Genomic DNA, 71,819 nt, shown 5'->3' on the forward strand with positions numbered 1-71,819 from the left:
ACAAGAACATAATATATCTCACAAACATATATATTTTTTGAAATATATCAGGGAAAGAGATCACGGTGAGTTACCAAGTGACTACACTTGGTTATAGTGTAGTCTATCACTGTGTTTCATCTTCCACACAAAACTGCTCGAGAGCATTATTTTTCTTAATGTGTTGAAGGCTAAAAATGAACCCTCAAGGGTTTCCATTGCTCTCCTTGTTGCCAGAGCAACAAAGCAATGCTCACCTGAATTTCTGCCACTGTAACTATCAATTTACAAGCCCAGATGAAGTTTGTGCTGCTCGCAGGTGTCACTCACAGCATTTTTACTACAAGCCACATTTTTAGTGTGAAGGAATGCCAGGAAAACTCAAGAATATATCAGTATTTCTACTTGGTTATTGCTCCTCTTAATTCAAGTGTTTCCCTTAAAATATCTTGACCAAGAACATTCAAAAGGAAAGGGTAATACTTAAATCTTTTATATGACATCCAGTGCACTAAGAAGACTATCTTCACCAACTCAGATGAAAATCTCATTTAAAAGCCTACTCAGAGCCTTTCCCAATAAATTCCTTCCTAAAACTCTTTGTGGTGAGGACATAGGAGGTTCTGAGGTGAGGGGAGCAGTGATGAAACTTTTTAAGAGCATACAAGTTGTTTTTACTTTCTGAATTGAAAGAGGGTTTATTGTTTAAAACTCTCCATCCAAAATCCATATGGTGTTTCTGTTTGAAACAAGTGACAGAAGCATAACTTCTATTGCCATACTGTAGAAAAAGGAGGAATACAACTCTGAAGGTATTTGTTACTTGTAAAACCAAAGCCAGGAGGACGACGTGGAACTCTTAATAAAAAGATGTTAATAAAGAGATGTGGAAAATAGAACACTGAGAAAAAAGTTAAGCTCTATGGCTTATTTAATGCAATTCACAATTTTTCTCCTCTTAGAAACTGAGAGGCAGAGGAAGAAGGAGACAAGCTCAAAATTCCTTCCTGTTTCCAACTTCAAATTCCACAAGAAATCATTTTCAGACGTTGGATCACAGCATCAATTATTTTACTCCACTGAGCCAAGCAATCTGAAAGTGCAAGAATTGAAAAGAAAACCACAGGCACTTCCAGTTATGACATGAAAGACATAAGTTAGTTAAAAAAAACCCCAAAACCCACAGTGTTTTATTTTCACACACATGATGTGCACCTCTGTAAATGCACCTTACTGAAAAAAAAATAAAAATCTTTCCTTATTCCATGCAGAGTCAGATGCAGAGGCAGTGTGAATCACAGAGCTATATGAAGGGATTTTGGGCAGAAAATTGTCTAGGCAAGGGATTGAGAAATTCAGAGCTAAGCCTTTTTTAAAATTTCCTCATTTCCCATACAGATATACAAACTGCTCTGCTATCAAAATGAAAAGGAATATTTTTTCCTTTTTTTAAATGTACAAAAAAATCCTCAGCCTTGCACTCTTTCCAATCCAAACACTTAGGCCAGTGTTACAGAAAAGCCTGCAACTAGAGAAAAGAAAAATTGTCCTATCTGCAAAGAAAACACCTCATTCTGACCTCAGCATGATGATCTGCACTTGCAGAATGGAAGCCAGGTCAAATACACCCTTCCCTGCTCTCTCCCACCATTGTTTCCAGTCCCACCAAGTGTTTGTTTTCAGCCAGGCAGGACACACACACACACTTTTCATTTGATTGATGCCAAACTGAACACCTCAAGCTGAAAAACAAGGCAGCATAAAACTTTCACTTCACAGCCTGTCCATAAAGACAGGAGCTTCTCCTTTGAATTTCTAGGTTGCTGAGCTCAGCCAAATTAAAACAAGCAAAAAAGTTGTCATTCTTATTTTGTTTTCTTTCTGTTACACTCTCTCTAGAAATACAGCTGAACACAGACCTTGCTGTCTTGTCTGTCCATACATATGCAGATCAGCCTTTTCTAAATACCAAACTCAGAAAAAAACAACAAAACCCCAGACAAGAGAGGGAAACTGAAGGGTTCCTTTTTTTTTTTTTTTGGTGCACCAAAGTGGAAAGTCATGAAGTATTGATTTTTATAAAATTCCAAAAAATTCAAAGCCAAGTAGTTCCATTTGGTTGTATGGAGCATCTTTGTGCTTCAAGACCAGTTCTAATCCACACACTCACCAGTGGTAGCATCCTTGTAAATTAAGAGAGGTAGTCTTGTTTTACTCTAAGGCTGAACAAGTTTGTTTCCCAGTTTTCACCACCTTGGACTATTTTATTACAGCTCTCAGGGAGGGTGACCCTCTCAAGTGGCAGCAGTGATTTGAGGGAAAGAAACCACAAAACAACATTTCTTCTTGATCTCCCTTGCTTTCACTCTGCTGCTTAAGTCTGACTTTTCTCCCTCCCCCAAACCATAAGCACAGTTTCAAAATAAACTGATGTAAACAGAAAGCAGTATTCATTTAATGCAATTAATAAGAAAGATTTTTTTTTCTCTTTTTCTACAGTCAGGGCTCGATTAGTTAGAAAATACTGACAGCTCCTTTTTTTTTGTGAAAGAGAGATGGACAATTTTGTTCAGACAGTGGAAGAACATCATGGTGTGGTTTTTTATCTTTTTTTTTAAACTTTTTTCCTTTTTTTTTTTTTAAAGAAGGTACTGTAGAGAGCATAAAGGCTCATTGTACTGCAGTAGCAAATCCAGTACCGTAGCACTTCAGAGGTGGTTAACAGTGCTTTGGTTCAGAACCGGTGTTAGAAAATAAAGCTATAAAAGTCACGATGCAGGGGATTTGGTAGGATTTTCAACAGCGTTTTCTAGGAACGTAGGAGGGACTGAGGAGGCATTGGCTTCTTCCCCTTGGCAGAGCTCTTTGTCCTTGGTCCTGTTTTTAAGTCTGTTTTTGGGCTCCAGCCTCTCATTTCCAGCGGTGGCGCACCAGGGAGGACTCGTCGTTGACCACGTCGTTGTCCGTGTAGCGGTGCTGGCAGCGGGGGGGGATGAGCAGCAGCACAATCAGCACCAGCAGGATGATCCCACACAGGCTCATCAGGGCGTAGGAGGCGATCCAGAGCACGGGCTCGTGGAAGGACACGCTGGAGACGCAGTTGCTGGCCACGTCTGCTGTGGTGAAAGGGCCCTCGATCTCAGAGACGGGCGCGCCGTCAGCTTCTGGGGAGCCACAGAAAGGAAAGGATCAGGTCTGCAGACATCATTAAAAAGCACATCCCTCTCCCTCTGTCATCACATATCTCAACATACTCAAGTTTTAACACGTCTCTCATTGCAATAAAAACGTGTCTTAGGTTGGAAATGGGTGCGTGTATTCTGTCCTATATGTGGGGCAGTTCTCTGCTGTTCCTGGGGCAGTTTGTTCTTTATCTCTCCCACAGCCCATCCTCCCTCCAGGAGATCTCTGCTGTCCATGGCCAGGGAGTGTCCCTGCAGGGCTGATCAAATTCCACCATCCCATGGGAGATGCTCCGCCCAGGGGAGGAGCCAAGCATTCCTACCTGGATCCAATCTGCCCTGGGAACAGCCCAGCAGCCTTTGCCCCCTGCATTCCCAGAGGAGCAGCTTTCTGCTGCCCTGCATTCCCAGAGGGAGAGCAGGCCCATCTCCAGCAGCCCTGGAGCTGCAGAGGAAAACTCCCCCCTTGTGCAGGATCCCTGCTCCAGCAGAGCCACAGCTGGCACTGCAGGAGGGCTGAGCCCCCCTGGGATGGGACTGTGCCACCACCCTGAGCCCCCCTGGGATGGGACTGTGCCACCACCCTGAGCCATCCTGGGATGGGACTGTGCCACCAGCCTGAGCCCCCCTGGGATGGGACTGTGCCACCACCCTGAGCCCCCCTGGGATGGGACTGTGCCACCACCCTGACACACAGGGCACAGGGCATGCTCTGACTCTGGCAGTGTTGGTTTGTATCACTGCATTTTTATTTTATTTTCTTCCTTAATAAAGAACTGTTATTCCTATTCCCATATCTTTGCCTGAGAGCCTTTTCATTTCAAAATTACAATAATTCAGAGGGAGAGGGTTTACATTTTCCATTTCAAGGGAGGCTCCTGCCTTCCTCAGCAGACACCTGGCTGTTCAAACCAAGACAAAACACAAGAATCCTGTGTTTATAAAAAGGACTCTGAAGCATAAGGAGACTGTGACTCTCCCACATCTCCACAGGCCGTCTAGCACAGAACAGGCATTTCAATCAGTCAAAGCCCAAACCAATCAGTCAAAGCCCAAACTGGATCACTTTTTTACCTCTGCACTGATCTTTCAAAAATATCCATTTAAATATCCTACAACATCCACCCTGGTGTAGGACAGGGCCTGGGCAGTTTTTTGCTTGTTTCTGGAATTTCCAACAATTGGAAAAGCACCTCAGGTGAATCTTTGCTCTTCTGTGTCTGCTGTCTTAGGGAGGAGCAGAAAGGTTCATCAGCTTCACAGATACCTGAAAGGGCTTTCTGCTAAACACAAGGTGCAGTGTGGAAAGCAGCACAGACCCTCTTGTGGATGAAAATCCAGAAGGAAGGGGAGGTGAGGCAGGAGAACTGGGTGACAGATGTCCACAAAAGGGGAGTGGAGGAGAGGAAGGTCACTGTCAGGAGTGAGGAACAGGGACATGAAGGAGCAATGGTGCTGGGCCAGGAGAACTAACCCAGCAACTCAACAAATGATGATAAAGTTAAGGCAAGAAGCAGTCATAATTTACTTTTCTAGTCAGCCACTTCCATGGCACATCTGAATAATTTTTTCATGAGGGCCCCAGTTCTAACTGTCCTATTTCTCACACATTTTACATACAGGCACACTCTTGCCTGATTGGAAGTGATCCCATCTACTAAAAACTGCATCTCTTATTTTCACATATCTTAGTCACAACTGCTGAAACCACATTTAAAGAGATTACCATAAACTACCCCCTTGGAAGGAAGAAGGGAGCCTGGATTTTGCAAAGGTGACCTTTAAGGTTCTTCAGGTTTTTAAAAAAAGTAGAATAGGTTGGTTGCTTTAGCTGCATAGATTTTGGTCGTCATTCATGCCTGACCTCACAAGACCTTGTATTATTTTAAGATTTAGGTTTTGTTAGATTTAATTCAATTCACTTGTGGGCTGGTGTTGAAAGGGGTAATCCTGCACCCTCACTCCTGTCCCTCACAGCCCCATTCGTGTTGGTGGAGGGAATGGGAGGCTGCAACTCACAGATCAGATGGGAGACCAACCTTCACAACAAACAAAAATGCCCAAACAAGGAGTTTTCTGTGGAATCACTCATCTGAACCAGCCCTTTCTCCACCCCTAAGTGTGGGAAGACTCCTTGAGCAGGAATATGCTGTGAGAGCAAACTGGGGGCACCTAAGGCTGCACCCACGAGGACCCTGGCACTGGTGAATACCCAAACACCCACTCCCCAAACCCATTGGATGGTAAAAATTCTGCCTAGAAGGTCTGTGGCAGAAATCCTTTTTGTCCAGAGCCCCAGGATTGCACCAGGATTATTTCTTATGCAATTATTTCTTCTGGACATCTCACCCCCTCACACCATTGGTTTGTCTCTGTGAAGCTCTGCAGCAACACCAAACTCAACCACATTTAACACCAATTTCAAATGCAAGGCCTAAATATCATTACTTAGTTGTATTTTGAAGAAGTGGGGGGGAAAGAAAAAGCAGTACAATTTTCTACCTTGGAAATAACTTTGAAAATAAAAATTCTCTAATTACTCATTATTTGGCTCCAGCACAATAATTACTCCTATTAAAGAAGACAACACAAATCTGTTGCCATAGTGGCTGACATTTTAAATTGCATTTTGAGAATGCTTGATAGCAGCACAGCCTCTGCTTTCTTCCCTCCAAAAGGGAAAAAAGTTTTCCCTCACACTCTTCCACCCCCAGAGAAATTGAGAGGAAATTTGCCTAAATTGTTCAAAGAAGCCCTGAACATAAACTAACAGTCACACACTCAGCACATTACACATTAACTGAATTAGAGGATTTTGATGTATTATTTTAGAATATCTGCTGGTACCTAACTACAGTACTTGTATAACCTTGAATAAATGAGATTTTCTTCATGGTTGACAATTACAGGACAAAAAAGGGTGCCTCTGGAAAAATGCTATTTTCTAACATTTGTGTAGAACTCAGCACATGCTAGCTCACCCACTTGGGTGGTTACAAAAGCAGTAAACCTGGAATTAGATCAAATTCATCATAGAATTGCAAAGTACAGCTTGAAAGGGGATCCTGGAAGTCACCTAGACCAGGATCCTACTCAGAGCATCAGCATCAATAGATCAGTTCTGCTGCAGGTTTATCCAGCCAAGCCTTGTAAAACCCTGAGGATGGGGACCCTGTTTCAGTGCTGTGCCACCCACCTGGTGAAGAAAAAACTCCTCGTGTCCAATGTTCCTGAATGCCCCTGGTAGATGTTGCTCTTTGTTATGTAATTTCATTTTCACTTACCTTGGCTTGCATTCAGCTTAGGGCCTACCAAAACCCCAATTCTTTGCCCACAGGGCTATTTATTTTTTCCTGAGTTTTTTTTTCTTTGCTTGGAAAGGGACCTTAAAGATGATCTAGTTTAAACCCCTTGCCATGGGCAGGGAACTTTCCATTAGACCAGATTGTTCAAAGCCCCATCCAACCTGGCCTTGAACATTTCCAGGTTGCTTCACTAAAACCATCTCGTTGATCTGAACATCCTGTCTCAAGAAGGGACCTGATCCACAAACCTGTTCTAGTCATCCTGCAAACACCAGGGCTATCAACAGGCAACTCAAAATTATTTGTCTGAATAAGTCTTAAAAGGTTTAATGTAATGAGAAAAAGGCAAATTTCCTGCTACAGTGGAAGAGGTTCTTGCAACTTTTTAACTTTCCTCATTCTTGGTACATCCTGGAGAATGAAAATGGTCCAAGGAATAGAGTGGGAAAAGCCAGTTCTCATCTCTAGCCAAGTCTGAAAAGTAACCTGGAGGTTCAATGAAATTAAGGTTTTTAGTCCTGTTCCCATAATTTGTGTATTCATCACGCACAGCTCTAACACCTTACAAAATCAATTTGATTTAATTTAACGTTCACACTAAGAAAGCAAAAGCCATTGCAAAGCCACACTGAACGGTCTTTAACATTCCTCTGTTCCTAGGATTGGAGCCACCAGTAATTCAGTTTAATTTATGCCCAGGAGCTGCCTAGAAGGCTCCAAATAAATGCTATTAACACAGTTGCTGTGGAGGGCAGGGCTGGCCTGGATGAGGGATGGAAGCTCCATCCCTCATCCTGCACTCACAGCCGTGGCTCTCTCATCAAAGTGCTGTTAAATATGGAAACCACAAGCTGAGAAGGAGTGAAACTCAGTGTAACTGGCACAATCCAGCAAAATGTCATCTGCCTCATGTGAGTGGAATCTGGCAGCTCCGTGCATCTCGTCTCAGCTGATTCCTCAGGAAGCCGAGTTCCTGTGATGCTGCTGAGACATGTGCAGAAAACATGGATGAGGAGACCAGAGGAAATGGCTTGGAGCACCAGCTGGGTGTGATCACATGGCCAAGCTCGTGGAAGTTCCAGTGGCAGCTCTGTTCAGCAGCCTCAGTTCTTCCTCTCTGGCAGAACTATGTGAAGTGGTCAAACTGTGCTTGCAGGTAGCAGTACTAACACCAAGGTGTTGTTATTGTGGTTCTCAGATTATTTTTCTCACCAAAGAAGGGCTGGCAAAGCAGTTCTAATGCACAGCAGCTGCCTTGTGTCCCCTGCTGACCATGCATGGTCCATGGGTTCTGTCTGATGCCCTTTCCTCCCCCCACTGATGGCTGCAGCAGGACAGGGGCAGGAGGCAGCTCCACTCTTGCTTCAGCTGCAGTCAGGAGGCACCAGGAGGAATGAAAGGCAGGAAAACCTGGCCTGCAGCATTTGTCCAGTCCCACTCTCCTGCCAGATGCATTCAAAACATGTCCTTCATCACTGCCTGGCACCTCACAGAAGTGTCCATAAAGCAGCTCATACCAATAGCCAGATTTTCTCTGGGAGCAAGCTCAAGGCCAACAAGTCTGAGCTTGTTAACAATGGAGAGATTTTAAAAAGAAAAAAAGAAAAAGAAAAGAAAAAAAAAAAAAAACCACCAAGCTTTACAACTGCCCTAAAGCTACAGCTCAGCCAGCCAGTATCTCTGTTTTCCCCCTCTATGATTGCATTAAGCACTCCAGTCCTAACTACCTTTACCTTCTCTAAGACCTTAAAGAAGCACTGCCAGTTCCAGTCCTTTTCTCATGCAAACCCCAGGTGAGACAGTGTCTTTCAGGACACAGACCATTCCTGTTTGGGACAGAGATCTGAATTTGGGTGCACATCCTTTCCCTCCTCTCCCACTGGGAGGTTCTTGTGATGTCAAAGCAATGTCTGAAAGACAAGGGGAGGAAACCCCAAAGCTTTTGGGTTTTAGCTACCCTTGGTGAGAAAAGAGAAACCATGACAGTTAACCAGCACAGTAAAATCAGCCAGAAATGATGATTCCTCACATCTCCTCAGCAGCTAGTTAATACATTAATGGCTTTCAGCTTACAATGAGAAAGGTAATTGTTTAGAATTAACACAAACACTACAGAGTCTTAATGTGAGTCCCATTTTCATCTCAGCTCCTTCTTTGCCAGTTTCTGAGGGGCTGAACAGGCTCAATTTACATGAAGAGAAAAGTGTGAGTAAGGCACTTTCACTGCACACTTGAAGAGTTGGTTGAAGAATCCATTTATGCACAGCTCAGAGCAGGAACCAGCCCAACATGAAGCTGCATTAAAAACAGGGACTCGTCTGATGTAACTGTTGGGGAAAATGCACACACAGACAGATGTCCCAGAGAGATCATCTCTGTGACAGGGAAGAACAGATACCCAGAGCTGAGCCTGATTCACTTCAGGCCAAAAGATGTTACAATACAGTTTTGGCTTTTCTTTTCTTTTTTCCCTTCCTTTGAAATGTGAATAACGTGGAATTTCTTTAAAGCACACCCTTCACACTGCAGGAGTACCCACACTTTCTGCCAACAGATGAGTGGCAAACGTGTTCCTCTGATTCTCCTCACTCCCCAAATCCTGAGAAATTCTCCTCTTACCTGCACAGGGACTCACTGCAAAGCCCACTCTCCTCTGGGCTCTGTCAAAGATGACATAAAATCCTTCCATGACTGTAGCACCAATGACCAGGGCGTTTGTGGAGGAGGAGATGCCGAATCTGTAGCACTGCAAATTATCTCCTATCACAAGGATGGGTTGAATGTAAAGCTGTTAAAAGGAAAAATTAAAAAAATATATTATATATATTATAAAAATAAAATTAAAGCCAAAGTATAAAAGCAACACCTCACAGCAGGAAGAAGTTCAGGCTTTTTCATTTTTATAGTTCAGGCATGTAAATTCCACTGGAAATGGAGAATGGATAGGGGCAAACAGATTTTTGTACATGATTTAAACTGGTCAAAGCTAACAGGCAGGTAAAGAGGTAAAGCTTGTGGATTCTAAAATGAGTTTGAACACAGTCAGTCACTACATGCAGGTCAACAGCAAATTCTCACTTTTTACCATATTTTCCATAAGGGAAGGATGGCTGAGGCAGCACCTGGGAGATGAACTCCAATTAGAGAATAATTAGTGATTAAAAGAATTATTAGGATGGAGTTGATTCAGAGAGCATTCAGTGCCAGCTTCAAGGTTCTAGATTTTATAAATTCAAGTCACATTTCACCCCCTGTCTCCCCGGGGAAGATGAATGATTGCCAGGCTACATGATCAATACAGAAAAAGCTTATCATAAGGCTTTACTATATTTCAAGTTAAAATGTACTTAATAGGTTCATTCTTTCCTTTGCTCCTGCCTGTCCCTTGAGGTAAAAGAATGTATTAGTAATGTTAGACAATACCAGCCTGTACTGCAACTTACAGTGGGAGGAGAAGCCAGAGAGGAAAAACAAAAGTGGCACATTATATTCTAAATATAATGGTATGGATGGAATATTAATAAAGGATAAACCAGCAGAGTTACAGAAACTGGTGAAGAGCTCACAAAGGGTCATTGCCAAGATTTTCATATTCAGGAGAAGTGCTCCAACTCAAAATGCCATGAGAAACAAATCAATTCTCTTCCCCAAACGAGAAGATCAAAATGAGCAGAGACATTCTGTATTGACATCTGATGTGGCCAAAGCTCATGAAAACAAAACAGAATCTTGCCTGTTTCTTCCAGAAAAATTGAAAAAAAAATAATTCCCAACTAGATGGACTGCACTGAGAGGGAAACTGTGCTTTGTCCCTTTATTTTTTGCTTTTAGGTTTGACAAGTTTATTATTTTCCCTATTTAAAAATTGGTTTTTAAGATTTGATTAAGAAAGGTTTCCCTTGCATGCAATAAGCCAGTTCCCTGTTACTGCTAAAAATAGCTCTTATTTTTTAAGAGCATGTGCTTCACAATAGTAAATGAATAAACAAAGAAGGTTGAGACCTGTGGTAGGATAGAGATCCGAAACGACCTACTGGAGTTTTCATCCCTCAGGTAAATGGAGAGTTTGGGAAATAAGGACCAGGGTTTTTCACTCCTATCCCAGCATGCAAGCTGTGTACCAGTCCAGAATTCAGAAGAGAATTCCTGTATCTGTAAAACAAACCAAACAAACAAAATTACACTTAGAGGTTACAGCCATCTTGATAGATTTTTGTGAATCACTACCACTATTTGATACTTCTTTCATTTCCATGGAGAAATTCAAGAACACAAATCTGAGCTGCTTCTTTAAGGACCAGAAACCCAAACCCCAACACCCAGACTGAGGTGTGTCATGACCCAGCATGACCTGGAGAAGGGGGAAGAGGCAGAAGCAAGTTTAGCTCCCCCTTCCCTCCCCATTTTTGTCCCATTATTTCCTCTACTGCAGTGAACACGTGGCCTCCCTGAGCAATCACTTCCACACTGGGATTCTTCTGCCTCCCTTCCTCCCCTCTGACCAAACACCAATGGTTTTGCATTTTACATTTTATAAAAAACATAAACCAAAACACAAACCACGTGAATGTATCATGAGATAATGAGGTCACCTCCCTTCCTCGTGCACCTACAGCTCCTTACTCAGCTTCAGAGCTTTGAAGCCAAGGGCTAAGCCAAAAATCTCCTGGCATCTGAGGGAATCAAGGTTTGCTGTAATGGAAAGAAACACACCCTCTGTCTCTTTTGAAGCCCTGTCACTCCCTGCCAATACAACCTGACATGCTTCTGAAATAAAACTGACTAACAGTATTTTGTAACATATCCATGGAGCTAACAAAACAAAAAGCCAACCCCTACAGAGATTGTTTGGCTAAGACAAACATCTTGCTCAATGTTCCTGCTCCCTGAAGCTGACCTGCTGCCAGATCTGAGCAAAATCCTTCCTCATTTTACTGCATTTCTTTGGCTGGTTCTTGTTCCCCCACAAAGCAGCAGAAGGGAGGAGCTTGATCTGAGGCTGCACAGCCAAAGGCTCCCATCTGGGTGAAGGAAAAAGATGGAACCCAGCCTCTGCACTCTCCTCATTCGAATTTATCTGTGGTAATGGGTTATTCTGTAAGCATCAGCTCATTCATTCAAATATGGCATTTTACAGGTGACAGGCACTCACCCATTGCCACCCCTGCCAATGAAGTGTTTGTTAGGGCTGCACAGAGGCTTCTTCCCATTTCCAGGAGCTCTGCTCTGTTCTTGGGCCTCAACAAGCACAGACTCATGTCAACAAGGAGATTTCCCACCATGAACAGGCCATTTACCCTGAACTCTCAGCTCCTGCTGAAGTGCATCCCTTGGCATGGGGCAGAACACTCTTCCCTCACAGCTGAGTCCCAGGCCAAACCTGCTGAGAAACACAGCTCTCCTCTCTTTCCATTTAGTCTTGAAAAGCAGATCTGAGAAAAATTGCACCACCCAGCCAGGTCAGGCCAAGCCTACAAAGTGCTCTGTTTTAATTGCCTGCTTTGATTTCCCAGAATGACTGCTTAATGCACTGCATTTCTTTCCCTTCCTTCTGCACACTGCAGCAATGCATGTGGGAGATTTGAGTGCATGTTCCCCAAAAGGCTATTAAAATAAAGATTTTAGGATTATCTGAGCCTTCCTTGGTTCAGCTTTTTAACTGAACATTTCTGCTGTCCTGACTTCTCAGCGAGGTGCAGTTGGTGTCCCCCCTCCCTGGCTCATCTCTGCCCATCTGCCAAAATCACCACCCTTCAACACCAAACTGCATCATAATGGCTGCTCCCTGAAAACCTTCAGTCCAAATAATTTAAGTTTAAAAACCATCTGCACCATGAAATAGCCCAGAGATCACAGCCTTGTTTTCAAACTGAACTGAATAAAGCAATGTGTCACACACAGTTATCCCAGTTTGTCTGAGGGGGAAATAACACCAGGCTGGGGTGCTCATCACAAGCTATGAGGAGCAGGAACTTGTTAACCTGGCTCACCTGTGGTCAGAAAAGTGTGTCTGACTACAGCAGATGATTTTTTTTTTTTTTTCTTCCAGTGGTACATCTCCTGCTAGAAGCCCAGAGCTGCAGTACAATTGCTGAAAATATCCATTTTCCTGACATTGCTCCTACACAGCTGGACTCCCATCCCTGCACCCTGTAACTACTTTTCTTATTTAGTAGACTACCTCCTTTGTTTAGAGCTGTCAGAGTAAATTCTGGGCTGTGTGGAGGGAAAGGGGTCTTAGAGGTTAAAAAGAACTCAGAAAAAAAACTACTTTATGCATTTTTAATTGGAACAGGAAAAAAAAAAATTAGGCAGAGTGAATGGTTCCCCTCTAATACCTTATTGATCTGTCCACTGTTTCCTTGTGAGGTGGAAGGGCCCAGTTCAAATGTCCTGACCAGCATCAGAGGGGAGTGTGGATCACTGTGACCACTCCCCAGGAGGATTCCTTATCCCCAGGGTGACATTACAAGAGCTCCTGGGCTGGCTTCTTTCAGTTCTCCCCCCACGGACTGAAATTATTCCAGCAACACTGAAGTGTTGTGCAAAGAGAAGAACTCGTAACTGGTACATTTATTTCAGATACTGGACATCTGCAGGCAGTGAAGGACACTTCATGCCAGATCTCTGCTCTCCATCAAGCAGGAAAAAGGATTTCAGTCTTGAATTATCAGCACACAGGCCAACACTGTCTTTGGGGCAGCTGCTTTACTGTGTTTCCTGTGATTTGCATCAACAGCCACTGGCTGATTGTGAGTCCATGACAAAAATATCAAGTTTGTTCACACTGAAATATTCTTCCTCTTTAACCTTCTTGGTGCTGTTCCTTGTATTGAACAAAAATTTATGAATAGTTTTTATTGACCAGAAAATGCTGCTTCAGCCACTCTGCACACAGAGAACTCCACCATCCCTGGGCCCTACTTCTAAAGCCCACTCTGTTCCCAAAGAAAGATGCTTTTGAACATAAATAATTCAATCATGAAGGTCAAAAGCAGCTTTATTGATATGAATAATCCTAATGAATGGCATTTATTCTAGACAGCACTAAGAATTATACTTGGAAAGGAACTGCTTGCAGCAGCAGGTTCTCCTACTTTATAAACACTCTGTTTTGAATGAAAAGACTGAGTTTTGCACTCTTAATACTTTGAATCAGAGCAACAGGGATTATGTCTGTGTTTCTGAAATGCTTAGAATAAAAGACACCATTTCTGCCCTATTTCTGATGCATTTCCCTACTCACACTTCTTGTCTGCACTTGTGGCCCCCCCTTTTCCCTCCTCCCTTCTTTTTCCACCTCTCCCTTTCCATCAAAGGCCATCAGTCATTTCTCCCTTATTAACAGGGCTAGACCAGGGAAGGTTCTGCTCCTCTCAGGTGCAAAACCCATGACTTGCAAGGCAGGCAGCAGAGGTTGCACCCCTTTCAAAGACCCTGTGATCCTTGAAGAGGAATTTCACATTTCTGAGCAGGTTTTATGGCATTTTCTTACCAGGGATGTGCGAGCTATTGCCTGCACCACAGCACTGAAGACTTTCTCTGGCAGTCGAAGCAGAGTGGTTCCACTGTCTACTATGGCTTTATCAGCATTGTACTGGGCAGGGGAGAGAAAAAAGAGAGAGAAGTTGTAAGCTGTAGTTCCTGTAATGCAGATCCCACTGTCTCCTGAGCAGAACAAAGCTGCTCCTTTTTGGCAGCTGCCTTCCCAGAGCTGCATGTCATACTTGTCAGCAGCTCTCTCCAGCTGACAGCTTCAATTCCAGTTTCAATTCCAGTGAAATCTGAGAGGAAAAAAAAAAAAAAGCAAGATACTATCAGCCTAGACACAAGAGTGGGTTTATCTGCAGTGGTCAGGAAATTACTGTGTCACCACAGCTGGTGCAAACGGCCTCACTGCTGTAAAAAAGGGAATTCTGGCCCCTCTCAGAGGGGGCAAAAGCATTTTAATATTCAGTAGAGAGGTGTTAAATACTCTGATGCAGCTTCCAAGCCCTGAATCAAGATCTCTGCTAGCATGAGAACTCTAGTTTAAACACAGCAGCCTGTTTTATTGGCTGACATATCTAATATAAGAATAAGCAGAAAAAATTAGGCCTCATTACATGTCTGTACTGGCTCAAGAGTACAAATGTCACACCTTTATCCCTTGTCTGCTGAAAACCCCTAAAACACAAAAAAAGCCAAGTACAAAGAAACTTGAAGTTTGTTCTTGCTGCCTTAAAATCTGCACAAAAACTAAAAGTTCCTAAAATTAAGAGATTTCAGCAAACTTCAGATACAGTCAATGAGGTATAAACTTTTAAAAGGATAAATCTTTTTTTCATGAACTCCTTAAAAACTATGATTAACTGTTGGGGGGAAAAAAAGGCAAGTAGCAGTGGCAGCTATTTGCATTAACTACTTTTGCTGCCAGCTTAGGCAGCAGGATTAATATAACTGAGCTGTGACATGTTTATGGCATAATCATGAGACACAGGATGATATACAGCCTAAGCTACTTAGGAAGAGGTCAAACAGCAAGTGAATTTTAAATACACTGGTTTGGATGTTATCAAGTCACATGGAGTCCCTTTAGGGCAGTGACAAAAATAAAACCCACCAAAAAAGTCAGAAAAAGTAACTCTTGACAGTTATTTCCACATTTTCTGAAAGAGTTGCTATGGGGCTGCCATACAGAGTTGACAGAAAAGCAAACAGGAAATCATTTATTACACACTTGGAAATACTTCTAAGGAGTGGAAAGAAATGGCAAGGCCTTTGGAGTCCATTTTAACAGAACTGTACCACAAATTACACAATCACTGCCATCCTGGAATGCCACCCTTGGTGGGGGGGAAAGCAGTTAAAAGGGTTGCCCACTAATATAAACCTGTGGAAAAATCTGGGAGTAGTGGGATTGCTCACATGGGGATTGAGCACCTGGTTTTGCCTTCTTGGCTTTCCTGGTTAATATTTACCAGTGCAAAGGGCACTTCTGGCAGCTCAAGACTTCTCCCAGCCCTGGCTGCCAGACCCAGGGTCACAGCTGTGCTGGAGCTCTGGACACATTCCCAGCCCTGGAGCAAGGGACAGCTTTTCCCTGGCAAGGAAAGGAGCAGTCCCTGGTGAAGGCTGTGAAAAAATGTTCCATTTCCTATGAAACAACAGAGAGGAGAGAGGACACATAGCTCCTCATCCTAGAGTGAATCATGCATCCTCTGCCAGCTCCCAACCAGCCCAGCTTTCATTGTGTGCTCCTGTTTTACTGCTCTTCCTCTGAACTTCTCTGGAATTTCTGTGGGAAGGTCTCCTTGATCCTTCTGCACCAGTGAGAGCAACCCCTGGCTCAGAAAAGAGCAACAATTGCAGGAAACTTTCCTGACACACCACTGAATTTTTCAGTGAGCTGTTTTCTGGCAACAGCATGTATTAAACCACTGAAGGGCTCCCCTTCAAAAACATGTTGACTGTTTTCTAAGGCAAGAAAGAAAAGCAAACATTTGTTTTAAAGGACCAGTGGTTTTGCTTTCCTAACAGCACAATAGAGAGAGGCATTTAAATAGACCTTGTTCTGCTTATTGAGTTGAAAGATACTGTGACTCATTTTAAATAATTGATATGGCAATATGATTTCAATATTTTGCATGGGAATATAATATTTATGCACATGTAATACTGGAATCATGAATTTCACTTAATTTATATGGACTATAAAAACTTTAAACTTATCACATCCCATTGATCTCCAACTAAGAGCATCAGAGTAGAATGAAATTAGGATGTCTAAAGAAATTGGGGCATAAAAAATACAGGACTAAAATCAAAACATGAATACCAACAAGCAAGAGTGAGAAAGAGATAAAGCACACACATACACATATATCCTCCACAAAAAAAATAATGAAATGCCTTTGGAATAGAAATTGCAAGAGCACAGCCTCATTAGACTGATCTAGATTCAGCAGAACATTATTCCTAACAGAAACAGAAAGCTTATCCATCAGGAATAATAACTGCCAACCACAAGAGAGCAAAAGTTGATTGCAAGAACAGAAAATAAAAAAGGAAGCCTAGGATGAGAACTTCAGGAAGGAACCCAGGGTGACTCCTGTCCACTGCCATGACGAGCTGTGAGCTCAGACAGCTCTGCAGGGGTCAACCCAAAATCTCCCATTTCCTTTGTTTGGCCAGAATTGCTTTAATTCACTTCTCAGGAGACTGCAAAGCACATCTACTTCCCAAGACAAAACTGACCAGTCAGGGTTATTTTCTATTTTCTCAGCCCAACTTGCATTTCACAGAGACAGGGACACAGCAGGGCCAGTACCTCTCTGCAGTCCAGCTGGAGGTTCTGTCCCCCCACCTCCAGTTTGAGGATTTCCACCTGGTAGTACCACTCCTCCTTGATGGGTGTGTACCAGATATCCCCTGTGTACAGGCTGGGCTCAATTCCACCCAGCACCTAAGGGAGAGGAGAAAAGAAGGCAATTTAAAATCCCACCTGTTCAGTTTTGGGGCAAGTGCACACAAAAAGGGGGATGTTTAATTGTGATACTCAGGGGCATCAAAGTTTTAATTTAGCATCATTTCTTAGGATTTTACTGTCAAGTTCTCTGTCAATAATAGAGCAGTATGAAACATCTGGACATTAAACAGATTGTGCTTCAAACAGAATTCCCATACTGGGCCAAATTACCAGCACTTTCACCTACAGCCTCACACTGATTCTATGAAAACTACACTGTTCTAATTTTGAAAACAGCACCTTCAGTGGATAAATCTAGGCCATGTATAAAAATGGGACAGAATAATAAACTTACACGTGAATAATTTTCTTTATCAGATCAGAAAAGCTTTAATACTGTCCAAGAAGATTTCATTTTTTCTTACACACATCCAAAATGGAATCCCATCCTGTCACTGCTATCACTCTTAGCTTCCATCAAAAGCTAGGCTGAGGATGGCTGGGAGTATCTGGGGACTCTGACTCTGAACTAAACTGAAGAAAGTTCTCTCTTGGTCTTCACTTATATGAAAAAACATTTACAGTATCTGAATACTCCTCAAAATAAGGAGCTGTTTGTGATGAGCTCCTGTGCTGAGATGTTTATTCAGCAATATTTGGGAACAGTCATTCCATCTCCCAATTCCAGATACAGAATGGGCCAATTGATGGAGATGATGGAAAGACTTCCCTAAAGATGATGGAAAGACTTCCCAGAGTAGCAGCAAGCAGGAGATCTGATCTAGAGATTTTTCCCTTTAATATGTTGTTGACAGAAAAAAAAAAAGAAAAGAAAAGACCCTTGATTCCTCTCCCCCTTTTCACATCACATAAAACAAAAATACTGTAGCATTTTGATGAGATTGAACAAATTTATCAGCTGCATAAGGGACTACTCAGTTTGAGAAATATAGCAGAATCTGCCCTGAGGAAACACCACAACATTTATGTTTTTCTTTGTTAAAAGATGAAAAGTTTACTCAAACTTGAGAGAGATAAAAAAGAAAGAATTGAGAATGAAAATAAATAACGCTCAAATTTTGCCTAAGGGTTTAGCTTTTCTTTAAAAAAAATAGAAAACATATTTAAAATACAAAAATATATTTAAACACTGAATTTGGCAGAAGCAGGATAGTCAGAGAAAAGAGGGAGAGAGATGAACAAAGATACATTTTCCCTCTCCTATTGACAGATACCCACAAGACTACCTCCGTTGGTACCACTTCCAGAAACAGGGAGTCCAGCACCACACATCTGCAGGGAGAAAATGTTGGGGATCTTTGCCTGCTTCACGAGGGAATCAAAGAATGTCTCCACTGAACTGGAAGGCTTGAAGGTGTTGAAAAGCAAAACAAACAAACAAACAAAAAAAAGAATTGCAGGGTTCATTAGAAAGTTTCTTCACAGAAACCAGCAAATCATTCAAACAAGACCACTTTTCATGAGTAAATTGAATTTCTGACAAGCAGCTGATGAAAGTTCTAGACATAATAAGCCATTAAACCCCCAATATCTGTCATTTTTCTGTTTCTGTTGTTTTTAAAAACATTTTTACTCTTGACCACTGTCAGCACTGCTGCCACCAAATCCCTAAAACACAGGAGTAATTTTCAATTGCAGTTTTCAAACTCAAACACCAGCTTCAGGCAGAAACTCTCACTGATAATTTCTGTTTGGGAAAGTCTTTGTGTTATTAGAACACTCAAAGGTAACCTCCTTTCACACTTTTCCATAGTTAAAAAGCAGAATTTTAAAGTGAAGATTTTCAGGTTTTCAGCACTGTTGAATTCTAATGAACTTTGAATTGAGTGGCCCAAATTTCCTCTCTTTTCTCTTGAAGAACTTCATACCCAAGCACACTCTCTCCAGCTGGGTACTGGCCAGGTTCTTCCTGACACCACAAGTCCTGTTTTCCTTTGCAGTCACTGGAGTGCTGCAACTTCCCTGTAATTCAGATTTGTGTGCAGGGAGGTCAGAGGGGCCAAGTGCTCTCACTACACAAAGCCCAGAGCAGACTCAGAAGCCAACAACCCTGAATGCCTTGGAAGAAGGGAAGAACAAATGCCCTGAGTACTCTGCTTGCTAAAAACAACTCTCACACAGCTCCAGAGTGAAGCAGACTCATCAGGCAGTGCTGAATTGTTTGTTCTGTCTGGGTAGAACTCACTTTGGGATGTGAAGGTTGAAAATGGTAAATTGTTTTCCAATCACGTTTTCAGTTTTAGATTTTAAGGTTATACATTTTAGATTATAAACTTCAGGTTTTAATTGAATCTTCTACCTAAATTTCCTGCCTCCAGAGGAGCAGGATGTGCTTGGTTCTATGTTCCTGGAAATACTGTAGCTAATATTTGTTCTGAAATTATCCATCCACCATCTGTGGAAGCCCAGGGCACTGGGAATATTTCTCTGACTGCTCTGGGGTGCCCTGACCCCCAGGGCAGCACTGACTTTGACCCTCAGTCATGGAGAAAGTTTCCCAGACTTCAAGATAGACTGGAATCCACAAAAGTGTGAAATAGATTATAGAGAGCAGTGCAGGTGTGTCACTGGGTGAGAAATTGAGGTTCTGGGGTTTTTAGTGTGTTGTGGATGGAAGCAAGATGGAGGGCACAGGGTGTGGTCCTGGGTTTCTTCTTCATCTTCTTCTTCCTCCTTCTCCATGGGTTTGGGTGGCATTTTGTAATTGGGCAGAAAAGTCCCCCTTGCAGCTCTGTGGGATCAGTTATTGGGGTAAAAGGGAAAATAATCCAGGTGTCAGTTCTTCATTGGATAGTTCAGTCTTAAAAGTCCTCGGAACAAGAAATTGTTGGGCATTTTGTGCCTTCTAATGAAAAGCTGCAGAACTCACAGCAGTGAGACTGTTTTACTGATAAGAAATAATAAACACCTGAGTGGAAACATGAAACACCATCTCAGGTGCCTTCAGTCAGAGAAACCCACCACTGGTACCCTGGCACACCTCAACTTTTACTTGATGAACAGAGAATGTCCTAGAAGGAACTGCTGAGGACTTTGCCTTGGACCAGTTTTGAGAAGCATCCTCAGAGCTCTAATACCTCCCTCCACACACATCCCACAGCCACACTCTGGTACTACAAACTCTGTAAAAGTTCATTCCAGAGGAGCTAAAATCAGCATTTCCATCACCAGAAAAGCCAAAATCCTCACGTAGGACTGTGGTACCACCACAACCCAATTTATTCTTTCTGGAACAAAGACAGAAGATCTGTAGGAAGGAGTGGCTGGAAGGGTGGAGCCTAATGCTGACAGATCATCTGCTGGCTTGATTTAAACACATTTCTATTTATTGTCCTTGTGAAAGACAAACAGGGGAAAGGGATGGTTTACCTTGGCTAAGGCATCGTAGGCAAGACCCAGGATCCCGTGCCACTTAACCCCTGGCAGGAAGAAGTTCTCTGACTCCAGGATGGTGGCAATGTTGATGGTGTAGCTGCCATAGAGTCCTTTGGGCATGGTGATGACATCTGTGCCCAGCACTCCAGTCCAGCTGCCTTGGCTGTACTTCACTGTCACCTCAATCCCTTGAGATCTGTATGTGCTTGACCTTTAAAAGGAAAGGACACACTGATGCACGGGCTGTTCATTTACAATGCAATACCACAGAATATATTCCAACTCAATTTTGCCCAGAGAGGGGGAAAAAAAAGGTAAATTAAGTATGCAAAATATGTATTCATACTGCTCCTAAAGTCATGAAAAAGCAGAAATTAAAAAACCCCAAAAATCAAACCCCCATTTTTATCCAGAAGCAATCAATAACTCATCTCTTCACAATGTGTTTTTTAATGAAATAAATAATCTAAGGTATTATGTCACCTAGTGCAGTGTCCCTGACTCAAACTGGTCCATAGAAGCAACACTTTTTAACTGGAGAAGGAATGTATTAAATGGCACTAGAAAATAGAAAGCTGCTGAATTCAAACCTAAAATTGAAATGTGAAGCTAACTGAATAGCTGCAGACTGATACCTCATTAATATTCCTAAAAGATCCTTTTTGGGTAAATTTGAATATTATTGTGACTATCAGCAGTAAAACAGAGGTTTCCTAAATCTGCAGTTTGACCTATCTGTGAGGAAGTAAGTAGAATTTGGTATTATTAACAAATGATTCACTGACTTGGAGGAGGAAAGGAACTAACTCTTTCTAGACCAGGGAAGCAAAGGCAAAGGAGCAGTTAAGTGTGGCAAGCAAAAAAAAGGAACTGAATCCTGTTTATAAGGCTTAAAAAACCATTAGTAAAAGATTTTTCATTTTAAAGACCTGTAATCCATAAGTATTGTTCTCATATCCCACACACATCTCTGCTGAAGAGCTTCAGAAGTTCTAGATCCCTCACAATTTACTTTGGATCCTCTCCTTGGCACTCAGCTTCCTCTTTTGGAGAGACAGATGACCACACTCACTTCATCTCAAGAGACTTTTCACAGCTTTTTGGAAAGTAAATTGGGGGGGGGGGAATTGTAAAATAAATTTATAACAGCACCTTTACATGTGTGTAGAACAATAGAAAGGGCAGGGGTTTATTGGGTGCAGATCCTTTGATCAATCCAGCTTTCATCTAACACCACATGAAGTGGCTTCACAGGCCCTGTGCCTGAGCTCACCAGCATCAATTTGGGGTCATTTTCATTATTATGAGGAACAACCTTCAGATGGCAACATGGACAAGTTCCATAATTCAAGCTTTTCTCCTGCGGGACACTTTGGCCATATGGACCATGCAACTGACTCTTCCAAGGCAGGGAGGCCAGGCTCTAAGCCTAAGCAGTTCTTGACACTCCCAAGACCTAACCCTTCAAGGGTTAACATCCAAGGCAGCAGAAACACATGAGATAATATTTCAAAATGCAGGAGTTCCAGAGATACTGCTGTTACCTGCACCTGATCACTTCCACCCCTCCTGTGGGATTCTGCATTTGTGTGACACTTACACAAAGGAACATCTCTGCTGAGGCAGGGTCCTCAGAACACCTCTGTGACTCTGGCAGGACATTTAATAAATCAAAATAGAGTCTGAATAATTAGCAGTATAAGGGAAATTTCAGGGGCAAGAAATGAAAGGGAGAATAGTTTTCTTCATGGAGAAAAGTGTCTGGCTGAGCAGCAGAAGAGGAAACATCTGAAATCAGAGAGAAAATTGAGTGCTGGGAGAATAAAGTGAAGCAAATCTGCAGGTACAAGCAGTGCATGACTAGAACAGCAGCAGCACACAGCTCTTCTTCCAGAAGCAGGAAGATCTGTGAACCAGGACACAGAAAGACTGGATTCACTTGCCAGCACAGCTGCTGACCTTTCCTGTGGAAAGGCAAGGCAAGTCCCTTTTTCACCACTTGTGCCTCAGCTTCCCCACCTGTAGAAATGGATATGAAGACACTCATCTCATCTGTAAAGTTCACAGATGTCATATTGAAGAGGAGACTTTATTACTTCCTTCAAGGAGCAAAATGGGTAACATGGGAAGGGATCTTGCAGTGAATTAGATTCTGTTCTGCAAAACCACTTCCTCAACCTCTTGTAGGTAATCAGCCAAAGGTTTTTTTTACCTTTCCACCTCACTGATCTAAAGGAAGAGAACTTTAGAGGTCAAAACTAGAGACTAGTTGTAATTCATGGGCCAAGCGTTGTAAAACAAACACACAGAACAGAAAAGAAAATTACGAACAGGCTGTTTTGGCTGTGATGAGAAAAGAAGAAATTCACCTCTTCCAGCAGGACAAAGTATATCTTAGCCAGAGGCAAGGAATAAGGGCTCCTAGGTCATGGTCCTATAGGGATCCTACTCCCTTCTCCCTCTCCTTCCCACTCCTATCTTCTCTCCAAAGCAGCCACAACCTGGTCCTCAAGCCTCACATGGATCTGGAGCCCCAGCTGAGCAAACCAGCAATGGGGTAATTTTCTCTTGGTAATGAGTTAATCCTCATTACCAGCACACAGCACAGAACAAAACACAACCAAAATCTTATTTCTCATGTCACAATCCCTTTGCAGCAAGCTCAACATGGCAACAGCAAATCCACCACGTGCAGGAAACCCTGCATAACACCGACCTCACCAAACAACTTTAAGACAGAGCAAACATGAAAATACAACAGAAATTGATTTCTAACCAAGAGGTCCAATCTAATCTGCAGGGCTTCCACAAAAATTTATAATTCACCCCAAACCACAACCTGTACAGTGCACACAACCATCCTGGCAGGATCACACTGCAAAAGCAGCAAAACAAACTGCTTTGTTTCTTATGTTTGATGGCATATAACTTATTGTATTACCTCAATTTATTGCCTATATTTCTCTTACCTCCCTATCTCTTGGAAAGATCAACTCATGAGCAGCTTGCTTTTGAAGCTTCAGATGGTAAGGCAGCAGTACTCTTTATTTATTTACTGAAATAAAACTGAATACTGCTCCTGAATACTGAAAGCCCTGAGCACGTCAGATTTACATACTGCTGCAGAGCCATCACTGATCACTCGGGTTCAAGTGCAAAAATCCCTTTATATGTCTGTTTAAGTAGCTCTTTTATCATAAGTAGAGTACTCAACAAAACTACTTGTTATTTTCAACAGCATGAGAAACAAACACAGTGATTTCTTTTCAGTTCAGGACAAATCAGGTAATTTTGCAAAACCTTATACATCATGGTGACTTACAGAGCATGATTATCACAGCAAACTCAGAACTTTTTACAGCAAAGGTTTGTCAGAGCCACTCAAAAGCCCAAGTTGTAAAAGACTGCATGGTAACAGCTTTACTCACTTTGTAAAGAAGGAGCCAGATAATTAAACAGCAGGATTATATCACATAGATTATGTGATACACAACATAATTTAACAAGTTAGTTCTGAATTGCTCCAGGATGGTTCTTCCTGAAAAACACACTCTCTGGGTCCTTTGAAACAAAGATAATGCCTCTCCCATGCACCCCCCTCAATTTCAGTCAAAAAAGAATCATGCATTCAATTTCTGATTTTGATCATCTGAATAAAATTAAACTAAGAGTGTGGCACCAGGAAATTAAGCCCCATCACTCTCTCCAACACAACATGAATATTCTAATAAGCACACATCTATAACTCATAACCCATTAATTTAACAAATTACTAATCTTTCTTCCCCCTTGTCTTCAACTTGAAGTTTAAGATGTCGGAAGCACTCCATAACAATATAGGGAAAAACTGCAGGAGTGATTACCAGATGAGAGGAAACCCCTTTATCTAATCTCAAGTGTTCCTCCTAGGAAGGAAGAAAAGTGCCCATAGGTCGTTTTTCTCATTTACACGTGGGCAAAGGTCACTCCTGGGTAATCTTACAGATCCAGCTGGTGTGGTATCAATGCCCCTGTTTACCATCTCTGCAAAATTATGACAACCAGGCGTGCTGGTTTGGGCTGGGGATGGAGTTAATTTTCTTCACAGCAGCTAGCACAGGCTGTGGTTTGGATTTGTGCTGGAAACAGAGTGAAATATAGAAATGTTTTTGTTATTGCTGAGCAGCTCTTGCACACAGCGAGGTCTTTTCTCCCTCTCACCCCATCCCAGCACTGCCAGACTTGGTGTGCATGAGAATTTGGGAGGGGACACAGCCAGGACAGCTGACCCCAACTGACCCCAGGGATATCCCACACCTCAGCATGTACAGCTGGGGGAAGAAGGGGGAAATGTTTAGGGTTTTGGTGGGGGAGTGAGTAGGTGAGTGAGTGGCTGTGTGCGGCTGAGTTGCCATCAGGGTTTAAATCACAATGCCAGGGAAGGGATTTTGACCGCTGGGAAAGTCTACCCAAAGGACAGTCTCAAAAAAAAGACAAGCAGCAGCACCCAAGGCAGTAGAGGTGACTGGACTTCACCTCCAGTCAGGAGAAGACAGGAAATATAGAGATGTTTTTGTTATTACTGGGCAGCTCTTGCACAGAGCCAAGGTCTTTTCTCCCTCTCACCCCACCCCAGCACTGCCAGGCTTGGTGTGCATGAGAATTTGGGAGGGGACACAGCCAGGTGACCCCAACTGACCCCAGGGATATCCCACACCTCAGCATGTACAGGTGGGGGAAGAAGGGGGGAATGTTTGGGGTTTTGAGTGAGTGAGTGCCTGTGTGGGGCTGAGTTGCAATTGTAGTTTAAAGCATAATGCCAGGGAAGTTGTTCTGAGTTCTGGGAAAAGTCCATCCTAAGTAAGGCCAGTCTCCAAAAGAGACAAGCAGAAGCACCAAGGAAGGAGAGGTGACTGGGCTTCACCTCCAGTCAGGAGAAGTCTCAAATAAAACCTCCTGGAATCTGTTTCCAAGCATGTGAAGGACAGTCATGCAGTTACGGACACTCAACGAGGAATTTCACGTGCACATCACACCTGACCCATCTCACTCCTCTCTACATCAGGACTGGAGGCACAGATGAGGAGAACAGTGGCTGTAGCACCTCTTGGCTTCTGTCAGGCTTTGGACACCACCTCCCATGGCATTCCTATTTGGAAGCTGAGGATGTGGGGCTGAGCAAACCAGCCATGGTGTGGGCTACAGGTGGGCTGCACCCCTGGGTCCAAAGGAGCCATTGACTCATGACAAGGAGAGCCCCCAGGGGTTGTGAGTGGAGGAAAAACTGTTCCACAGCCTGGAGAGAAGGAGGCACAGGAGAGACTTTCTCACTCTTTACAAGTCTCTGGCAGGAGGGTGCAGCCAGGTTAGAGTCAGGCTCTTCTCCCATGCAACAGCAACAGGACAAGAGGACACACAGAAGCTGTGGTAAGAGAGGCTCAGGCTGCACACCAGGAGGAATTTCATCATGGAAATGATTGTTAAACACTGGAAGGGGTTGCCTTTCACCGACATGTTTTATGAAAAATCCTTTCCTTAGGATTTTTCCCCTCCTGAGAAGCTGAAAGGCCTCAGGAACAAACTGTAAACAATTCTTATCTGCTGCTGTGGGATGCAACAGGGGGAATCTGTGATTGGTCTCATCTGGCTGCTTCCAATTAAGGGCCAATCACAGATCACCTGTGCAGACTGCCTCGGTCAGAGACGAGCCTTTGTTATTCATTCCTTTTCTATTCTTAGCTTAGCCTTCTGATCCTTTCTTCTATTCTTTTAGTATAGTTTTAATATATTATCTATCATAAAATAATAAATCAAGCCTTCTGATATATGGAATCAACTTTCTTGTCTCTTCCCTCATCATGGGACCCTTGTGGACAATACCACAGTTGCCCAGTGAGGTGGTGGACTCATGCCCTGGAGGTGTCCAAGGATGGCCTGGATGTGACACTCAGTGCTCTGTGCTGCTGACAAGGTGGGGAGTAGTTACAAATTGGACTTGATGGTCGTGGAGATCTTTTCCAACCTCAGTGATTCTGAGGTTCTGTGAGGGTCTTCATCAAGAGCCTACAGGAAGGACAGACTACACACTCAGATTTGCATCAGAGGGAGAGGCTGCCATGCTGACTGCCACAGCCACGAGTTACATTTTTTGAGGTTCAGGTTGAACAACAGGAAATATCTCCTTGCCAGGAGACCATGGCACTCTGCCTGGACAGAGCATGGATTCTCCATCCTCAGAGGCTTCCAGGACTTGGCTGGGCTCAGCCATGGCTCACCTGCTCTCGTGACAGCCCCAGCTCAACTGGGATGTGTGCTAGGTGACCTACAGAGCTTTCTTGCAACCAACATTTTTAGAAGATCTACCTGATTTCACTGGGGATCCCTCCTATTTATTTATTTAAATATAGTTAAAATATTTAAAATGGAAGAAGCATGGTGTCCCCAGGAGCCTGCTAATGTTTGTATTCTGAGCCCACTGCAGGCCTCCATCAGTGCAACCCAAACCAGAAACTCTTGCTGCAATTGCTCTGGACTTGACTGACTTCTAAGTAATGACTTAAAATCAAGCAATGACTTGATTTTGAGTAATTTTACAAATCACCCTTAACTTACTCTTTAGGGCCGGGACTTCAAGGTATCATTATTAACCTGATATTAAAGTTCTCCAAACACAGTGTCCACTGAGAACACAATCAGAGGCTGTAACCTTCACATGATTTCAGTCTGTCTTTCCCCCAACACAAGCTCTGCTATTGCTGTTTCTACTGGTCTATGTTTCTGATAAGAGAGGCCTTGTCCTTCCAGTCTCAATTACATCAATTAAGAGAAAGAATGCTTGTGCTGTTAATTCTTGCAATTAACTTTTCTCTAGCCACTGCCTATGGAAGGGGATAGCTGGCTGGCATGGAAAACACCTCTACAATTTATTTATTTAAATGAAGTTAAAATATTTTTTAAAACCCTGCAGTAGTGCAGAAATAGCTATCAAGTAGTATCAAAAATAGCTCTCCAAAATTCCAGATTTTCCGGACCTGTATCATATCACCATGATGTGAAATATCTCCATTAACTTCTAAATGTATGACAGGAGTTGAGGCTACTCTGTAAAGCAGCATGGACATGATAGATTTCCCTCCATTCCCAGTGCATCTTACTGGAAAGAAAAGTGTAAAATCCCTCGTTAAAACACATGTGAGGTAGTGAGAAGGGTGATACTCCCCAGTTTCCCAGCACTCTTAGTATTTTTCTCCATATGCTTCAGCCAAAAACAGACCCTGCATTTTGGAGAAGTTTACCTGAAATAATTGAAACTAGAGAAAAGAAGAAAGGAAGGAAGAAGAAGTGTGATTCAGACAGACAAAGCTTGGCTGTGATTAATGTCAGCTTATGCTAAACACAGCAAATTTAGTGCATAACAAACACCAGAACTACCACGTTGTATTTTATAAATAACCAGATTCATCAGGGTCTGTCCAGATCACTGACTGATTGAGGCCTGTGGCCAAACTGAACAACAAATTAAGTTTTGACTAAATCATTTTGCTTCTGGATGAAATGTCAAGTAACTGATACAATTACCAGCTTTTGATTTCTGTTTTCAAACAAAGGCAAAGCATATTGAAACTTTTAATTCCTTGCAAGTCTATTCAGGTAAGAAATAGGCTGAAATTGGTGCGATTTTGCAAATTATTTTTACCCTGTAATCATCTCCTCTTTTCTCCAGCTCTAATTAGTGCTGCTGATGTTCACTCAGAGCTCAGCTGTGCTGCCACCAGTGGGGCTGTTCATAGTGTCAGGCAGGGTTTTACATCAGACAAATCCAAAATTCCCACCAGGCAGCCAACATCCCACTCCCATGGGATGTCACAGGAGCCCCAGGAGCTGCCTTATCATCCTGTCTTGCATGGAGGAGCCAGAATCCAAAAGACCCCCCCCACCCCCCCAATTTCCACCATGGGTGCAGAACAGGTACTTACAGCTCAGGATTGAAGTAGGATGTGACATCAGGATCAGGCACACCTGCTACAGCAAAATTGCTGCTCCCAGTGTCAACCAGAATATTTAACTGCCAAAAAAAAAAAAAAAAAAGAAAAGAAAAGAAAGGTGAGGTGATTTGCATATCCAATTAAACAAATGAACAACAAAAAAAAATCATTGCAGTTTTTGTCTAAACTATCTTCAGTTTTAAAATCATGATGAGCATTACCCTGAGAATTTAAATAAATTTAGTGTCACTTTTGGGAAAGATATGCTGCTGCAGCCCATCCAAAACAGCTGATCCTGCTGAAAAACTTTAAAATAGTCTGTTCCTGGAAGGGGGAAAACCCGCCAAGCCCACATTTGCACAGCAGATGATTTCCTGATCATCTCCAATTTCTTTTTGGCCCAAGCCCACATTTGCACAGCAGATGAATTCCTGATCATCTCCAGTTTCTCTTTGGCCCAAGCCCACATTTGCACAGCAGATGAATTCCTGATCATCTCCAATTTCTTTTGGCCTAACCCATGAGTCTTGGCAACCTGTCCAGGGCACAGGATGAGTTATGGACTGCTTAAAGCTCTCTTTGTCTTAGAGCTTGTGAGATTTCAAGGTAGGGGCAGAGTGCAGGTCTGGACAGAGATAAGCAGAAGGATGAAGCTGCTCTGTAGATTGGAAAACAGAGGAGCAATGCCCAGTTCATCCTGAGCAGCAGCACCGTTCCACAGCCTTTACCACCTCTAAAAATGAGGATGGCAGATTTATTAACACTGTGATTGAAAGGTGGCCTGAGAGGGGGCCACTTGTTTGGTCGACTGGGAGGGTGACTTAGGCTGAAAATTGCCAAAACATGGACAAAATGGGATATCTCCTTTCCCTATCTAGCTTAGGTAACCAGGCTGGTCCATCACAAGTTGCACAATGGCAGAGCAGGATCATTTCTTTCAGTGAGACCTGGAAACCACATTAGGTATAGAGCCAGTAAATGGTAAGTTTAAGTCAGTCAGAGACTCTACTGCTACCAAATCAATGGTCACACTTTCCCCCTGTTCTTGGCTGGATGCTTCCCAAGCCTCCCTGGCAAAGCCACAGGGCTGTAATGCAAATCAGATCAGGTTCCTCACCTACAGATACCAAGATAAAACAACAATCTGCCACATCAGAGAGCCACTCCAATGGATGTGGAAAGCGTGGATACCAGAAAAGGGTGATCCCCTCCTTTGGTGACAACATGGTCTCAGATTGGCTTAAAACACCTGCTCCCCAGAAAAATATTAAAGAATTAGGTGTGGAAACCCAAGGCACTGGGAATATTTCTCTGTCTGCTCTGGGGTGCCCTGACCCCCAGGGCAGCACTGACTTTGACCCTCATTCCTGGAGAAAGTTTCCCAGACTTCAAGACAGACTGGAATCCACAAAAGTGTGAAATAGATTCTAGAGAGCAGTGCAGGTGTGTCACTGGGTGAGAAATTGAGGTTCTGGGGTTTTTAGTGTGTTGTGGATGGAAGCAAGATGGAGGGCACAGGATGTGGTCCTAGATTCCTTCTTCATGCTTCTTCTTCTTCCTCCTTCTCCATGGGTTTGGGTGGCATTTTGTAATTGGGCAGAAAAGTCTCCATTGCAGCTCTGTGGGATCAGTTATTGGGGTAAAAGGGAAAATAATCCAGGTGTCAGTTCTTCATTGGATAGTTCAGTCTTGAAAGCCCTTGGAACAAGAGATTGTTGGGCATTTTGTGCCTTCTAATGAAAAGCTGCAGAACTCACAGCAGTGAGACTGTTTTACTGATAAGAAATAATAAACACCTGAATCAGAACATGAGTTACTGTCTCGAGTGCCTTCAATCCAAACCCAGAGAAACCCACAACTGGTACTGCCACAATTAGGAATTTTCCTGTAGGAGGGAGTGAGACATGAAGATTTGGTTGCCCATGGCTTAAAGCCAGCTCAAACCAGCCCCGTTGGAAGTCCCTATCACTCCTTAAGATGGAATGTAGCTTGGGATCTTCAGTGAGGAGGGAATGTGGGAAGGGCAAGAGAGAATGATTAGGGAAACAAGTTGGGTGTTGACAAAGGAAGAGGAGAAAAAGGGCTGAGCTCAGAATTGAGTGTAAACACAAAGGAGAATAAAGCATTTTAAAAAGATGTGCTGAATCCTTCTCTAATAAGACTGAGTGTAGACAAAAAGTGTGACTCAATGTTTAAAAACATCTTTGGTTTGCTCATAGAGGAGAAGGGAGGTGATGGATACCCTTGTTTCACCCTTTTAATATAGTATGGGACTGAGGAACTCTGAAATTTAAACAAGCACACAAAACCAACCAGTAATTTCTGAGAATCTCTTCTGAACTGCAGGCACACTCTGTCATTGGTATTCCCAGTCCTAATCTTGCAGAAGTTTTTAGACTAAAAAGAAACAAACCAACAAACTGAGCCAAGCTGCATCCCAGATTTTAGATTAAGCAAAGACAATACATTAAAATTTATTTTGCAACCACATGAGCTAGGCAGAGTCATCTAAGAACAAAAGGACATCTACAAGTTCACTTGGCTCCAGGAGCTGAGGCTTTAGAAGAAAATAAGAACCTCTGAGGCTCTGCAATAAAATCCAAAGTTTGCTACATACTTCATTTCAATGCTATCAAAAGCCTAACATTTTTTCAACTACCCAACAAAGTACAATCTATTCATTACCCCCCTTCTCTGGCATAGAAATCATATTAAAAATAAACAACAAAGAGGAGCTACAATGTATGCCTGCATCTATCAGGACTGACAAAATTTGCCTCAAAGGGGTGCTGCAGGGCTTAAATTAATTAGCCTTTCCGAGGTAGTCTGTGATGCTTGAGCAATGGGCACTATACATCAGCTGCATAAATACATGTAGGTGTTGCCTTAGCCTCAGTGTTATGCATGGCACCATAAACGGAGGAGGACTTGGGGGAGAAAAAAAAAACAACAAACACAACCAAACAAAAATCACTAAATATGACACATATGAAAGATATTTTCCCCCCACACCTTAAACACAATGTTATCATCATGGAATTCACAAACCATCCAAGGAAAGGGCAGATTTACTACCCACAGGATGGAGCAAATCAAGATTTCCAGAAGAAAATAGATATCCCCACAAAGAAAGAGGGAAAGCACAAAGCCGGCTGAGCATGCAGGCTCCAGCCCACTCGGACACAGCAGAGCTCACATGACAGATGCTATTGAGGCTGACATTCTCCATCCACATGTTTGTGCATAATGAGATGCAGGCAGCCAGGGCAGACACTGATTTATTGTAGTCCTCACAATAGCGCCAGTGATTAGCAGCTCATTTTGGGCTGGGTATAACTTACTGAGTTCCCTTTCTCTCCTGAATTTTCTTTAGTGCCTTCACATCTCATTAAGAGGCAATTTCATGTTGTCTCCACTGGAGCCTCCTTCATTTCTCATGGAGCTGCTGGGGCAGCTTCAGGCAAGCTCTGGAGAGTCACAAGGTGGCCACTGAAGGAGCCCTGGTCTAGGGCTGTCCTGTCTTAACCATGGACAGCAGCCCTGCTGGGAAGGATTTGGGGTGCTGATGGGTGAAATGTTGGACATGTCCTTGGAAATGTCAACTTGCAGCCCAGAAACCAACTGTGTCCTTGGCTGCATCCAAAGCAGTGCGGGCAGAGGTGAGGGGGGAATTCTGTCCCTGTGCCCTGCTCAGGTGATTTCCCACCTGCAGAGCTGCCCCAGCCCTGGCCCAGCCCTGGAGGAGCTGGAGGAGCTGCAGAGAGCCCAGAGGAGGCTCCAGGATGGGCAGAGGGCTGGAGCAGCTCTGCTGGGAGGAAAGGCTGGCACAGCTGGCATTGCTCACCTGCACAGGAGAAGCTTTGGGCTGAGCTCAGGGTGGCCTTGCAGGGCCTGAAGGAGCCCCAGGAAAGCTGGAGAGAGACAATTCCCAGGGGATGCAGGGACAGCACCCAGGGAATGGCTTCAAACTGACAGACTGGGTTTACATTAGATATTAGCATTAAAACAAATGAAAACGACTTTCCTTCTGCTTATAGAAGAAGCAGAGCTTTTTTTTGGTGGGGGTTTGTTTGTTTGTTGTTTTGTTGTGTTTTTTTTTGGTTTTTTGGGTTTTTTTTGTGGTTTCCAAGTTCAATTTCAGACCCACACAACAGACACTTGAGAGCAAATCCACTAAATTGTTTCTTTCCTCCTAAAGGTCACCTTAACCACAGCTGTGGGACATGAAATCTGCACCTGGTAAAGTACCTGGAGATTATTTTGCTGTCTGCATTTCCTATATGCAAATAGAGCTGTTATTATTAACAGGAGGCTCATAAAGATCCTTATTTTACAGTAAGCAAGACAGGAACATCCACCACTGCCATGACAAACTCACAGAGGGAGTCTGACACTATCTGTATGCCATTAGTTTGTGGTTATAAAAAGAAGCAAATCCAAACTTGTTTACTGAAAGTCATGAACACTGAAAGCAGAAGCCTTGGAGGTCATGCATTTTACATTTTTTTTCTATTCTGAAGGGGTAGAGACACTAAAAATTCCCCAGTCCCAATGATTTCTTTCAACTGGAAGTCAAACACTTTGTCAATACTTCAAGCATCCCTTAAATTTTCCAATGCTTGATTCAACAGCAGCATCAAATAGCACTTACTGCATGCTACACAGCTTCAATAATTTAATTTACCACGATGTCTTTAATATTTTTAAGCCTTCCATTGCTAAATATTGCTGTATTTTGCTACCAGAAAAAACAAAAATTGCCTATTGATGTGTTATCATATTTTCACTCAGCAAAGCTTTGGCTGTCTGTGGCTCAGGCACCTGCCCTGGTTCAGTAGGTGATGTCAATATGACACATCCACACTAGACTGGCTGTTATTCATGCCTCATTTAACTGCCTGGCATAAAACAATTTGCAGTTATCCACCATGCATTCAGAAAGTGACTCCCTTCACATTTTCAAGGGAAAATGAGAGCAGCAATCATTCATTTTTGGTTGCAGAGAGGTTGCTCCTCTCCCTTAGCTGGGACAGAAGTTGCCTCTCTTCTGGTACACACCCTGCTCAGACTTTGGAGAAGTTCCTCTTCCCTGTTTGAGGTTGAGGTTGGGAGGTTTTGGTAACTTCCAGAAAAATATACTAGACCAATCCCACAGGCTGAAAGTGCAAAATGGATTTCTCTGAAGCAGCTGTCTGGGTGATTTAGCATCCACAGCCTTTTCCAGGCGTGGAGTCCTGGGGCTTGCCTGCAAACCTGCTGCTTTTGATGTGATTCCCTGGGTCTCCCACACTGAACTAGGGATACTTTTCATCCCCACTAAAAGACTGATCCATAGAAAAATCCACTGTATTTTTTTTTCTCCAAGCACACAGGTCTGATCAATCCTTTTAGGTCAAGCAATAAAGTCCCACCACTAGACTGGCAAACCTTCTACAGCTACTTAAAAGCAGATTGGAGTGAGCTGGTGTCAGTCTTTTCTCCCAGGTAACAAGTGACAGGATGAGAGGGAATGGCCTCAAGCTGCACCAGGGGAGGTTTGGGCTGGATATTAGGGAAAAATTTTCCTCAAAAATTGTTGTAAAGCACTTGACCAAACTGACCAGGGAAGTGGAAAAGTCATCCTCCCTGGAACTGTTAAAAAACCATATGGATATGGCACTTGAGAAAATAATTTATTGGTGAACATGGTGGTGGTGCTAGGTTGATGGTTGGACTTGATCTGAAAGGTTTTTGCCAGCCTTAACTATTCCATGATTCTGTAAAGAAACCAGACTGCAAAAATGTATTTGGCTCTTCATTCCTGCTTCAACTGAAGCATAGGGAGTGGGGAAAAAAAAAAAAGGAATAGGATTTGCACACATAGTGCCATAAACACAGTAAACAATCTCATTCAGCCTTACATTTACTCTGGGGTTCAGTCAAAACTTTAGTGATAATTGACAGTTTCCTTCACCAGCCAGCAGAGCAAAGAAGGGGGCTCTGTAAGAATTCACAGAACCACAGAATGGTTTGGGCTGGAAAGGACATCAAAGATGATCCAGTGCCACACCTGGCATGGCAGGGACACCTCCCACTGTCCCAGGTGCTCCCAGCCCCAGTGTCCAACCTGGCCTTGGGCACTGCCAGGGATCCAGGGACAGCCCCAGCTGCTCTGGGCACCCTGGGCCAGGGCATGCCCACCCTCAGAAGGAAGAATTATATCTAACATCTAATCTAAACCTACTGTCTTTTAGCAATGATCTCTCTTTTCATGGTGAAAACTACAAGCCATCATGCCTCCTCTGGGATTTAATTCAACCCAAGGGCACCCCCTTCTTTTCCCTTTTCTCTTGTCCTCAGTAAAGAGCACAACCATACCACACCAGGGGCATTCACGTGCCACTCAAAATCTTTTCATACTTTCATGAGTTCTCCCAAAGCAGCCACTTAAAATAGGGTTTGTAATTCTATATGCTTGCTGGAGCATGTCACACAGTCAACTATGACAGAGTAAAAAAGTTTTTATCCCCATGCAGAGAGCAGAAATAGGAATCATCCCATTACCTGCTCAGGAGCTGTTACCACACATCACAAGGTAGATGTAGAAGTCCACCCCATCTCATCCCTGAGCTTGTACCATCTCTTAATTCTCTTTCTTATTTTGTCCCACACATAATAAACCCTCCAGAAAATAATCTCAGAAAATAATCTGCTAGACAGTGCTTAAAAACAAAAAGGGTTCAAAGAAATGCTGCTTCTTGTTAGGGATTAGCAGCTAGAAATTATTTGGGTAACAGCTCTTCTTTCTCAAGCTGGTTAATAGATAGGAAAATTAGTTGGCAATTTAAATGCTGCCTCATTTAACACAATGATTCCTAATTACATTATCAGCCCATCTGGCAAGAATTGCTTACAACCATCACACAGAAAGGAAAACACCAGTAACTATATGCTGTGTTTGCCCACAGTTATTACATGTTATTGGCACTGACTGTCAGTCAGGTTATTTCAGCAATTTGTTTCTACAAATTAGTAATGTTACAATATACAGTGGCTTTTTAAGCACAGACATACTGTATGGTTTTTTCTCCCGTGTTACTTAGAGTTAGCATTTACAGCCTACTTTCCAATAAAAAAAAAGGTATCAGAAGGCTAGGCTTTAATATAGATTCTTCATCTGTTCCTCTGAAGATGCAGAAATAAAAGCAATTTAAAAGATGAGTTAAGAGAAATTTTTGGAAGCATTTCTAGATGTAGAAGACTGCAAAGTCAGAGATAAACCTGAAAAGCCTCCACAATGACAGGTTTCTGCTTGCAGAATATTGTGCACTTTGTTTAAAATGTAAGGCTGAAAACAAAAATAGGTAAATTTGCTGGACTGGCACGCTGCCCATAAACACTGGCGCAGGGATGGATTCTCCCATTTCTCACTGCTCACAAGCAGTCCCTACACTGGAGGAACACCTCACCCCAAAGCCAAATGATCCCCTGCAGCTTGGATGGAATCATACTTCACCTCAGAGGAGGAGGAAGAGGAAGAGAAGGAGGAGGAAGCCAGACCCACATTTTACACCAAGTTCAGGAGGGGTATTTCCAGTGCTGCCCTGAGTGAAGTCACCTCACCAGAGAAAACAGACCTATCTGCTCCTACCTCCAAAAAATCCCCTCCCATGGTCACAAGAAGGGTTCACCCATGCAGCCAAGATAAGAGAGACATTGTGAGAAAAGGAAAAAAAAAGAAAGATTAATTTTCTAATGATGTTTGCTCAGCAGGTGGTGCCCACACTTTGCTGCAGCCCTGGGGATGCAAAGGAAGGTGATTTATTGCTGCACAAAAACGTGGGCAAACCAGAAGGTCAAGTTTTATCACCAAAGATAACTCCTGCTTGAACAACAGCAGAAGTTTGTCACAGAAACTGGGCTGTGTTTGCAGTCTGGGGAGTTAACAGGAGAACAGTGCCACAGCAGACCAAGCTCTCCAGAGGGAGTCTGGCCTTTGCTGCCATTCCCCTCACTCCATTCCCAGGTGGTGCCAGGACCTGGGATTTACATTTACTGTCTTCACATTCCCTCTCTTCCCCAGCCACTTAAAACATCTATTCCCAAACACTCTCACACCCTCACTGGGCCCAGCAGAAGACCAGGAGTTTCCCCCAAACTCTCTCCATGATCTGCACTGCTGGACTAGAAGGAATATTTCTTTTTTCCTGCCTGAAAAGCAATAATCTCTTTCTTTGCCAGAAGCTTACAAAGTACTATCTGGATTAGCCAATCTATCCGGGTTTAAGAGCACTGCATGCTTCTGTAGTGGAGATTTGTATAAAAAACACAAATGCTAAAATGACAGATTGCTCTGAAGTATAAACTTGCTAAACTAAATTGTGAGTTGAAATATGAGCATCTGACTGTGGGACTGATGAATAGTCATTCTGAAGAAAAATATTACAGGAAGTGCTTTATATATATTATCATTTTGACAATAAGGGAAGGCTATTATGGTTTAAAGACAAAAAAAATAGTCAGCCAATCAATCCTGGTAACAAAACAAAATATCTATTCTTCATTTCTACGCTCTCCTTCCTGCCAATGCCCTCAGTTCCCTAAACATTAGCATTCTTTCTGCACATGCCATCTCATGTGCTATCTTATTTTTCAGGCTGAAATTTATTTGCTGTGTCTAGATTTATCATACAACACATCCATCCTATTCATGCTATGTGACCATGCTTTGCTGTTGAACATGAGCCATTACTTGCTTATCTTAGAGCTGTGTGAATCGTAGCAATTTTGTCTCATTGCCTTTTCAGAAGAGATTAACCTTTTTTTCCCTCTTTTTTAGTTTTCTCCCCCAGATACGAGTGTCTCTCCCACCTCACACCATAGCAGACAAAACCAAGTGTGTGAAGCAATCCTGTAGTTCACATTAAGCAGCTGCAGCTGAAGTCATGCTCTGCTCTAAGCACTGAGTTTTAAGGAAAATCTGGACTAATTACAGAGTAATAACAATAATCTAGAGGTATAGAAAAAAATCACCTGTAAATGAGCATTGACAGGCTTTAAATGGCTTGAGGAGATGAAGGAAAAGTGTGATAGTCTTTTAACAGATGTAGGTGTGCCACAGAGATCCCCAGGGAGACAAACCTTTCAGAAAGATGGGGTTGCATGGAAGCCAAGAGGTGCCTTCATCAGCCTTCCCCTGGGTAGCCACCAACCCTTAAGCACAAGCAGAGTTAGTGCTTACTGAGAGCAGCAGAAATCCTCCCAAATCTGAGTGAGGAAAATCTATCTGCTGTACTTACACCACACACGTTCTTGAATGGAAAGATAATGAGTGCCTAGACAAATGGAGGATTAACAAAACCCCCACAAACACTCTGAAATTCAAGAAGGAGTGCATGAGACATCAGCTATTTGTGCTGAAGTGCACACAAAAGCTCTTGTTAAATCCAAAAGCCTGTTTCCACCTGTTAGTAGGTGTAAAGGAACTAAATTAATCAATTTCCTGGTAATTACAGCACAGCACTGATGAGACAGGGAGGCTGTAAGCCAAATGCCACTGGGAGAACTCTCACATTTAACAGCAAGCCTCGAGAGGAATCCCAGTGCCCACGCAGCCTGGGTTTAGAGACAGGCTAAGTCTAAGCCCTGTGTCCTAAATTAGCAAGAGTCTCATCCAGAGCTCACCCCTCCCTCCCTGGAGAACAGGGTGACTTAAGGTGCTGGAGACACAGCTATTAATTCAATAATTCCATAGCTAAAAAAGAGCTTAACTCTTGGAGATGTGCTTGTGAGTGGTATCACCCATTTCACAGGCTCCTTCTCAGAAAAAAAACTCTTTCTCACTTGGAAACCAGAGAGTGTCACTGTCGGGACCCAGGACATTCCTCTGGCTGCCCTGGAGGACTCCAGACCCTGGCAGGGGGCTCAGAGACCTTGGCACAAAGTCAAAACCACCTATGCCTTCCATTTTAACCCATGGAAATCATTACCAACTTTGTGTGAGGATTTACAAGCCACAAGAGTTTGAGTAGAATGACAGTGAAATTGTCACAGGGTGAAAATGTAGAATTTTGGGGGTTTTAGAATGGGGGTTCAAGAGGCAAAATGGAGGAATCTGAGCGTGTTCTTTCTTCTTCTTCTTGTCCTCCATCTTCTGCTGTGATGGTGACACTGCTCGATTGGTTTAGAGTAGAGACAGACTGTCTAACGTAGGTGATAGGTATTGGAAAATTATTGTAAATAAAGCACACATAGTTCTTAGTATTAAAAGCCAACACCACCCTGAGGGCAGTCAGTGTGCCATGAACCTGCTGGACAGACCTCAGCAGGTCAGAAAAAGAATGTGCTGGATAAGAGAAAATAAACAACCTTGAGAACCAGAGCTGAGGAATCTCAACTTCTTCTTCAGTCTCAGGGCTGGGAAAAAGAGAATTTCTAACATCTCAGGAGCCATTCCAACAACTCAGAACCGAGATGTCACCACCACAGGGCAGACCTGCTGGGCACTGTCCAGCAGGATTCTGAGCTCTTTGGGCCATCAGATGGAGCTAAGGATGCTGTAGGAGGAGCTGAGGAGGGGGAGAGCTTCCACTCCACAATAAAGCAGGGCACTGTCTGAGGTTAAATGTCTGCTGTGGCTCTTCTGCTCACCAGCACTACTTAGGGCATGATCTTTCCAATGGGAAGGATAATCATGTCAAAGAATTTTAGAGGTTGGGCTTTTTTAAGGGAGTCACAAGAAAAAAAAAAAAAAAAAAAAGGAGAAATCATGCTACTACATTACCTTTCAGAATACAATATTAAGGAGGGTTTTTTGCCTTTTTATTTCCTTGGGTTAAGGAAATGAAATCAGTAAGCCTACATTAATGTATTATACCCAGTGAATGATTACAGTTAGAAGCTGCATTCAGTTCAGAATTTCAATTTTCCAAGGCTTTTGCTCTCCAAAATTAGCTTCCAATTTATTTTGCCAGGTCATTCTTTTCTTTTCCTCTATTGCTCATTAGACTCAGTGAAACTGCTGTCAAATAAATTAAAAAAAGCATTTTTAACTCTTCTTCTCTACCTAGCTTCAGAAGTCCCTACAGTTAAAAAAAAAAAAAAAAAAGGTTGTTTTGAAACTAAATCAACAGCAGTTAGACCAAAACAGTTTTACACATATGTACAGAGCCAAGCCATGCTGGGCAAACTCAAGAAGGCATGAAGTGACTAATTTTTAAACCTTCCTCACCCTGTAGGTGAGTCACTGCCCATGTTTACTGTGCCATCTGGAAAAAACAAAATTCATCAGAGGAATGAAGCCCATTCCTAATGCTCTTGAGCTTAGGCTAGGAGGCATCCCTAGCCTCATGAGCACTGCTATTTTTTTTGTGATCTCCCTTTTGCCAAAGACAGCAAAATCCTTTTGTCCTTCAGCAGCAGGCAGAACCCCTGCAGGAGAGGTTCAGTTCCACTCCTGTGTTCCCACCTTCTTCCTCATACCTAAGATCTGAACTTCAAACTCAGTTTTAAATAAGATTCCAGCTTTCAGATTGTATTAAGAGATGTGAAACCAAGCGCCAAAGTTGCTCCTTCAACACTTAAAAAGTTTTTTTGTTCTGTTTTGTTTTTCAGAGATGCTATTTACAAGAACATGGGGAATGGCTTCAAAGTGAAAGTGAATAGGGTTAGATGGGATATTAGGGAAAACTTCCTTGTGAGGGTGGAGAGGCCCGGGCACAGGGTGCCCAGAGAAGTTTTGGATGCCCCTGGATCCCTGGAAATGTCCAAAGCCAGGTTGGACACTGGGACTTGGAGCAGCCTGAGACAGAGGAAGGTGTCCCTGTCCATGGCAGGGGGTTGGAACAAGATGATCTTGAAGTTCTCTTCTGACCCAAGCCATTTAATAATTCTTTAATTTGAAGGTAGTGAGTAACACTGAAAAAAAAGGCTACATTTCAGAGGCAAATAGAAAGAAAATGAGACTTGCAGGACAGCAGTGAGAAAAATCAACTTTTTCAGAAGGCTGCATGCCAGGTCTGATCTCTTACCTCTCCTCCCCCCTTCACCTCACTCTTGTAGTGACACAATTCTTTCCAGGTTTTTTTTCCCCTCCTCTGTAAAGATGTTAGTTTTGGAGAGGAGTGTTTGTTAGCAAAGGTTTTTCAGAGCCTGGAGAGCTGTGAGGAGGAGAGGTGAAAGCAGGACACCCCTGACTCATCAAGTCTATCCCTTCTCCCTGGAATGAGCTTTTCCCAGCAGCACTTCCATACCCACTCTGTGGGGCACCACTCATTAGAGCATCCTCCTAGCTGCACTTGCTGCCTGCTTTCAGGAATTCCTCCTCATGCTTTTTTAGTGCTCCTCTTCAAGGACACTGAATGCTTAGAGACATTTTCCAGTCTGTTCTCCTAAAATGCTGTAACAAACCCAAATTGCAGAAGTTTTCCCTGGGTTTTCTCTACCTGCTCACCACAACAGTGAAGCAACCAACCTTGCCAAAATGTTGAAGTCAATGGATATGGTGCCATGGGAACACCCAGCTTGCTGCTTAAGACAAGTTCAGGGCTCTGAGAGCAGCCTGTTCCTCCTGGAGGCCAGGAAAGTACAGACATTCCCATGGTCACCCAGTGAGATCCCTGGATTAGCTGGGATAATTTGGTATGGAGAGGTAAATAAACAAGCACACACCTTGGAAATCCAGCTATGAACTCCCTGTACTTCAAGGCATGACCTCTGCTATAAAAATGCCATGACTTATTCTTCAGGCCTGGCTTGCAGCACTGCCAGACTTTATTTAACACAAGATCTGGGCTGTGTCAGCCTGAAAAGGCCAATCCCATCCTCTTGAACCACCTCTTCCTCACCTGTCACAGCAGCTCTTGCCTCTTTCCTCCCTTTCTGCCCAGAAACAGCCACCATCCCACACTTTCACACACCTGCTGGGCTGGCAGGATGGGAAAGGGACATGACTGGATCTGCCAGGGCAGGCAAGGGAAGGGAAGGGAAGGAGGGAAAGATTAGGATAAAACCCAAAAGTTCATCTGTGTCAGGCACAAAGACTGGAATTGGGTTATTGTGATCGTGTTTCCTGTTAGGAAAGTTGTGCCACACCTCTGGGGAAAAGGTGTAGGGCCAGGCAGCTTCCCACTGCTCTATGCCATCTTTGGTGGCCACAGGAATGTGCACAGGGAGTCCCAGGACTCAGAGCACAAACAAGGTGATGCAACTCCAGTGGATTTATTTCCCTGGCAATTAATAAAGGGAATACAACAGATGGAAGGCTTTTGCTCCCCATTGCACCTGACCTATTTAGGATATTGCCATGCAGAGTCTGATTGTCATCATGGGTGTTCCTTGGAATTATACAAGGGAGTTCAAAGGCACAAGCAGAAATCAGCTTTCTGCTCCACATTAGCAGGAAGGACTATTTGATTGGGAAACACAAAAAAAAAAAAAAAAAGGGAAAAAAAGCTGTTAACCACTGTCATAATTATGTGTTTGATTAATTAAAAATAAGAATCATGCTTTTTATTCATATTTCTTCTAATGTTTTTACTTAAAATTTGGAAGGACAATTTAAAAGGCAGTTTTGATTCTCAAGTGAAATAAGATATGCTTTTAAAAAAAATTCTCTTTTTTTAGAGAGCAGCACTGTTAGAGAACAGCAGCACTGTTCTTCCCCTGCTATTGGAGTAGTTTATTTCTCTCTCTCCTTCTCAAACATTCATACTTTCCTCTTTCCCCTGGCTAATACTGGAGAGGCAGCAGCTCTGGGAAATGAACCAGCTTCGCCCGTGGCTCATACATCATTACAATTGTTAACCAAGTTCCACTATAAAAATCTTGATTACACAGGAGAACACAGAGGCATGCAGGAACACAGCTTCATTTCCAGATACCAGATTGAGTTTGTAGGGCAGGAAGTTAAAAGACTTTGTTATGCTCTCAGGTTGATAAAGTCTGCCAGCACATGCCATAACAGCAGCTCCCCACAACCCATTCCCCCACACAGCAAGAATCCAGGGCAGAAATAAGCTTCCTTCTACTCTGGCCAGGGCTTGCATCCCATTGTGTGATGATGGATGTGTAATGGGAGCTGAACTTAGATGGTCTTGAAGATCCTTTTCACCCCAAATCATTCTATTCACACCACTGGAGCTGATGGTGCTCAGGGCACTGGAATTGTGGAATTTTGTCCACTGGCAACTGCAAATGCTGTTGTGCACAGCTGCCACGGAGTAAAGCTCCCAAACCTTGACAAAAAGCTGCATCTGGTCACTTGCCAATGACCAAAGGTCATTCAAGGTAAACCTGAAGGCTCAGCAGAGTGCAAATGAAAGTTAATTTTAGCTGGAACATGTAGCACACAGCAGCGTTCATAACCACAGCTCCTGAGAAATTCTGTGAACTCCCCCCATCCCCCACGTGGTTTATCTCAGTTGTTCAAATGCAAAAATCTGGCACTTTGGATCATGTGAAATGTTTGTGTTATTCCCTGAAGGACTTTGCTATTGAGAGGTAATGAGAAGATTATTCTCTGACAGTTAAGCTGAAGCACTGTGACTGCATCAGATGTTCCACTGCTCCAGCAGCTCCCAGACTTTTGGGAAGTGTGACCACCTTTGAACTCCTCTGTCTTATTTGCAACCCGAGAGTCACTGAGAAGAAAAATGAATGAAATTTAATAAAAATCTCTTTAGTCAGAGAAAAGGTAGGATTGATGAATCATTTTCTGACACTCCTCTCACTTCACTCTTTCCTATAGCAGACATCCACCAGGCAGCACAGTGAATAAAAGCACAGCCTTTCCAAACCATGCTCAAGCAGCACAGTAATACTGCCCTGAACAGCTCAAGCTGCTGTAGTGTGCTCTGGCTTGAATCATGGAATGGTTTGGGTTGGGAGGGACCTTAAAAATCATCTCATTCCACCCCCCTGCCATGGGCAGGGAACCTTCCACCAGACCAGGCTGCTAAAAGCCCTGTCCAACCTGGCCTTGAAAAGATGCCCCAGCTGTTAATGTCATACTGCAAACACTGACAGTCAAGGTTTCTGTATCAACAGGTATCACAGTGGAATTCTGGAAGTAAAGTTTCCATTTACAGAGAAAAAAAAAAGTGAGGAAAAAAACCTCCCTCGAGATTTCACAAAGTCACAATTTTGAAAACAGATCCAAATCCTGCAGTCAAAATAAAACACCCCAGTATTTTATTTTCTATGCCAAAACTACTGCTACCAATGGCATTGTTCAAATTCTTTTCTTGCCAAATGCCACAATAAAATGTTCAAGTTGGCACAAGCAGGACCCAAGCTCCCATATAATGGCAAAGCAGGTAAACCTTTTGTTCCTGTAGAATCCCAAATCCTGATCTTCTCTGGTGTGAAGCTTCTTATGGAAGCAAAGTAGGAAGCAGAAAGAGCCTGGGTGGTGAAAAAATTCTCACATCTGGCCTTGACCTGAGCCTGAACATTAGGTGGGCTCCAAGGTGCTCTGCTGAGAGCCACTCTCACAGGCAGATCCACTCACAAATATCAAGGAATTATCTGAGAGATGGCTGACAAAAGCATCCAATTATTTTTCCCCTGTCAAATGGCAGGAGCTGGCCTTTAATCCCTCCCTCAAGTGGAAAGGTGACTCTCAGTTCTTGAGTTGTCATGTCTTTTTCTTTAAAGCAAAAATGCCAGTTTTGGATCCCTAAGGATGGATTCTTCTCTGTATTTAGGGAGGAAAAGCTTACCAAATGTTGCTGCAGCCTTGATACCTTTCCTCTTTTAAAATAAGGCCAGACTAGGATGTGAGACCAGCATTTTCCCTGAACACATTGCAATCTAGCTTAATAGCAGTTTTTGCTAGTAAATAGGTACAAAAATAAGCCAACCATAAAGCTAAATAAAATCAACTAATTTTAGTACTCGCAAGCTGAGCAAAGAGGAAAAAATCTACAAGTAATTTGTTTTTCACAATATCAGATTATTAGTAAGCAGTGGTGAGGGGAAAAAAGGATTGCAGAGTGCAATTACTGTCTTAACAGATTCCCTTCAAAAGGGCCTAATTATGACACATTAATTGTATTCAGTGAATTGTAATTTTCACTCAAATGAGATCTTTTTCCCTCATCTAGCTTGTTTTCCTCAACTTCCCTCCCCATGACACCCCACAGGTTTCATCTGTTAGAGAAAGACTCTTAAAAAAAAACCCCAAAATCAAAGTCTAGAACATTCATCCCCAGCTGCCCTCCCTGTAAAATACTCTTAGACATAAAAAAGGCAGCGAGAGCAGTGGGAAAGACAGGCAAAACAAAGAATGAGGGAAGAACTCTGAGGGAGGAGTGAGACCGGGGGAAAAAGGTGCAATTTTATCAGCCTTTGGCAAAAGAGGGAGCAAACATTGACTCTGGCCTGAGGCTTTCTGAAGGCTCCAGGGCTGACTTTGCTATGTGGCTGCTCTTGGATGTGCACGGCCAAAAATCCATTGGACAAGTCATGGGGCAAGGCTGCTGAACTGGCTGGGCCTGTGGGCAGCAGAACTGCTCTCAGCCTAAGGAGAAGTTTTCAGAGCTCCTCAGTGAGGCTCTCAGGTGATGCCAGGCTGTAGCCATGGTATTTTCTGAAAAAACCCTTTGCCAGGATTTTACTCCTGAGAAGCCTCAGAGGAAAAAAAAAACAATGATTATGTGCTGCTGTGGAATGCAACAGGTGCATCTTAGATTGGTCTCATGTGATTGTTTTTAATTAATGGCCAATCACAGTCCAGCTGTCTTGGACTCTCTGAGAGTCATGAGCTTTTCTTATCATTCCATTCTTTTCTATTCTTTTCAAGCCTTCTGATGAAATCTTTTCTTCTGTTCTTTTAGTAGAGTTTTAATATATCATTTTCTTTTAATATAATATATATCATAAAATAATAAATCTTCTGAACATGGAGTCAAGGTTCTCATCTCTTCCCTCATCCTGGGACCCCTGTGAGCACCACCACACCAGGCTGCTGCATCCCTGGCTGTGCCAAGCAGGTGCCACGCAGCAAAACCAAAGCTGTGGGGTTGGTGCACACTGGAGCTGTTGTGGCACGTGGCTGGCTGCCAGTGATCTCTGCCCTGGCTGGCAGCAGAGTGGCCTGAGATGGGCTGGCAACAACACCCCGAGGGATCTGTGGGGTACACAGGGAAACCCTCTGGTCTCGGGAGCTCCGTGATGCTGCGGCCGTGTGGCGCAGCAACGAGGAAGGGATGGGTAGGACTCGAGTGCCAGCACTTACTGCAGTGTGATGTCATGGTTTGCCTCACATACCCCGGGTTTCTCCCTGAAGATTTCTTCTCCAGGGGTGTCAGCCACCTCTCCCTCCCCCTCCCTTGCCCCCTCCTGAGCGCTGTCAATCCTGGCATTCCAGAAGGACGTAGAGCGATTGGCAGAATTCAAAAGATGCCCTACCCCTGAGGGGACTTTGGGCCATCCGGGTGTCATTTGTCCCTTAAGACTTCCCCCCCTACCTCGTTGGTGGTCCCCCATGTTCCTTCCCTCCCCCTCTCCCCGGGGTTAAAAGGAACAGCAACCACGCGGTTCGGGGAGTTCTCTTGGAGCTGTTGCTGCATTCAGAGGCCTGCAGGCCAGGAATAAAGCTCTGGATCAAAACCAACTCCTTTTCCTTCACCATTGTCTTAATCTTCTTCACCAGAGGTAAACCAGAGCTCCTGCAAGCCTGGACTTGCCTCCAAGCCCCCAGCTGCAGCATCCAGCCAGCCAAAGGTGTCTCTGGGCTGAAACACCACAGTTGCCGCCTCTTGGTCAAGCAGCAAGGGCCAGACAAGCTCAGGCCAGACAAGCTCAGGGCCAGACAAGCTCAGTCCCATCCAGCTATATTGGTAATTATTCCAATAAACACTGAGGATATTTACTAAATAAATAAAAAGGGCACAAATGAGGGTGCAAAACAAAACATAAAGAGGCTGCTTCAGAAGGCCCCAAAGCGGGGCTCACACATGGATACATGTATAGTCTCTCACAGAAAGTTCTAGAAGCCTTCTGGCCAATCACAGGCTGTTGATCTGCATGGCCACTCCCGAGAGTGCTTTGGGAGCCCTTTGCTCCTCACCATAAACTGCCTGGATGTCCTTAGTTGTGGCTCCTTATTCCCTGAGGCCTGGTGTTTGCTCTCTGTCTCCTTCTGTGCAAGCTCCCACACTGACCTCCTTCAGGTGCTGCCGCTGGTGGAGCAGTTCCCTGGGCCTTTCCAGCCAAGGGAAAAGCACAGTGGGTTGTTCATGCTGGGGTTCTCCTCTCAGCTAGGCTGCTCCGAGCCCCAGTGAGCCGAGTCCTGCCAGCTCAGCTCCTCAGCACCATCATCCAGTCACACAGAGAGCTGTGATGGAGGCACGGGCAGAAAGCAAAGTAAGATCTGTCTAGTCCTGGGCTGCTTTTAAGTGCTTTGAAAGTGACCTTAGAACATGTTCTGTGTTTGCTTCATCAGCTTGGATCTACAGAGCAAACCCAAGCTGGAATGCAGCAAGATGTAGGACAGGCCTGTCAATAGCAGGAAAAAACACTTCCTTCTTTAAGGCAGCTGAGAGCTGCCTCCTTTACTTTGAAGATTTGATCTCAAGCCCTAATCTGTGCTGAAATAGAAGCAACAAGTTCCTTCACTTATTTACCCAAGTTGTTTGTATGATGAAATCTGTATTTTACAGCCAGTAGGAAAAGGGGGAGAGAGGTCTGTCCGTCACCCACTGGAGAGACACATGTGAGAGCCATTGTACCAGCTTCCTTTTTCAAACAGAGCTGTACTTGACAATGACCAGACAACACTTCGGGTCAGACTTGTTTCACTTACACTGAGTGAGGACATTTCAAAAATTATAATATGTGGAGGCAATGTAATAGCTAAGGTGTCCTCACATACTCGAAGTTGTAAGAGCTCTTCAAGAAAATGAAGACCTCTGCAATGAGTAGTAGCTTTTAAATCTGTCTTGCCAGGTGCAATCCCTTGAGCTCACAGTCCTCTAGTTAGAGAAGGGGGGGAAGGGAAAAAAAGAAAAACTCAAATAAGAAGAGAAAGATTTCTTCCTTAATAATCCAAATGAAATAAACACATGGAAATTCCACACAGGCCACTGTTTCATTTTCATCTCATTTCTACTCCAAATCCCAACTAATTTACACTTTATTCAGGCAAAACAGTTATTTACTCACCCTCTACTTTCCTCTTTCTAGATTTAACTGATGCTGTTTCCTTGATAAGGAATGTAAAAAATGTGAGCCTGGCACCTATTTCCATCAACCTTGCTCCTCACAACAGCTCTTCTGCCCTGACCCACCAGGATCTGAATTCAGGATTGCCTCAAGCAGAGCCCCTGGATATAAAGCTTCCATCACTTCTCTGAAGAGGAGAAAGCTCCTTTAAGGAACAGTTAGTGGGGCTCTAATCCCTAACTCAGGGAGAGAAGCACATCCTGAGGAATGACCATGGTGAGCCTCTTCCATTCAGTGTAAGCAGCACTCATATTTTGGGTTATTTCATAGTACAGCCTCTACTACTCCCACACAGCCTCTTTTGCCAGGGCTAATTTTGGATGGAAGAAGGTGTTAGAATGCTAATTTGTAAAGGCAGGGACTTTTTGGTCAACCCAAACCTGGTATGTTTGCTTGTTTTGGGTCAAAAACACATCACAGCCCACCAGGCCACAGCTGTTCACTGGATTAGTCCTGAATTACAGCTGCCAGGTGCTTGTCCTTTTTATTTTGCAGGTATCCAGCAACAGCAACAACAACCAAAATAGACTCAAATCACCATTTAAAAACAGGAGTATTTTTGCATTTCAATACTATTTCCACTAGACAGATCTGGAAGGATTTTGACACTGCCACCTTAAAACACTCCAACGCACCACAGAAATTGTCTTTGCTTCACAGGCTTTTGTTTCTTCAGCTTTCATAAAGAACTCAAAAATAAATACAAAATACCTTAGCAATTAATAAAAAAATAAAAAGAAAAAAAAGACAGAAAGAGAGACTTGAGATGCAACCTGCCTTCTGATAGTTGAACAGAGAAAGATCACATTTTAAAATTCCTTGTGTCTTGAAAGACAGTGAGACCCTTTTCAGCAAAATTAAGAAAGTGGAGCTGAGCTTGTTGGGCAATAGCACAGCACCAGAAATCAGATTAAAGAGCACCTGAATCTTACCTCACATCTTCATTCCTTTCAACACTCAGGGAATGAGATCTACCACCAATTAAAGAATAATGGCTGCAAGTTCAGAACTTGTTAATGTGTGTGTACATCACCCTCGAAACACGAAGGCATAAATTCTGACTCCATGTCACACTAGAGGTATTTAATACATATCCTTCTTTATCACTCCTCTCTTTAATAGCTGGAAGAAGTGGAAGGGAAGATAACCTCCCACCAATTATATGGGAACTGAAGTTTGTGTTTTGCAGTGGGGCCCGTTAAGACCCAACATCCACACTGACCTTAAAACTTGGGAGTGAGTTTATAGGAGGGGTTTTTGCTCACCCCGTGCACAGAACGAACTGCCATTAGGATAAACAGAAGATGTAAAAGCCTCTTCATGAACAGAATGAAAAACTGACACTGAAAGAAAGGAGCTGTGGCATTCAGAGCACAAGTTGGATCCTTCTGTGGTTAATCAGACTGGAGCTCTCAGGGGCCATGTGCCTGGCCTCTCTTTCACAGAGAAGTTGCAGGATTAAAATTTACCTGTTCTCAATAAAAACACAGCTTGGAAATGCAGTGGGATCAGCAGGATTACCACCACCTCATACAAAAGGCAAGATGAGGCAATGGTACTGTCCCTGCAAGCATTTAATGCAGTCCAGATGGACTTCAAGAAAGCTGTGAAAAACATGAGATTTTTTAAAGAGTTTGACTATTCTTTTGGTCAAAAGCTTGTAGGAGAAACAAAATTAATATGAAGAGAACTGCAGTGAAGATAGCAAAAAAACCTAAATGATCTTTGATTCAATTTCTCACAGTTCTTATAATCTCAGGGTAGCCAAAATAATAAAAGAGAGAGCAAAGGAATTCCATTGGATTATTTAAAGAAATAGCTAAGAACACTGCACACAATTCATATTGGGCTCTTGCCACCTCTTACTTAAATCTGGCACTGGAAGAAAGGCACCTATGCAGACAGGTATAAAGCCCATAATCCATCAGGAGTAGGACACATCACAAACATAGGGACAAACACATCACGCCCTTCAATACAACAGATCATTTTCACCTTTCACATAATTCTTAAGTAGGTCTACATGTGAATGAGTAAGAATTAGTGGGAGTAATAACACTTGACACCAACCTGGTAACTGGTCTGGAGATCTGATAGGATTAGGAAGGATACTGTATCATAAAACTGGAAATGATCAGAAACACTTTAGCTGCAAACACTTTGCAAAACTGGATTGACTGCATTGAAGTTTCCTGTCTTGGAAATAAAATAAATTTTGACTTCACACAGCTGCTCTATTTTTGTACCATCAGAACAAGTGTTTCAGAACTGCCATTGTGAATCGCAGCTCTGTGCTGTGTTTATCTGCTATATGACAAATCAGAATTGGAACGAAAGCCAAAAAGTATGCCTTAAATGACCTGAAAAATGATATTCTGTCATAGTAGCTTCCTTCCAAGAACAGGAATTAAAAAAGGAAAATTTCTAAAAATGCAGCTGAGCAGTAAAGCAAGCCCTGTAGTGCTGAAGCCTTTCACAAATGTTCATGCTCCATTCTGGCACAGCAGCTTTCAACACTTGACGCACACGCTCCCAAAGTCACTGGGCACCAACACTACTGTAACCACCACATCAAACCTGCTCTCTTTTCTCACAGCCTGCTACTTGGTCGTGGTCCACCACTGCCCTGGGAGCATTTCCCCATCCCCTCTCTGCTCCTGTGCAGAGCAGCAGCTGTGCCATGCACCTTTTTGTTCTGGGAGCGCGGGAGCGCAGCCGCGCTGCTCCGGCACTCCTCGCTGCCAGCATCCTCCTTCCTCCTTGGCAAAATGTCAGGGCAGCTCCCTGCTCCCTGGGCTGGCAGTCCTGGGACAGGCCTGGCTCAGGCAGGCAGCTGGGAAGCCCCAAGTTGGAGGGGTGTAAGAGCAGAGGAAAGTGTCCAAGCATCTCTTTGTAGCGCAGCTGCTGACGTGAAGTAAAGTCAAGCTGGGAGGAGCATGTAAATCAGGAAAAGATTTTCCTTTTCTACACCATCATGCACAGCCCACTCCCAACTCCAGCAACCACTTGCCCAAGAGCTTAACACAATCCAACGCTTGGCACTACCCAGACACTTGATTTTAGTAGCAGCATGTGAAGCAATCAAGTACCAACAGTAGCAGCTTTGTAGCTTTATACTACTCGTTGCAAAGCAGAAAAGACAGCCAAGTACTTTTGTGATCTTTAAGTCTTCTGGTTTCAGGCAAGGAACGAGATAACAAATTCATCCTCATCAAAAGTACAGAATAAATTCTAACTGCACTCCACTGAGTCATTACACTCCAAGATCTGATTTGGGAAACAGAAGCATTTGTAATCTTACTTACAACCTCAGTGAGTCTACTTGTGAATAAAACCTCACATGTGCTCAACCAGTGGTAGTCTTTAAAATAATTAACTTTGGAAGAAGTCAGAACTAGTTCAAAATAGTAAAAGCTTTGGAATCAGATTCAAAGAATGTTTTTTATGTGGAAAAAATAAAAATCAGAGGCAAGTCTAGCTGAAACCTTCCATCACCTGTAATACAACTGATACGAGCTGTTAAGCATAAGTGAAGCCTGTGGGTGTACTGAGGGCAGCACATTTCTCCCTCTTAGACCTCCAGTCATATTATTAAAGGCCTGTCACATTTTTCCTTTTCTATTTCTTCCCATTTCAGAATCCCCCTTAGACACGTAAGGAGATAATATGCTTGATAGTCACTTTTCCTACCTGAAGTTATTTTTTTTCATCTAAGACATGCTGAATTGGGTGATTAGTCCAATCAAGTCTGGTTCCTCGATTGAGGCAGAAGCCAATATTGAATGTTTGAATGTTCCCTGGAGTTATGAAGCACACACCACACCACACTAACAGAACTAGTCAAATATGCATCACTTAACACATAGGAAAAATTATTTCATGCCCTCCATGACTACTGGGCCACACCTTGATACGTCAGACCTAGTTATGTTGTTTGGTTTTTTTTAATCTCTATTTATTGATCATAAAACAGTGCCAGCCTTTCTCAATGCATGTATTGATCCCAGTGTGATATATTTTATTAGAGAGATGATGTGGCCAATCCTCTTACACTCAAGGGGCAAAAAAAGAAAGAACTCACAGACATCCAAAAATGCAACGATGGCTGAATGCTCCCCATTGGCTGTGCATTTTGGCATTCATTGGCTTTTTATTACGTAGGGGAGTTAAGCAGAAGAATAAAGATTTTTTTTTTCTGTCTACACTGGAAACCTCAGGACCTAAACTCCTGAAGCAAACACAAAGTTCTGAAGGAAAGCCCCGAGGGCTCTCAGGAAATTAATCCCCACTCAGCTGACTAGTCATCCCACCAGCAGCCCAGCACCGCTCCTCCTGGGATCTCATGACACAGATGAAAGAGCAACTACACGGCAAAAAAAAAAAAAAAAAAAAAAAAAAAAAAAAAAAAAAAAAAAAAAATCAACAACTCGAAACAAACTTCAGCCACACTGGCGGAGACAGAGAGGGAAGATTCAAGGCAACACGGTTTATCTGAAAACAATATTCAGAACACACAGGTTCTTTGCCCCGTTAATGAGCAGCACATGGATTCCCGACAGAAGGGGCTGGTTGTGCCCAGCCATCACTTAGTTCAGCAGGAAGATGCCGAGTGATTCTCCCGGGAGCACCGGGAAGATCTACCAGCGCACCCAATCACGATGCAGAGCAGCTTAAAAAAGCAAAGAATAACCAAAAAAGCATCCTCTGTCTCTAAAACACGGTCAGTTCGACTGGCAGAGTAACTCGCTTCAGATCCAAACGCCGTGACACAGCCTGAAAGAAATCCTGGGGACCAGATCTGCAGATTTCCCAAGCAGGGGCAGGACAGGGCAGCCGGGGGATGCTTCTCTCCTTTCTCTCCTCCCTGCGGGTCCGCGGAAAGTCGCCGCTGCTGCTGCCGTTCCCCCGCGCCGGGCACCATCCCCGTCTCCCGGGAAGGGAGGGGGAGAAAGGGGAAGGGAGGAGGCGCCAGCGCCGAGCACCGGGACAAAGTTGCTTTGAGCCGGAGGGGTGAGGGCCGAGTCGCTCCCACCCCTGAGAAGTTTGGCCCCCTTCTCCCCATCCCTCCCAGCGTCCCCGGCCCGCAGCCCCCGGCCCGCTCCTACCGCCTGCGGCGGGGTCCCGATCAGCATCTCCAGGTAGTAGCCGCGGCCGGAGTCTCCCTGGAGGTTCTCCACCATGGCTAAAAAGTTGAGGGTGCCGCCGGGATCCGAGGCTAAGGCCAAGCCGTCCGCAGCCCCGGGGGCATCCTGCTGCCGGCTGCCGCTCGCCGGCCGCAGCACCACCGGGGCGGGCGGCGAGCCGGCGGGGGCGGCGGGGTGGGACACGCGGAGCGGGAGGGAGAAGAGCGCCCGGCAGAGCCCCGCCGTGCCGGCCAGCAGGAGCAGCAGCAATCCGGGAGCCGCCAGCGGCGTCCCCATCCCGGCGGCAGCGCCGGGGCCGGGAGTCGCTTCCCAAGTGCGGCGGCTCCGGCCGGAGGCAGCCTGGCTGCCAGACTGGAGCAGCCGAAGGGGGGAGGAGGAGGAGGAGGAGGAAGGAGAAGGGAGCGGCTTACCCACGCCCCGGCTCCATCTCCCCCTCCCCCGAAGCGAGCTCCTCCTCGCGTTTCTCCCGCACGGCCCCCGGGCAGCCGGAGCGCTCGGAGCTCTGGGGGCCGTGCGGGGAAAGTTGCTCCGAGCCAGCGCCCACGGGAGAAACTTCCCGGCTCGGCTCGGCTCTGCCCGCAGTCCCTCTAACGGGGCTTGACGGCACGGCGGGGAGAAAAGTTTCCGAAAGCCCTAGAGAGCGGCGGAGCGGGGAGCGGCTCTGCTCGGCGCCCGGTGCGGTGCGAGGGTGCCCGGGGCTCCGGGCTCCGGCCGCCGCCGTGGGGAGCCGCTCCCATCGCCACCCCCAGGGAGCCGGGGCTGTGGTCCGGCAGGAGGAGGTGGAGGTGGGGATGCGGGGTCACTCGAGGATGCGGGAGTGTCCCCGTGTGTAGGTTCACACGGTGGTGTGAGGAGCGGGCGTCTGTGTGTGTGGTTGTGCGTGTGGAAATTCAGCTGCTGCACCGGCAGGAGCGAGGCACGCAAGGTGTCTGCTTCGAGAGAGCATGCGAGGCTTTAAATGTCTTCATCATGCACGGAATTAATAACGGCAGTCAAGTGCGGCCTTTTGAAAGATGGGAACACTTAGGGTGGAATTAGTCTCGACATCTCTGGAGTAATGACAGTGTCTGATGGATCGCTGGATGGAGCGGAGAGTCCAAAAACCTTGAAATGTAACGCCGGGCAAGTCTAAGCAGAGTCACTCTGTGGTTGTTTCTGGCTCTTCCCCCAGTCCTTGGTTGTAGATAAAGTTGAAAAATATCCAGCTGAAGTCATGTGTACTCTCGGTGTCCCCTGATCAATTTGCTGTCCTAGGCAGCCACCTGGTCTCTCTCTGTGTGTAAATCTGCAGAGCTGTATGGACTGAGATCCCTTCTCTGCCCGAGTAAACTGTAAGAGCTCCCCCCTTCCCTTCCTTGAGCTGGAGTAATCGTCCACAAGATTTCTAGGTGTTTCACAGGTATTAAATGAAGTTTTATTAAGAGGTAGACAGTGTTCATTCCTGGGAAGGCTGTTTGGGGGAAGGATAATTGGGTAAGGCTGTTAACTGTAGGCATTTGTCAGAGTTGCTCGAAGAGGATAATCCTTAAAAAGAAAGTGTGAGCCCACCTTCCCTTGCTGAAGGAAAAGAAGTGTTTTCACATTTTTTCACTGATGTTTTTGTTACTCTGGCTCTGTCGCCTCAAATCTGGAGCCGTTGTGCTCACTTTGTAGGTTCTCCCTTGGATCAATTCAGTGCTTCTGGTGCAGGTGGATGCTTTTCCTCCTGCATCCATGGCAGGAGGGGGATGCAGACCCTGTACTGGCTGGTGGAGCTCTCTGCAAGAAGGAAAATGCTGCAGGGGAAGCCTGCAAGTTCTGTGGCCTGGCTGGGGGCTGGAGGAGAGGTTATAGATGAAGCTTCCTCTCAGGAGGTTGTTGTGCTTGTGGGGAACCACACACCTTGGTAAGAGGTGAAATTGTGCAAAGTTCCCCTGCTGCACAAAGCTTTCTATTTGCCTGACAAGTAGGAAAGTGAAATATTGCAGCCCTGCTCTGTCTGCTCTCACCTGCTCCAGACAGAGGGAAAATGCTGCTGGGGGCTGATGGCAGCTGAACACCTGAGGGAGTGGCAGCCAGGCTCACACAAAGAGGTTATCTCCGGGGTGCTGCTCTAATGGCTTTTCCTAACGTGGCTGGGATAGTGACAGGCTGCATTGTAGGGCCTGTCTAGTCGCAGCTGAAGCCAAAGGGGAATTAAAATGCTCGGGGCTCTTCATGGGTGAGCTGAAAACTGGAGAAGTGCCCCCGCCCCTTTGGAAAAGGGAATGGGAAAAGTAATCAGGAGTATAATTGAACACCCCCTCAGAGTGGTAGGGATGTATTTAGAACAGTCAGCAGCTATGTGCATTTTGTTTTAATTCTTTTACAGTACAGTAAGTCTTCCCCCTTGCTGCTGTTGCTAAGATACATTACCACACTCCTGGCTAAAGCAATTCCAGCCAAAGGAGTGCATAGTTTTCAGAGCATAGAAGATATAGCATAGCCTTTAAGTGTTGAAGAGAAAACTTGTCCTTTTTTTTTTTCATGCTGTTTGGTAAAAGTTCTTCTCGTCCTGTTTTCCACAGCCCTGGATCAGTCTCACAGTGAATGTTCATCAGGCAGCTGCTGTGTGTGAGATGCTGTGTGTGAAACCTTCCTGCCCTCCCATGGCATCATCCCAGCAGGGCTGGTATGCAGCATGGGGTTTCTGCCTTGCCTCCCCTGTTCCTTTATTTAGTTAAGTATCTGAGAAGGATTAGGCTGTGCCAGGTACAGGTGAGAAGTTCCAGTGCATTTCTGAGCAGGGCCTTAAAAGTGCAATGTGAACAGCTGCTTGGGAAAGGAGATGTAAAAAAAAGTCCTCCCAGAGAGCCAAATGTGACTGCATCCAAGATGTTCCTCAGAGAGGGGAAGTCATCTGTATGCAATGAATGCCACAGTCAACATGCACATTTGGGTTTTTTATGTATCACACACAGAAAATAAATGAAATGCCAGAAATAGACTCAAGTTTAAGTGTCTGTACACTTTGTAGTCTACAATATTTGGTGAATCTTGTTTTACTTTATTTTTGTGATTCCAAATATGTGTTCTTTGAGTAAATAATAGTAAAAGTTGTATCAGTCTCTGTGAATAAGGCTTTTTTTTTTTCCCTTAAAGTCAGCTGTCTGAATATAATTTTTCAGGTAAATCTTGCCTTTAATCCAACTCTGTGTTAATTCAATTTGATGGCACGGTGGTGCTTTAAACCTTGAGCCACTTGACAGTGAATTAACATTTGTCTCTATAACACAACCTTCCACCAGTATTTACAGAATGCAGAGAGAGCATCATAGCAGTGCAGCTGCTCTGTGCTGTGGACAAGGTGTGTGAACTCAGTCAGAGGGGACAGTTGCTCTGTGGAGATGTTAAACCAGGCCTGTTGAGAAAACCAGCAGGAACAGAGAAGGCATCTGAAGATGCAGAGGAAGTGCTGGAGCTGATCTGAGCAGAAGGAACTGTGTGTGGCTAAAAAGAGATCTCTCCCTCCCCAGGAGAAAGCTATTAGGGGACTGCTCAGATCGAAGTGTTTCTCTGCCCAGCTTCTGAAGGAGTCAGGCTGACCTGTGCTAGTGTTACACAATGATAAGGGCAGATGGCCACAAAGACTTCTGTCCTAAAACTGCTGTGTCTGCTTTCTGCGTTCTTGCTCTTAGCATAATCAATACTTTGGTTTTAAAAAGAGTGATTGTTCTTTACTGTAATTCCACAATGCTCCTGAAGGAAACCCAGCTGCACCTGCAAAGGGTTAATTCACAGAATTCAGCAGCCCAGGGAGAGGAGGGGTTTTGTTCTTTCTGGACGTGACTGGGAAAAGGTCTTCTCTGTCTGTGGCTGTCTTGCAATCAGCTTTTTCATATTTTAGGCCTATTCCAGTGAAGTATTGCTTGTACAAGATGAGTGTAAACAATCAAGGGGCAGCAGAGGCCACGAGGTCTGGCTCTGCTTTGTGTCTGCCAAGGCTTGGCTCTGTTTGTCCTCAAAGGCCATGAATAAAACAGCTGGCCTGTGGGATGAGAAATGTGCACCTCAGGAGAGCTGTTCCAGTGGCATTCCTGGGGCTCTGAAATGTCTCCTGTGCCAAAGGGGGGGCTTGGACACTTCTGGGACTTCTTAAAGGATGGAGTGTCTGCCCTGCGTGTAGAGCTCATGCAAGATGAATCTTGTGGCTAAAGACTGTGCCCGGGGATGTGGGTGCAAATCCTTATCACCATCCATCTCTTTATTTTGGGTGGAGGATCTGTGGATGGGGGTGTCCTCTTTGGTCACTGTGCAGTGAGTTTTCTGAATGACGGTATCTCCCTTTGGCTGCAGGTGAACACGTGAGGTGTGGTAGAGCCAAGATGGTCAGAGGGATGGAGCTGCTCTCCTGTGAGGAAAGGCTGAGGGAATTTGGATTGCTCAGCCTGGAGAAGAGAAGCTTCAGGGTGACCTAATTTTGGCCTTCCAAGAAAGATGGGGTGAGACCTTTTACAAGGGCATGCAGTGACAGGACAAAGGGGAATGGCTTCAAAGTGACAGAGAGCAGGTTTAAATTGGATGTCAGGAAGAAATTCTTCCCTGTGAGTGTAGTAAGGCACTGGAAAAGGCTGCCAGGAGGAGCTGTGGCTGCCCCTGGATCCCTGGAAGTGCCCAAGGCCAGGTTGGACACTGGGGCTCGGAGCACCCTGGAAGCACCCAGTAGAAGGTGACCCTGCTCATGGCAGTGGGGATGAAACTGGATGAACTTTAAATTTCCATCCAATCCAAACCATTCCATGATTTTATGATCCCTTTTTCTCTAACCAAGTGGCATGTTGTTGGGTTTGCAGGGGTCCCCAGGACAAGGTGAGAGATGAGAATTTGACTCCATGTTCTCAGAAGGCTGATTTGTTATTTTATTATGTGATATTATATTAAAAGAATAATATATTGAAACTATACTAAAGAGAGGGAAAGGATACATCAGAAGGCTTAACAAGAATGAGAATAAAAACTCGTGACTGACTCCTCAGAGTCTAACACAGCTGATGGTGATTGGTCATTAACCAAAAACAATTCACATGAAACCAATCAAACATTCACCTGTTGGTAAACAATCTCCAGCCCACATTCCAAAGCAGCAAAATACAGGAGAAATAATCAGATAATTATTGTTTACATTGTTTTCTGAGGCTTCTCAGCTTCCCAGGAGAAGAAATCCTGGCGAAAGGATTTTTCAGGAAATATGACAGTGACAGTGTGTGACCAATCAAAGGGCAGAGATGCAAAATGCACCTTGTTTTGTGCCTGTCCCAGTGCTAGAGCAGAGGGGCTGTGCAGAAGCCACGATCCCTCCTCTGTGGAAAGGAGCAGGAACCAAGGAAGGAGAGGCACAAACAGCTGCAGGTCCAAGTAAGGCCTGCTCAGACCACACATAACCTCAAAGGACAGCACAGAGCTGAGGTTAAGGGCAGGCTCATGGACACCCTGGTGCTACAGCACCATTGATATATTCAGCATTATGTTTGCTTTGAATGTTTATCACCTCCTGTTTGGGTATTTCTGGTCTGGTGTAACTCATTGCTGCCTGGGGAGCCCCTGCCCCACTGAGGCAACCTGCAGAGCTGGTGATAAACTGATAAATGCATTGACCACTCTCACAAAAGTGTTATTTCTCCTCAGAAAGTTCTGCAGGCTTCCTCAACTCTGTTCTGCACCTGGCACCAGGGAAGAAATAATTTGTGGGTTAGACTTTCAAATGATCCAATATCGACCTTCTGATTCCAGACCTTCCTATAACCACAAGCAATGGTTATAAATTCATAAACTATGAAAAATTAAACATGCAGTGAACTATAACAGTGCTTTAAAAACAACACAGAGAGAGCTGGCACTGCTGAGATTACCCAGAGATAAATGTGGGGCTGCAACCCACTTGCCCAGAAGTGGTGGACTATTCATTTATTAATAGTAAGAATTGTAAGAATAGTTTGTTACTGGGAAATCACTCAGCTTGGTTAAGACTTTTCAGAAGTGCTTGGACTCCACAGTATTTACTTGGAAGCGGAGAACTTGGGATAGAGAACCCACAAGGAATTCTAGGCAATAGCTGTTCAACTGGAAAGTTCAAGAAATAAAGGAGCTCACACATGGCAAAATTGGTTCCTGCAGCCTGTCTTTATAATCTGCTGTTTCTTCTGGTCCACCTTTCTTTATGACCCTGATGCTGACCCTAGCAGAGCCTCTGCAGACTGGTAAATTTTGTCATAATCTATGAAAATCTGCTGCTTCCTTAACTTGGGGTGCTCAGCTCAGTGACTGCCAGCTGGGCCTAGAAATTCCTTCCTTTCCTCTCTTCCTGGGCCAGTGCATTTCTGGATTCTGCTTTAGATATGCTGCTGTAGTAAATTCAGTCTGAAATGCTGAAGGCTGAGCACAAACCAGGTTCCTGAGTGATCCTGGGATGAAGGAGAATTCAGAGGGACAACCTAAGTACATGTAAATAGTGGGATTAATTAAAGATTTTTTTAACACCCTGGTGGGTTTTTTTGGATACAAGATTATTTTCAACCTGACAATGTGTTCTTGATTTTTAATTTTTGGCTTTTTGGTCTTGAAATTATACTTTGTTTATGAAATTTTGGGGGTTTTTGTTTTGCGTTGGGGATTTTGGTATTCTGGGGTTTGTTTGTTTTTGTTTTTGGGGTTTTGGTTGGTGTTTTTTTTTTTTGTTTTGTTTTGTTTTTTGGGTTTTTTTGGTTTTTTTTTTTTTTTTTTTTTGGTTTTTTTTTTAAATCCAAATCAGTAATAGAGAAACACTGAAAAAAATTGTTACACTCTTACCGGTGACCTTGATCAAAATAACTTATTCTGTATCCCATTTCTTTCTAATTAAAAAACCAAACCTGACAAAAACCATAAAAAACTCCCCAAAAACTGAGCTCTGTTTTTCCAAAATTCTTAGAAAGGTTGAAGTTTTTCAGTTCATGCATGTAAAGACAAACATGTGCATGACAAATGAAGATGTCACCAGCAAAGCAGTCCACAGGCACGGAAACATTCTTGGCTTCTAAGCCATGGGGAAAACCTGATGTACCAAAGAGAGGTTTGCATCCATCAGCTTTGCAAAATGAGGTCTTGTTGTCATCCTCCTGGGCCTCTGGAGATCTCTGAGATGCCAGGGAAAGGTGGAATGGAATTGTGTTTTACAGAGTGAACTTCTAGTTCAGCATGTACCAGGGTATATTTAGATTTTCGAGTGTTTGTGTTAATGATAAATCCAAAATGCTACTTAGAAGTCTCATACTCTAAAAAAAGTGATAATGAAAAGTTTTCAGCTGTGAACATTGGACTTTCTGCAGGATAGAGCTGAAAAATGGTGGAGGTGCTTTAAGGTTAAGTAAGTCAATAAGGAAAAGGACTGTTATCCTGCATTTACCTGGTAAGGACAGTAATGAAATGGTCCAGGAAAAAAAAATGTCCTAAGGCAACACACTCTGATCCCTTTCTAAAAAAATGAGTAAAAGATTGTCAATTTGGAAAGTTGATTAAGTTATTAATGTGCAAAATGTTACATGACTTTGCACTTCAGTTGTTCTGTCTTTCCAGCAGTTCATTATTCCTCATCAGACACAGAGGTCTTCTCATAATTTATGTCTCCTGCCATTTGTTTCCAGAAACCAACAATGAGAGTAATTATGCTTGCCTCTTGGAATTCTTTGTTTTCAGGAAACAATACATCAGGGAGGCTGTTTCAGAGCTGCAGCCTCTGCCAGGCAGCCAGCCAAAAAGAGGCAGAAGGTTGAAAATAAAGCTTGAAAAACTTCAGGTGATTCTTCCCTCGTTTGTAAAGGTAGGGCCCGCTGAAGGAAACCAGATTGATTTGCTGCTTGCAAGGGCAAGATCTGGTAATTTTACTTCAATTTGTCTTTCCTTCTTAAATAGTTTGCACTATTTCTTATGTTGGGCATCAGAAACATATTTTTTTGGAGTTGTTTGCATGATTTCTGGTTGATAATGCACAGAACATTGAATTAGAGAAGCTTGTGACTGCTGAACTCAGAGGATGAACTCTTTTGGGCTGAGGGTCTGCCAGAGACTCATCCTATTTTCTGCAAGTTTCTTCCTGGCTGTTCTGAGGAATGCACTGGAGAAAAGCATATTGTGCTGTAGCTAAAAAAAAAAAACAAAACAAAAAAAAAAAAAAAAAAAAAAAAAAAAAAAAAAACCAAAAAACCAGTCAATTTGGGGTGTTCATGTGTGAGAAGCAAATCTGGGATGTCCAGGTGCAAGAAAACAACAAGAACAACAAAAGACTCAAAGGAAATTAGCCTATGAGGTGTATATATAATAAAACCAAATGTGAGCATGGTTATTTTCCTCCAAAAATCAGTTTCCATGTGCTCAGTGCAGCCCATCTGGCATCTCCTTTCCTCCCTGGGCCCCTTTTACACCACATTCCATCTCTTGGTTGCTCTGCACCCTCAGGCTGGAGGAAGCTCCTTGGTCCTGCTGTGGGGATGGATCAGACTTTGCTTGGAGCTGCTGCTCTTGGGCCCTGCAGTGCTGGACGGAAATCACAGAAGTGACAAGAGACTCCTGGGAGAGTTCAGGGAGGGAGACAGCTCCCAGCTTAAGTGGCCTGGCAGGCTCAGGGGGGACAGAAGAGCTGTGACAGCACAAGGAGAAAGGGACCTGCACAGTGATATGACTTGGAGGAGAAAAAGGGCCCTGTTGGGGTGACAGATACAGAGCACAGGAGCTCTGAGCACTTCCCACCAAATGAGGATGTGAGTGCAGGAATCCAACACGCCTCGGATGAAGTGGTTTGGTAACTAATTAAGATTTTCCATACAGGAATCTGTTCTGTCTTATTTTGAGAGCAACGAGACCTTCTGGATTCTCAGAGGACTCTTCCTTCTTAGTCTCTACTGGATGAGTTTATTGACTGCATTTTAACAGTTTCTGAAGTACCACAAAAAAAACCTTCAGGGTTTCACCTTCTACTCTGGTCCCCATGACAAAGGTTTGGGTGGTGTTGCTTCTGAATATGATTTTCAGGATTTAGTGCTGGTAATCCTATTAGTCTGTTTAGGAAATGAAAAAGAAATAGAAGCTGACTCAGTGTTGGAGGTGATCTCCTTTATTAGATTTGTATGAGAGAATACACTTTTCAAAGAGGAAAAGCACTCAGGAATTTCTGCTTCATCTTTCCAGGGTCTCATGTAGGCTGAATATAATGTTTGTGTGAAAGGACTGAATAATTTTTTGGTTACCTCATATTAGCAATACCCTTATCCATCTCCTGCACTCTATTAACACTTTGGAAAATCTTCCCCCTTTATAACAAGAGAGAGCTGTAACACATAGTTTGGGTTCACTCCACCTTGTATGAGCAGGCTCAGCTTTAAATAGTTCACAATAAGCATTTGGATTTGAAGGGGAATTGGCAGGAATGCCTTCTGCTAGGTGACCTTTGCAAATATGTCTGCTGCTGCAACATGTAGTACCTAAGGAGATGGTGTTTACTGCTCTGGTTCTCTCCTGGGAGCTGGGAAAGAGGACAAAGCAGCTCTTTGAGGCTTGGCAGAAGATAATCAGAAATGTCACTCCCCACTCCATTCCTGCCAAATGCAATTAGAACTTTTGCCGGGGAGAAAATCATTTAGGGGTTGCACTTAAATCTTAGAAGGCACATGTGAAATGCTTCATTTTCAGCAGCTGATGCTGTAAACAGAATGTAGATACGAGTAATGGAGTAGAATTTGTTTTTTTTCTCACAATGAATGCAAGGTATAAAGTGTTTATTGACTTAAAAAGAGAAACTGAACAAACAGAATAAAGAAGAAAGCGTTCACGGCTGCTTTGAAGGAAAGAATGTTTTTATTTCATACTTTGAAGAAATTGTTCAAGTAGTTCAGCCGTGTAAAAATGTGACCCCCTCTAATGCTGCCAAGGGCAGTGAGATCAGGGATAATCTGCTGAGGAAATGCAGCTCACGCCAGCCAAAGGCAGAGTTTCAAACTTACAGCACCATTTTTTTTTTCCAAGAGGGAACCATGGGCAGAAGGGTTTTTTTTGCTTCCTGAAGAATCCCATTACCTGTTTTGATGAATGTTCTCTCTTTGCTGTAGATGCATGTGGATGTGAGGCACAGTCTGACACATCTTCTCCCTCCATACCCCCTTTGTCTTCCCAGTTAAAAGCTCCACACAAGAGTAAAGGGGCTTTAGGAAAACTATATAAAAGTTACCTTTCATCTTGCATTATTCCTCTAAAAGAATTGCAGGATAAGTGCCAGGAAAAGCAGACCAAACTGGTCCTTTGCAGAACCTTATGCTAAGCAGGGACACCTTCTACTATTCCAGGTTGCTCCAAGACTCATCTGACTTGGTCTTGGACAGAACAGGGGATGGGGCAGCCACAACTTCTATGTGCCAGGGCCTCATTACCCTCACAGGGAGGAATTTCTTCCCAATGCCCAATCTAAATCTGCTGTATTTCAGTTTAAAGCTGTTTTTGTGGCCATAAAGAGATGAATGCTCTCATCATTGCTGTGGTAAGAGCACACATCAGGCTCATCACAGTTCTGGGGATGTGCAAATTACTCTTCATATTTGTGCTGTAGTGCTGTAGTGCCCTTTGATATTGCTGCATGCACCCTCTGACTCCCAGTTCGTGCTGGAAAATTTTGGCAGTGCTTCCTCTCCAGAGGAATAATGGATGGAAGACTTTTCCTCCTTACCTGTCCCTTTGGTATCAGTGCTGTCTTAGGCTGGAAATGGGGGTGTGTGTTCTGTCCCCATCCATCAAAGCTGGGACAGTTCTCTGCTGTTCCTGGGGCAGTTTGTTCTTTATCTCTCCCACAGCCCATCCTCCCTCCAGGAGATCTCTGCTGTCCATGGCCAGGGAGTGTCCCTGCAGGGCTGATCAAATTCCACCATCCCATGGGGAGATGCTCCACCCAGGGGAGGAGCCAAGCATTCCTACCTGGATCCAATCTGCCCTGGGAACAGCCCAGCAGCCTTTGCCCCCTGCATTCCCAGAGGAGCAGCTTTCTGCTGCCCTGCATTCCCAGAGGGAGAGCAGGCCCATCTCCAGCAGCTCTGGAGCTGCAGAGGAAAACTCCCCCCTTGGGCAGGATCCCTGCTCCAGCAGAGCCACAGCTGGCACTGCAGGAGGGCTGAGCCCCCCTGGGATGGGACTGTGCCACCACCCTGAGCCCCCCTGGGATGGGACTGTGCCACCACCCTGAGCCCCCTGGGATGGGACTGTGCCACCACCCTGAGCCCCCTGGGATGGGACTGTGCCACCACCCTGAGCCCCCTGGGATGGGACTGTGCCACCACCCTGACACACAGGGGGCAGGGCATGCTCTGACTCTGGCTCTGATTTTTGTTGTTGTTGTTTTGTTTGTACTATTGCATTTGTATTTTTTTTCAGGTTTTCCTAGTAAAGAACTGTTATTCCTATTTCCATCTCTTTGCCTGAGAGCCCCTTAATTTCAAAATTATAATAATTCAGAGGGAGGGGGTTTACATTTTCCATTTCAGGGGAGGCTTCTGCCTTCCTTAGCAGACACCTGGCTGTTCAAACCAAGACATGTTGCCAGGTCTTTGTGGTGCTGTGAGTACTGAGAGGGTGTCTGAAAAATGAGTTCTGTGACATAGATGGTCCTGCAGTCCTTGCATTGACATGAAAGAGATGAAATATCCTAGAGCAGGTCTTTATAATTAGAGAGAGTTACCACCTCCAACACTCTGCTTCTCCTGAAATGTCACTGACTTCTTGTTCCTGGAATATCATAATATCTCTCTTTGCTATTCCTGTTGTGAGAAAACTCCAGTGCAACTGCTCAGTAGTCCCTCGCAGTTCCAAATATAAAGTCCTATTTAAAACAGGCTGCTCCAGGGGGCCTGAACCCCCAAACAGTTTTTTGGTGCAGTGAAGAGGCACCTTCTGGCCATGCCCTGGATTGGGTTTTCAGGATTGCTGAGTGGATGGACTGTGAAGCTGACCTTCAGGGTGGTGTTTCCCAGGACAGTGTGGGTGAAAATGTTAAGGGCTCTGAGAGGCCCCTCCAGGGCTGGGTCCAGTTCTGCTCCTGCAGGAGAGCCCTGGAGGGGCTGGAGCGTGTCCAGGGCAGGGAAGGGAGCTGGGAAGGGGCTGGAGCCCCAGGAGGGGCTGAGGGAGCTGGGAAGGGGCTGAGCCTGGAGCAAAGGAGGCTCAGGGGGGCCCTTGTGGCTCTGCACAAGTCCCTGCCAGGAGGGGACAGCCGGGGGGGTCGGGCTCTGCTCCCAGGGCACAGGGACAGGAGCAGAGGGAACGGCCTCAGGCTGGGCCAGGGCAGGCTCAGCTTGGCCAGCAGCAGGAATTTGCCCATGGAAAGGGGGCTCAGGGCTTGGCAGGGGCTGCCCAGGGAGTTCTGCAGTGCCCATCCCTGCAGGTGTCCAGGGAAAGCCTGGATGTGGCACTCAGAGCTCTGGGCAGGGTGACAAAGTGGGGATGGGTCAAACTTGGAGTTGATGATCCTGGAGGTCTTTTCCAACCTCAATGATTCCGTGAATTCTCTTTCTCCATGCATTTCCTTTTAAGCTTAGAATGTTTCCCACCATAAGAGCTGGCACCCACATTTGTCTTAAAGCAATGACATCTGAAGCATCTTTCTGTCCTGTGGACAGCAGGCTGCTGCAGCCTTTACATCTTCTTCTCATCCTTGCTCTGTAATTTGTTTTGGCTGTGGTCACTGAGCACTTCCATTCTCTTGTTTTCAAGGTCTTCCCTGGTGCTGCTTCTGCTGTAGCTGAAGTCTATAAGGTCAAAATATTCATTTTCTTGGGTGAGCAGTGCTGCTGGAGCTGCTGTAACACAGAAAAATGGTGGTGTTAAACTTCTCTGCATGGCAGACTTTGTTCCTTCACCCTCCTCTGTTTCTGTTTTTCCCCTTCTGGGAAGAGAACCCCAGACACAAGTCAGTGGAATTGACCAAGTTAGGACTCCACTGAGCTAGAAGGAAACGCTGCAGGAGAGAAATGTACCCTTAATGATAATCTCCAAGCATCAAGGGATGAGCTGCTTTGTAGCACTTTGCCCTTCAGTGTTCTTGCTCTGTGTCCTGCTGCTACCAGCCATCCTTGCTTTGCCCAGGAATCACATCCCCAGTGCTGTGTTTGACCCAATAATTTGTTCCTTCTTCTTTTTCGTGGTGCTTCACCTCATTTCCAGCCTGACTGCTCAAGTTCTTCGCAGTTTTGAGGTGCTGCTTTTAGCACTGTGCCCAGGGTATTGTTTTGGCCTCTGTGTTATCTCTATGTTTACACTATCAGCAGCACTTTTGCTCCTGGCCAGTGATATTGGTATGCTCATAGCACCCAGGTATGTTCCTTCTTTCTTGTCTGCACACATACTCATCAATAATTCTGTTTCTGCCTCCCTTATCTCCCTCTTGGAGAGATACAACTGCTTTAAAGATAACAAAACCCAGAAATTCTATTCTTCCCCTCTGATTCTCACCATTCATCTTTCTCCTCTCACTAGCAATGCTTGTGTCATTTTTGCTGTTATTGCCAAGAAAATACCTTTTTAAAAAACAGTGATGCTCAGCTTGGACCTGTCTCACCCACACTATCAAAACATGGCATGTGTATTTTTAGGCACAGTTCATCACAATTCCTAATTTTGGTTAAGTGGATAAGCCCTTCCATGTGTCTTTGTTTTGTGCCTCAACATCAGCCACATTATCGATGATTATTTCTTCATTTCCCTACCCTGCACTCTGCTAAAGCTGATACAAACTAGACTGATTTTTTTCACTTTGTTCTGTTCCTCATGATCCCCATTTTTCTGAAGAGAACCTTTTGTAGTCTGATATTCTCACCTTATTCTTAGTATGGCTGTTCTGTTTATTTTTCCCATCTCCTTCATCACTTGCCCATTCACTTTTTTTTTTTTTTAATTTCAGCATACTTTTCTCATTCCTTGCTCTTTCTTTTTCAAGCTTTTCACATTTTGTACTTTAGATTTTTTTTTATTAACTCCTTTTACTTATTGTTTATTTCTGAAGTTTAAAGCCCTTCTTAAAAAGACTTTCTGTGTTTTTCTCCTAAATCCCAAGCATATTGTCTCTTATAGTTCAGCATTACTTGTTTTCTTTACTAGGCTATATTGCCCTGGAAGATATTGAACTTGCTTGACGTTTTTATGTTTTTGTTGCTATTTTTTTCTTTATATAATCCCCCTCCAAGTGTCATACTAGAAACCTTTACAAAGGGTATGGACCTTTTATTTCCACTTCATCATTATTTTGTTTTTGCTCAAAACTAGCATAGTTTTAAGACTATATTTGCCAGAAAGACAAAAAATATAAGAGGGTTTCTTTTCAAAGGAATCAGAGATGTAAGAACTCACAAACAACTTCTTCAGAGCCTGAAAAAATTCTGCATTGGGCAATCCAACTGTGGAAGGGAAAGGAAAAGTTTGGAGAGGGTTCAAGGCCCAGCTAAATGGAACATCTTGGGCTGCAGACAGTTTCTTGGCCTTTTTTTATCCGATGTGTTTTCATCCCAAATGCCAAACACAGTTGGTCACAGATTCCTGAAGTGCTGAATGAGACACAAGGAGAAGGAAAAAGCCTCCAAAACTGTGCTGGATGGGTGGCTGTAAGCCTGGAGGCACATCCAACTTTGAAAGCCAGAGAAAAATACTTCTGGTTTGGTGATTCAAAGTGTTGCTTAGGGAGCTGATTCCATCTCAAGTCTCTCTGTATTTGAGACAATGCTCAGCTCCTGAAGATAGATACTTTTGGTGCAATTCTCCTCTTTCACTGGAAAAAAACCCCATTATCTATCCTTTACATCTCTAGGGCAAAGAACATTTGATGTGTCTATGTCTGAAAGATTCATAAACCAGAACGTGTATGAAGTCTTTTAAGATTAAAAAAAAAAAAAAATAAAAAAAGCATACTGTGGTTTTTAAATCCATCTTCCTGATTTGTGGGACAGGTGATTTGTCATTTGCCATCACAATCAGAATACAAATACCTCTCACTCCTGCCAGAGGTGGGGAGATGTGGAAGGATCAATTCCTTCAGTAGGCCTTTGTAAGAGGAGGGGCAGTGGGGAAAAGGAGTATTTCCATGGGAAAAACATGGAAGCTCCATTTATATGACACAATACATGATGGGAAAAGTTCCATCATGCACAAACTGAGGAAACTGGGAGACAGGTATGAGAAACTGCTCCATGAGGGGCCATGTCTGGGAGGATTAAGTCTCTCAAAATGCTCTTAGCTGTACCTAAGCCTGGAGTGGGCTTGCACTCTCTTTCAGAGGTATGAGGCTTGGAGATGAGTAACAAACTCAGTATCTTTAGGGACCTGGAAGGGTGGTGCTGTTGCCTGTGCAGCTCAGTGATGCACAGCTGCAGGGATTTAGACCAGGCTCTGGATTCCCTGTCTGGCTTGTAGAAACCAGCACAGGGAGAAGGGGGAGAAGGTGCTCCTGAGAAAGGGAAAGGTTATGCTTTGGGGAAGGGAAGATTGAGGGATCCTGCTCTTCATTGCACAGAGCTGGGCAGCTGGGCTTTTTATGGAGGAGGACAGGAGGTTTGGCGTGATCCTCACTGTCCTGGAAGATGAGAGCAGCCTGTGGCCACTTTCAGTGTTACCAAAACAGTGGGTCTGGCTCAGGGGCTCTGACAGTGAGTTTATTGCTGCCTCCTTGGCACCCCAGGGCTGTGCTGAGCTGCAGGAACAGTTCTTAGGGGAATTCTCTGGAATGCCAGACTGCACAACACAGATTTTGGGCCTCAGCCAGGACGTGTAGGTGCTGCTGTGCTGAACAAGGCAGATTTGTTGGCCTGGGGAACATCTGCTCAGTGGTCTCCTGGAAAAGTAAAGGCTGATCTGCAACTTCAAGATGGATGCAGATTAATGAAGCTGGTCTGAATCAATCAGGTCCTTATGCTGGACTCAACATGTGGACCTTTTTCTGTTGCCTGCACTGCAGGGTGTTGGGATTGTCCAAAAATAGCTCTGGAAGGAATCGTTCTCCAGAAGAAAACCCTCTGAAGTGTATTTTCTTCCATGCCATGAAAAAGCATTCATGCAAACTCACACCTGGGCTTTATTTTATCAATAAATTATCGAAATTGGCAGTAGTCCACATGGGCTGATTTGAGTTTCGGGGGAGGAAGAGATTTTCCTGTGCTTCCCACCTAACTGCAGGAGCGTGGGAATATTTGTGTTGAAGTGTCTGCACTCCTCTCTAGGCAAAAGTCACCATGTGGCAGGCACTGTGATGGCAGCAGTGGATTCTTATTTTCCTCTTTGTTTTCTCACACAGACACATTCCAAAGCCATGAAATCCTTATGTGGATTTTAGGTCCCAACTATGATCCTGAAGATCTCGTTACCTTATTAAATTGTAGACTGCTGAGGGGATCTTTTGTTCTCTCTTTTCCTCTTCCCTGGCATTTTCTCCCCTGAAATATCCCTGAGTGATTGTCTCTGTCTACATAGAGACTCAATCATTTCAATTTCATAGAATCTTGGAAAGATCTGGTTGGAAGAGACTTCTGGAGGGTGCAGAGATCAGATTTCTTCTTGCAGTGATCCCAAAGCCCAGTTCCTCTCAGCTTCTCCTCACAGGTCCTGTGTTTGTGCACCCTGAGCTGTCTGGCAGCCCTCTGCCTGTCCCTCTTCTGCCAGATCCCTGCTGAGCTGGCTTCCCACAGGGTCCCCAGCCTGCTCCAGGTGTGATGTGACCTGTTCTGACCAGAGGGGAAGAGTCAATTCCTTTGATATGTTGTCCTGGCCCTCCAGATGTGACCTGGTGAGGAGTTTGCTGGGTTACAGTGCTGCCTCTTATTCAGCCTTCCTGCCATGGGGGACCCTGAAAATCCCACAGTGCTTCCTCTGCAGAGGAAGAATGGATGGAGAACTTTCCCCCCTTCCCTGTCCCTTTGGTGTCAGTGCTGTGTCTAGGCTGGAAATGGGGAATTCTGTTGCCATCTGTTAGAGGTGGGGCAGTTCTCTGCTGTTCATTGGGCAGATTTTTCTTCCTCATGCCCACCCTTTGTGCCCACCATCCCCCCAATCTCTCTGAGCCCTTTCCAGTTGTTCCCCAGTGTGTCCTGATGCATGGAGTTGTTTCCTCTCCTGCTCAAAACTTTGGGCTTCTCTTTGTTGCATTCCAGGAAGGTTTTTGTTGGCCCACCCCTCCTGTTCTACAGGACTCCCTGGATTCAAGCTCTGACATTCAGCATGTGAATTTCTCCCCTTTTCCTGGTACTCAGGTCATTTTCCCTGATTGTCCTGGATTTGCATAGATGGCAGACAGGGCTCTTGCTATCACATCAGCCAGCACTTCCAGCTCTGCTGCAGGTCTGACTGAGCTTTTCTGTAGAATTTTGAACCAGTTGCTCTCCCACTGTTTGCTGTCATCCTTCCCAGACTCCATCTCCATGGTAAAACACAAAGGAATTGAGCAAGAGTTTAAATTTGAATACTGAAGGGAAAAAATGAGCATTGAGCACGCTGCCACTCTCTGCATTGCCCATCTGTGTGCCTTCTGCTGAGGTGCACGCTGAGGTTCATGCTGTCTGTGCAGGCACTGCTGGGATGTGCTCAGAGGGTTTTTAGTGCAAACTGCCCGTGGTGATTGAGAAAATAATACCTTTGCATGGTAGCAAATTGGCCCTGTTTGTAGTACTCAAAACTGCCTGAGCTGAGGTGCAGCGTGTTCTGTCTGAAAATGTGACTGCAAACAGCTCAGGCAGCTTTCACTCTGATGAAACAATTGTGCTCTACAACTCCATCTAATGCAGAAGAATGTGTGCCAGTGTTAAATCCTTTCCCTGAGGATTTGTGTGGTTTCAGAACACAGGAATGCTGATGTAGTGGCCGTGGCTCAGCTGGTACTTGTAATTTGTTAAGGTGCAGTGGGATGAAATCCCTGCAGGGCTTTGGAGGGGGCTGCACAAAAGTAAAAGGGTGGGAGGCAGGCTGGTCTTCATACTCAGGAGATTTGCTGTGTTTGGGGTATTTGTATGAGGACAAAGGCAACAGAGCTGTGTGAGACTGACATTCTCCTTTGTTTTATTTCTACTGATAGGAAGTGATCCAAATAAGAGTTGGCCAGGTCAGCCTTAGAACAACAAAATCCTGGAATGGTTTGGGTTGGAAGGGGCCTCAGAGATTGTGTAGTTCCAGTGTCCCAGGCTGCTCCAAGCCCTGTCCAGCCTGGCCTTGGACACTTCCAGGGATCCAGGGGCAGCCACAGCTTCTCTGGGCAAGCTGTGCCAGGGCCTGCCCCACCTCACAGGGAAGAAGTTCTTCCTTCTCTAAGCTAAATGTCCCTTCTTTCAGTTTAAACTCATTTCTCCTTGTCCTGTTTACAGTTACTGATAAAGAGTCCCTCTCTTCTATCATCTCAAACAAGAGAAAATCAAATTATCTGAGAGATTGGAGGAATTTGGTGAAGGTGGACCAGAACTGCAGGATGAAACCATGCTTCTGCACAAGAACCTTAAACACAGTGCTTGTATAACTTGCTAAAGAGTTCAGATTAAAAGATTATGAAACAAGCCTCTTTTTATTTTTTTTTTTTTCCCCCTGAAACTCTTTCCCACTTCAAAGAAGGAGAAGTTTCCTTACAGGAACGAGAGGCAGAGAGTTGATAACAAACAAGTCAAACCACAAGTGCTTTGAGCAGCAGTGACCTGCTGCAGGCAGCAGAGATGAAGGGCTCCTTTCCTTGTAGGAGCTGAGGGTGGCTGGGGAGGTGCACTGGACCATGAACCTTCTGAGCTCAGAGCCTGGCAAACTTCCACCCAACACCTGGCTGGAGCTGGAGCAGTTTTGGGGAAGCTCCAGTTACCTGGATCTGCAAGCCACACCACTCCCTGTGGTGTCCCACGTGCCAGCATCATCTCACTGGACCCTCCCTCAGCAGGGAGGGGGAGAAATGCCAAAAAAAGGCCATTGTGTTAGCTTTTCCTGCTGGAAAAGGAACCTTGTGTGAAGCCTCATGTTGCCTTGTGCTATTTCTTCCCTTCCACAACATCAAAAAATCAGGGGTCCATGCTAAAAATACAGCTGGGAGCAGAGCTGATGTTTAACATGCAGAATTCACCTCTTAGGGAGTGTTTCCAGTCACAGAAATGAACTAATGTTGAACTTGTTCTGGGTTTCATTTTCTCTTTGGGAATACCTGAAGTTTAGTATTGTCACAAATGCTGCAC

At 44.3% G+C, this 71,819-nt stretch overlaps 1 protein-coding gene across 1 annotated transcript; it reads right to left on the bottom strand.

Moving 5' to 3' along the window:
* Positions 1–2,412: 2,412 nt before the first annotated feature.
* On the bottom strand, positions 2,413–52,911 carry BACE2 (beta-secretase 2). The gene is made up of 9 exons (XM_050983419.1): positions 52,582–52,911; positions 28,265–28,353; positions 20,304–20,520; positions 18,153–18,281; positions 16,776–16,910; positions 13,962–14,063; positions 10,469–10,618; positions 9,086–9,254; positions 2,413–3,143 (listed from the first exon to the last, which is right to left on the bottom strand). The coding sequence occupies exons 1-9, from the start codon at positions 52,894–52,896 to the stop codon at positions 2,890–2,892; spliced, it is 1,560 nt and encodes a 519-aa protein (XP_050839376.1). The 5' UTR covers positions 52,897–52,911; the 3' UTR covers positions 2,413–2,889.
* Between the last annotated feature and the right edge of the window lie 18,908 nt (positions 52,912–71,819).

This window comes from Serinus canaria, chromosome 1 (assembly GCF_022539315.1).
Source record: "Serinus canaria isolate serCan28SL12 chromosome 1, serCan2020, whole genome shotgun sequence".
NCBI lineage: Eukaryota > Metazoa > Chordata > Aves > Passeriformes > Fringillidae > Serinus > Serinus canaria.

Excerpts from the sequence above, each read along its gene's own strand:
- BACE2 (XM_050983419.1), bottom strand. The coding sequence starts at position 52,896 with ATGGGGACGCCGCTGGCGGCTCCCGGATTGCTGCTGCTCCTGCTGGCC. Across the intron at positions 20,521-28,264 it reads TCCTACTTCAATCCTGAGCT|GTCAAGCACATACAGATCTC; the intron begins GTAAGTACCTGT and ends TTCCTTTTAAAG. Across the intron at positions 18,282-20,303 it reads CCTACGATGCCTTAGCCAAG|CCTTCCAGTTCAGTGGAGAC; the intron begins GTAAACCATCCC and ends AACACCTTCAAG.